The 72089-nt window shown below is 37.6% G+C and overlaps 3 long non-coding RNA genes across 4 annotated transcripts; all 3 read right to left on the bottom strand.

The window, feature by feature from the left end:
* Positions 1-27071: 27071 nt before the first annotated feature.
* LOC137063687 (uncharacterized) lies at positions 27072-34737 on the bottom strand. Its single transcript, XR_010901421.1, has 4 exons — positions 34662-34737; positions 34293-34391; positions 33976-34022; positions 27072-27139 (listed from the first exon to the last, which is right to left on the bottom strand). It is a non-coding gene; the product is annotated as an uncharacterized lncRNA (long non-coding RNA).
* On the bottom strand, positions 29991-32620 carry LOC137063884 (uncharacterized). The gene is made up of 5 exons (XR_010901450.1): positions 32485-32620; positions 32097-32406; positions 31824-31981; positions 31618-31713; positions 29991-30636 (listed from the first exon to the last, which is right to left on the bottom strand). It is a non-coding gene; the product is annotated as an uncharacterized lncRNA (long non-coding RNA).
* Positions 32674-33953, bottom strand: LOC137063686 (uncharacterized). 2 transcript variants are annotated; one of them, XR_010901420.1, is made up of 4 exons: positions 33614-33953; positions 33247-33315; positions 32851-32899; positions 32674-32751 (listed from the first exon to the last, which is right to left on the bottom strand). It is a non-coding gene; the product is annotated as an uncharacterized lncRNA (long non-coding RNA). The 2 variants fall into 2 exon arrangements; XR_010901419.1 differs by lacking the exon at positions 32674-32751 and having other exon boundaries at positions 32760-32899.
* Positions 34738-72089: the final 37352 nt, after the last annotated feature.

The following is a 72089-nucleotide window of genomic DNA, read 5'->3' on the forward strand; positions in this document are numbered from 1 at the left end:
CACATGATTTCTGTATAGGTCTCATAGTGCCAGACATGCTTTCATCAACAGCCCACCCCTGCACTTCCAGGGAGAGAAATTAATGCATTTAAATGAAGTCACACTCAGCTGAAGTCACCCCTAATAGCGGTCCTGTGGGAGAACCAAGAGGGAGTTGAGAATACAACATCTCAATCTGTATTAGTAAGTAAAGGTGTAAAAAAACGATTATAAACCATTGACATTGATATTGACATTGTCAAATAAAAAAAGTGCTATTTAAATATTCTGATAACTTTTCTAAAAACTTAGTAGTCAAGTAAGTCAAATGATTTTACAGGACAGTGAGTAGGGTTGGGAATCAACAATTCTGGGTTCGACTGTTTGACTTAACATAATCACAATACATTATTGACCAGGCTATATGTTTCTCGTTCTTTGCAACCAATGAGGACAACAAAATAGAAAGAGGATTGTCTAATTAGGTGTGGGCGATATATTGATAGACAGGTAGAACAGGTAGACATTTTTTCTACACCCCGTGCTGCAATTGCAGTTTAAAAACAAGTCATTTTAAATTGTTCAAGTGCAATAAGCAGCAAAAAATAACTAATTTCCATATATATACAGGCTGTCTAAAGCCTCATTTACTCTGCATGGTTCAAGTGACCCAATTCCGATATTCCGCTCTCATGTGGCACAGATCGGATATAACGTGAACGTGGAAGCAGGGAAAAAAACGCATGATTTCCGATATCCTCCGATCGGATTCAGGCCTCACTCATATATGGTAATAAAATCCAATTTGATTCGGATTTGTGCATTTGCGCCTGCCTTACCCTGTAAGCGATCGGATCGGACATTCCACAATAAATGCAAGTCGTACGTCATTGAAAATGGGAACAAGTGCTCTCCTCTTTTTTCTCCGCCTTACGAGAGCAATGTTTTGCTGACCTTTAAAGATTTGTGGAAAACATAACATTCAATAATAATTTTGTCTGCATACATTGTGTCCATTGCATATCACAGCATTTTACTTCCTTTTCTGGGTCAGAACGTCTTGGGCTGTTTCACCAGTATATAGTGTAAATGCAAATATCGTAAACAGTTTTGCTTTTAAAAGATGATGTAAGCGGGTCGTCAAAAAAAAAAATAGTTTTATATTGTCCAAATCGGAATTGCGCATCACCTGCAGTGTAAATGCGGCCTATGAGACAGCAAAAACATAAAGCCGCTGCTCATACAACGTGCGTGTCTTCAATTGAAGAGTTTTTTGGCGCCTTATTGGGTTTCAACAGTCAAATACTCACTTGTATGTGTCAAAAGTCTGCCTTTGCAAGTATTCTTGTAAGATTATCATTTTATTAGATTAGTGCATTCAGTCTTAAAGTGACAGCAGCCTAATAAACTTGCTACTGTGTCATTTAATTTTACAGTTTTTCTCAGTCGCTTTGGTACATTTCTTGAATGAAACTCACACTTTGCAAAACAGTAAGTGCATTTCTCAAAAGAATTTGTACAAATAGCAAAACACCACGTATAACCTACGAAATCCACTTTCTTACTCAAAATCCTTAGTTCATCTCTCAAAAGTAAATATCTGTGTCAGTGAACATGTCAGTGCCATCAAAATGACAAGTCCTTGTGTCATTGTGTACGGATAAGACAGTCAAATTGTTTATTCATGTTGTCAATATAACAGTTTACTCTGGAGGAATGTTCTGATGGAAACTATGGCTAAAGTTTTGATGACAATTATTGTCAATTGTAAGTTACATTAGTTAGTGTTAGTTTGTGTATGTGTGAGTGTAATTGCAAGAGAATGGAAAAGATTCAAATTTACACTCTTACTGTATGTACTGTATTTTATTGACAAAACATGTCATTGAGATACAGAAATGAAAAGACAGTACTGAATAACAGATTTAGGGAAAAGTCTAATGGAAATATAGAAAGTATAGAAGTATGCTTGACATATTATGATAACTTGTTCAACCATTTTGCATGTAAAGACTATGATATGCTATGAGCTTGTGCCTAAATGTTGTGGGGGGTGATAATATTCAATAGAGACCCAATATAATAAATTTTGATCAACATGACATAAGCAACTGATAATGTAGGAAACAACAGAGAATTGTACATAATCACTGGCATGGATGTACCAAAGCATTTGCAACCTGTTCAAAGAAATGAGAAACTGTTTTTTTGATGTGCACAAGCGACAATGTTTTTTTGTATGTGTGTTCACATAGTCACAAAGTGTCATCCCATTCCAATGAAGCAAAAAAAAAAATATCATTTCAAAACAAGAAGCCCATAGGGTTAAACATTTTTACAGAAACGACATATTCACAACATGGCTTGCACATTCTGAATAGTAAGTAACGTATATAAGTAACGTGCACAAAAAGTTCATTTTGTCCTGATGCAGAAAACTATTCAAAAATATTGTTAGTGCACTAAGTTCACTGTCAATTCCTGTTATTGCTTCATCTGTTCTATTAATAATAAGTGCAAAAAGCCTAGAAAAAGCCTTTGTCAACAAATATTTTCATCTGTATTTTTTTTGACAATGAATAAATGCAGGGCAACTCTCCATAGTTCTATTGAAAACGAGAGAACACAGTAGTGTCCTGTTGAAAGACATGTGATGAATACTATCATGAACTGGCTGGCCCCAGCACTGTAACTGTACCTTGAACACATGTTTTTGCTGAGGCGCTGAAAGATGGCACTCCCAGGGCCAGAGTTGACTGCTTCTAATCTCGAACAAATATAAAACTGATTTACCTCCACTACTCCTGTTTTCCGCATGTGAAAAGGACACAAAAGAGATGTTGAGGCAGCGGCAAATTGTTTATTTTCTTTGGAACATTCCAGCCGTCGACAGATATTCCCCTTGCCCAAAACGCCAGTAATATTTCTCCAAACGTAGACTGTGACACACTCTACCTTTGTCTCCTGAGGCTTTGCTCTTAAAACGTCCAATTCATTGGGCGTCACTGGGTGGTAAAAATCCAAAAATCAGTCATTTCACCCATCATATTTATAAAAGTTTCAGAGAGGTTTGCACATCTATTTTTAAAAATGGCTGAGATTTTCACTTTCACTCACTCAGGCTTTCAATCTCTCTGCTGGCACAGAGCTCTTCTCAACAAAATGCCACAGTAACCAGATCGTGCACACGCGAGTCCTGTTACAACTCCATTAATGACACCAGATGACCCACGTGCTGCTCTCAAGAGAAGATTCCAACAAAACTTATCTGCTTGCATGATGTCATTTTGACTTTAGACTAAACTAAACTGTCTAAGATGGCTCCAGTTCTGCAACATGAGCTGTATTCTTACAGTTATATTTGTTTTGCATTGTAATTCTTCTAGTCTAAGACACTCAGTTGAGTTCTGAGAATTCAGACTATTTTGGCACTGAACATGGCGCCATAAAACTGATCCATATTGGAATGGACTTGTCACTCAGCAATTCCAGGAGGCAATAAAGAACTGTGCAGGTCCCAGAAGGCAATATTTCAGTCATCAGCCCTCTCTGGAAGGAGGACAGGGATTTATCCAGTGGGGGCAGAGGTCAGAATTAATCTCTGCCTCTCTTGAGTCCTTGCATTCGATAGATAGATAGATAGATAGATAGATAGATAGATAGATAGATAGATAGATAGATAGATAGATAGATAGATAGATAGATAGATAGATAGATAGATAGATAGATAGATAGATAGATAGATAGATAGATAGATAGATAGATAGATATAGTGTCACAGCAGCCGCTGAGCGAACACACAGAATAATGTCATAACATCGTTTTAAACACACTTAGATGTATCTAATATGATAAAAAGAGCTGCGTTACCTCATGACCAGAAAAGTGTAAATGGTGCCGGTGACTGTATCCCATCATAATAAAAGTCCCGCCGCTTGCGAGCTTTGTGTTTGTGTAACAATCGCTCTAGCGGCCTTTCTCAGCTCCACAACACTCGGTCAAGCTCTGCTTCATACTACAGTAACGTTAATAATCACATCCATGAACATGATTTCTGCCCGAGTCCTATCCCGATTCTTTTCCACCGGCTGTGAGGTAAAGACCACATGTTGTTTTGAATAGGTGACCTCGGATAGCGGACGGAAAAGTTACATAGTGTAGCTTTAAAACAAATTAAATATCAAATTGGATTTTCCTTTGACATGTAGTAATGCATGAGAGAAACTGTCTCTAATGTTTTACATAATTTACTGGCTCGTGTCCAAAATATTTTTTTTCCTGCTGAACTCTGCCCCCCACCATGTACATTTTTTTTTTTTTTAATGAACATACATTGGAACACAAACGTGTCAATCATATATCTGCACAACTAAATGAGTGATAAACATACATATTCTGTACACCAGGCCCTATTCATTGAAATGGGGGAGAAAAAAAATCTTCTGTTAGGAACACATTGGTCTTGTTGATACAGGAAAGGAAAGCAAATACATCAAATGACAAGCAAATAACACATTGCTGAAATAAAGTGAGAAGGAAAGAGGTGGGAGAAGGCAAGAAATAAAAGCCCTGGGCCAAACATGGAAAAACATGAAGAAACAGTTCACAAGGCCAGCTGGAGGTGGCGGGCTGGCCCCTACCCGGGCCTGTTCCCATACACTGTGTTAATTTGTCTGTTTGACAGACTCAGTGGACAGCCTGCTGGAAGTCTGCCCAAACTGCTCAACTATTTCCTGAATGGGACTCCCTCCTGGCCCCTTTGCCTCCTCTTCTCACTCTCTCTATCTCAAGATCTCTCTCTGTCCTCCCCTCTGCTCTATCTAACCTGCCTCTTTGACCAAGCTAAAAACGTTTTATCATGTCTTTCTTTGACAGCATGATTGAAATGTAGAGATTTAGGAACCAGTTGAGAATCTTTTTTTATGTTTGTTTGTTTTCATTTTCAAGCTTATACTATTTAATCTCCAAAACCACACATCTGTATTATTAATTTCATGTAGTATGGCTGGTTTCTCTGCACAGAATTATAGTATATATATATATATATATATATATATATATATATATATATATATATATATATATATATATATATATATATATATATATATATATATATATATATATATATATATATATATATATATATATATAAAAAATAATAATAATAATAATAATAATTAAAAAAAAAAAAAATATATATATATATATATATATATATATATATATATATTTTTTTTTTTTTTTTTTTAATTATTGAAATGCATTTGCTAGACCTTATGTAGCCCCATTACTCTCTTCCAGATTTTTGAATGAACACCATCGTTTTGATTTGTCATAGTAATAAAAATGATTGCGTTCAGAGTTAAGCTTTTCTCTGAGAAAAGAACAAGAACGGTACTGAAGTCGTTCATAAAAAGGGAAGATGTGTTCGGAGTTTTGCCGACTGGATACGCAAATGTTTAATCTGTGAACGAGCTCTGCTTCACCTTCGTTGCTCTGGTTGGTTGTAGCGCAATCCTATTGCGTGCAGAGGGAGTTTGAAAGACAACCGTTTATCCGCCCCTCGGATTCAGCCCTGTCTATGGTGAGTTTCCAGACCAATCATCTTGATGTGGTTCTGGCTTTTCAGGCTAGAGAACAGTAACTACAACTAAAAACTGAACATGTCTGCATAACAGCGTGAGCCGAACGAGAGTCGCTGCACAGATCAGCAGCAGGGGTCATATTTCACAATGAGAGTGAGGAACTGACTGACAAGACAACGGCGGAAGATTTGAACTCAAAGCGAAATGTAAAAGCGCCGATTTAAGCCTGCTTGTCATTATATTTTTTGTTTGGTTTTCATTAATAATAATATTAAACACACCATTCAAGCAATTCGCCCCTGAATTGGAGCTAGTTTTTAATTTAAGAACTCTAGGAATTGAATTAGCGATTTAAAAGCCACTGCCAGTGGTACTGGTATTACCAGTCACATTAACCGTTGGGAAAATTTCCTCACATCACATCCCTAATCTAGATATTGTCCAGTCGTCAATGAGGATTGAAGAGATACCAAAATTTCCAAGTTGCAGTTTCCCTCTCTAAGCCACACGACTGTAGGTTAATTAATGTGTGTGGCACACAAATGGTGTTTAAATTCATAACCATAAAGGAGCAGTCACATTATTGGAATTTCTGAGGCAAAAAAACAAAAACAAAAACAAAAAAACAAACAGATTATTTATTGTGAAAGTCTCAGCAAAGCATTATGTGTTTGTTCGGTACATTTCACTGTGGATTCTTTGATAAATCGGTCGCAATTTAAGCACAGACAGTTTGCAAAGTCTTTTATTTTAAGATATGGGCCCGGCTGTCATGGTTGGATGTTGTTTGGGCTTTGTTTACCCATTTCCCGCCATTAGTTTGTCTCCTTGGTCACTCATTAGATTTGTCCTCACGTTCAGCTGTGTCATCATTGAATACCTTGTTTGTCTGTATATTTAAAGGTCCCATTCTTCGTGTGTTTTCAAAGCTTTGATTATGTTTACAGTGTGCAATATAACATGAGTTCATGTTTCGCGTGTAAAAAAACAGTATTTTTCACACAATTTACTTATCTCTACACCGCTGTTTTCTCTGTCCTAAAAACGGCCTGATGATTTCCTTGTTCTATGAAGTCCCTCCTTCAGAAATACGTAATGAGTTCTGATTGGGCCAGCGCTTCCCATGTTGTGATTGGACAGCAGCTTAGCGCACTTTGCCCGGAAAGGTCCCGCCTCTTACCATAAGGGGGAGATGCACTGAATACGCGCTCTTCTCCACGTGGGAGAGCAACAAGACCACGGCCCCTATTTTGCGTATTCTTGTGGGCGGAGGGTTAGTCAACAAACGGTTCTAGTGACGTCATTAAAGCAGGCTTTGAGCTTTATAATTTTACAGGTATTATTTATGCTCTAACAGCAACATTTCGCACTAACTAAAGTTTGAAAGATGGAATTGCGAAGAACGGGACCTTTAAGTCCCTGTGTTGACAGTTCAGATGATTCTGGTCTCATCGATATATGGTTTGCATTTGCAGCATCTGTTTGAACCTGATTTTGTCATCTTTGTGCATTTGTATAGAGGCAAGTGTGACAGAAGACTGCCAGCGTTCATACGTGGAGTGGGTGCTGATGAATGGACTAGTTTTCACCGTTGGCTCCAAAGAGGACACCAGCCTCACTCCCGGCTCAGTTCAGCCAGATTACATCACGTTAGATGGACATGATGCCTGAGCCCATCGCAGACAGAGAGTCAGTGCCAGAAGGAGCGTGACTGAGCCCGAGTAAACATCTGACCAGGTGTGTGAGTTGGCCACATCATCCATCGCCGTGGGAGTTTTAGTAGAGATTGAGGGAATGGAGTTGAGCCCTGCACACACTTCCATCACTGTGAGTTGTTGTTGGACTCTATGCACTGTTGTTTAAAATTTGGTAGCCAATCATGGTTGGCAAATGGTTAGAGAGTCAGACACGTGATTTTTTTTTTTTTTTTTTTTTTCCCAAACCAGTTCAGCGGAAATCCATCAAAGAAAAAGTCTCAAACCAGGGACAGTTGATTCAATATTATTTATACACAGCATGAGGAAAGCTGAAAATAAGTTGGCTACTTTTCTGTTTTAGGCCACCAACAGCACCTTATAGCCCTTTCCTGACACGGACAAAATGCCCGATTGTCGATTTCCCAACACGCTAAACTGAGTATTGCCATTGTACCATTTTAATAGGCTACTTTTAAACACATATAGCTCAGTATGTTAATGTCAGTTTTATATATTTTCTGAGAGGGGCGGGATTTTTTTTTGTTGGTAAAGTCGGGGGAGAGACGCACACTTTGATTAAACTGGATAAACACATGCAGCATCTTAATTGTTAAGAAAATGAAACTAAATAAGTGAAAGGTTGCAGGTTCGATTCACATTACTGGACGGAAATGACTGAAGTGTCCTCAAGCAGCCGTGATGCAGTGTAAATATATGTGGTAAGCATCTCAACCCACATAAGCCGCATTTCCACCGCAGGAACTTTACCTAGGAACTAGGAACTTTGGGGTGGTACTCGGTGTGTTTAGACCGCAGGAACCAGGGTCTAAATGAATTTCCGGCTAAATATTTCCCCCTCCAAACGGCCCTGCTCGCGAGGTAGTACTTTTTCAAAGTTCAGGAACTTTCGAGGGCCAGACTTGGGCGCTGAACATGCTGATTGGTTTAGCATTTTATCTCAAACTGCATTTTTGAGAGTCTTTTGCGAGGTTCGGTCTACGTTCAGTAAATAATCAGTCTTGCTCTCTGTCTGATGGCGCGCGTTCGTCTCAGCCATCTCATGTTCAATGTCCGTAATAGCTGATAATAATACACATTGTCATTTTAAATCTAGCTTTACAAGCTTTCTGAATAGGCTAGTGCTCTTTTCTGTCGTTGTTAATTACCTCTTTAGTAAACCTATACATAACCAAAAAAGTCAGCATTGTCAACTGAAACTTTGCATCCGAACATGGACTCAGAAAATAATCAAAGTTTTTTTTATTTTTTTATTTTGTAATCTTGTTAAAACAGAAAATAAATCTAAAAATCTAAAAATTATCGTTCAGGAATCGGTATCAAAGTCAAGGTATTGGTATTGATATTGAACCATTTTTTAATAATACCCAGCCCTATTGATGACAATGTACAAAATATCATACTAACATAAGTGTACCTCAGCAATCATAAAAATGGAAATGGAAAATGCAGGGTACTCCATTGCTATCAAAGAGAAACCTTTTCCGTCCTTCACAGAAGATGTGTCCATGGGAATGTTATCGTGATAAAAATGATATATCGGGTTATAATGTTGCCATTATGACATGTTGGAGTGTGACTTCTCAATTTAATCAGCCAGCATAATATGTAAAAAAAAAAAAAAAAAAAATACACTTGAACATGTAACCCAATCACACCTCTAAACCTATCCATTTGCATATTATATGATATAAAACAAGTAGATCTGAATAAATGCACCATTTGTTTAAAAAGCACACATCCCAAGTTGTCCAAGACCCAAAAGCAATCACCGTATCCATCCACAGTACATCATATCAATACATTCAAAATTTGTGTAAAAATTCATGCAGAGGGGTCTTCTTGACCAAGCATCAATATGTGAGAATGTGTTGTTTCAGCAGGCCTAGCAAGAGCCCAAATATGCAATTTACTGTTCCGTAACAACATTTCAGACATGTCACACAGGTCAAACTTGGCAGTTTGGTCATTTGGAAGAGCACTGTGTTTGTTTCGGTAATTCGTCACCCTGTGAGTGAGAATGTTTGGGTAACTCAATGAACACTTGTGGCAGTGGGGAAATGAGACTGAGGTAATACAGGGTCAAAGGGAGTATTTCAGGGTCTCAACATCTGCCATCTCTTAGCGTTTATGAAATTAGAAATATTACATGCAACTTTATAGAGCAGAAGGAAATGAATTGGCGACACAGATACTGCCATTGCAGTCCCTAATGTCTGCTGTAATGCCTTTGGAACGCCCTACTGCACGTATTCATACTCACTTCCTTATATAAAGCTGTCTCAAACCCAATGGACTCTATGAAGTATCTTTTCCCCTCACAGGAGTGACTGCTGCTCATTGTTTAATGACTACAGGATTGACGACGTGTCTAGTTGCAGCCACAGGGGTCATCTAATGAAGCCTAGCTGACCACCAGACGCCAATTAAAACTTCTTAAAATTATACTCCAACTGACACAGCTCTACAAATACCCAGACTGCACTGCATGGTAACAGTTTTTGATTAGTGCTCAGTTAATAATTTTAGCACTTGTGTATTATGGTTCTCTGCGACTAATACAGGATTACAGAGGTTAAATAAAGGTGAATATGTTTGGGAATGGTGCCCAGTGCAGTTTTCCAAGACGGGATGTGACTTAATGAGTGAAATTTGACCCAACGCTTAGTTCTGGTGATGCTTCATTTGATGTTTGCTAGTATCTGACTTTCTTCATAACACATCACTGTTGAGTGTTCTGAAGTCAGCAACTCAAGCTTAGAGCTGAGAGGAAAGCAGCATGCCTACTATTAAGTCATGAGATAAATCTAATGTTGATTTCATGTTGTCTAAAATCACTCTTTTTTTCTGTCAACTTCCCCTGCTAGTTTTCAATCTTCCCACCTTTCAGCCATCTGGCTCCATTCTGTTATTTAATGCTCACTTATCGTGATCAAATTATTTCCACGTTTTATACGATAAAATCATGTCTCATCCTACATTTATCTTTTTGAATATCCTGTTTCAATCATAAGCTCATCGTGCAGTATTACATCAGTCAAATGAAGTGAAAACACAGGATTGTTTCCAGCTGATTTTCAGCCCTCATTATCATATCACACATAAAATCGGACAGGTTATTCTTGTTGACTGAAAACTCATATTTCATCATGTTTTTTTATTTGAATCTTTTAAATCGCAAACATCTAACCTTTCATTGAAGTAAAAGCATTAAAAGTGGGGAGTAAATCACATTTTGAAAGAAATGCTTTTCTCCAAAACAATTTGTTTATGATTAAAATATCTCTGAAGTATATTACCATTAATGTTTTTTTAGCACACCAGGGTGATTAGGAACATGAAATTGTCTAGCTATGACTTGTTTTTACAGGAGTATAAATATGAGGAAACACATAGGCCAGATTCCCTTAATCATTCATCACAATGAGTAAAACTAAAAAAATATATTTCAGATGTGCAGTTTAAGATTGTTAAGCTTGAAAAAAACAGAAATTGGCTGTAAGAAAATAGCAGAAGCATTGGAAATCCCATTTCCACCATCAGGGCAACAATTAAGAAGCTCCAATCAACTAAAGATGTTACGAGTTTGAGTAAAGAAGTAAAGTTGCAAGTCGCATTTGTCCAGTTTCTCAAGACTCAGTTTGCTTTTTCTGTTTTCTAGGCCTTTCACGTGTGTAGTATTCTCTATTTCACACAGCCATCTCTGTTTATGACCCCCTGTCAACACAAGCAACTGTCTGCTTTCAAGCATTCACAGACTGAAATAATTCCACCCCCACCCCCCACACAAAGATCAGCACTGTCAAACACACACACACACACACACTGACACACAAACACTCCTGAACGGTGAGCAGTTGGACGTCGGTGTCAGCTAAGGTTAGCAGAGAGCCTGAGGCAAGATGGCATAGTGAAACACAGACGCTCGGTGAGCTGTGGACATACAAACACAAACACACACCAGTTGAACGCTAGTTGGATATACCCATGGTGAAGGACACAGTAGAAAACAAATTAATAAATGATTAGCGGTGAACACACACTTGCGCCTTCTGGTTTTTAAAATGCACTTTATGGTGGAATCGCTCAATAAAGTGTACCTGAACTGTTATCACAGCCGCTGATAGACCCTGTTTAGAGGGACTTTTCTCTCTGTAATATCTGTCAATAGTAATGTCACTGAAGCAAGTTATATTGTTATGAGCAATAACTGCTCATATTTAGGTCTATGGTCAGGGTGATTCTAGGATTTAAACAACAGGAGCCTGAGATTGAATTTGGATGTGATTATTTTGCTTTATAATAATTTTGCTTTATTATGCATTATAAAGCCTTGTTTATACTTGACACATGAGCGCGTGCACAAAAAGTGATGTCAATGCCGAGTGGGCGGTCATGCGCGTTTGGTGCGCAAGACCCCATTTTGCCTGGCTGTGTGCAGCGCATTTTTTGTAACAGCGCGTGGCTCCGCATCCGAAGATGAACGAGTTCTCGGTTCTTCGCGATTCCATCTTTCAAACTTTAGTTAGTGTGAAATGTTGCTGTTGGAGCATAAATAATACCTGTAAAATTATAAAGCTCAAAGTTCAATGCCAAGCGAGATATTTTATTTAACAGAAGTTCCCTTTCAAAGCCTACAGAGAACGGCCGGTTTCGACTACACCCCTGCACTTCCTTCAGAAATGACGTCACTAGAACCGTTTGTTGACTAACCCTCCGCCCATAAGAACATGCAAAATAGGGGGAGTGGTCTTGTTGCTCTCCCATGTGGAGAAGAGCCTGCATTCAGTGCTTGCATCTCCCCATTATTGTAAGAGGCGGGACTTTTCTGGGCAAAGTGCGCTAAGCTGCTGTCCAATCACAACACGGGAAGCGCTGGCCCAATCAGAACTCGTTACGCGTTTCTGAAGGAAGGACTTCATAGAACAAGGAAATCATCAGGCCATTTTTAGGACAGAGAAAATAGCGGTGGTACAGATAAGTCAATTGTGTGAAAAATGCTGTTTTTTTACACGTGAAACATGAACTCATGTTATATTGCACACTGTAAACATAATCAAAGCTTCGAAAGCACGCGAAGAACGGGACCTTTAAGTAATGGTACCTTATGTTTTTAGGTTACTTTAACTCATCATCATAATTCCATCAGTGGTTTGCATATGTTTCGTTGACCTTTTTGGAGCCCATTTAGGAGTAATTTAGATTGACATTTACATTGTCTTTCATACTGGGCACTTCCTAAACTGACCTAGCAGAAACAACCGTCACAGAAAGATATTTTGATATGTCTGTTTGTGTGTGTGATCATACATTACATTAACTAAATGTCAGTCTGAACTCGTGTTCAGCAGTATGTTAACTTACCTGAACACATTTGAAAAGGCCTAAGGCTACTTTAAACTAAACACTTCCTCTTCACACAATGTAGCATTCACATGGAGCACATCCACTCAGTGTACTACCCCACCTCCACCCATACAAACACTGACCTCATATCCAGGTCAGCCTGATACCTAACTCCAGTTTCATTCTAGCGCTTGTCACATCAAAAAGGCAATGAGTGAAAAGAGGGAATATCCACCCTTTTGAGATGTCAGCATCATTATACAGGGAACAGACATGACAATCCATCAAGAGAGATGGCCATTCCGTTCCGAGGAAGGTTTTTATGGTTTAACCATGATTCATTTGCTTGGCTGATTATATATAAAGACGTAGATGAAAATGAAGTATTGACTTAAACTTATTTGATGACAGACTTTTTGGAATAACAGCAAGGCACTGTACAATATATTCCCTCTGGATTGCAGTCATCGGAAAGAAAAAGATGAGATTAAGACATAAAACAGGAAGCGAGGTTTAAATGACAGGAAGTGTGATTGGCATATTAAACTGAAACTTGTATTTATGGTTTTATTTTTCAGAAATCAAGTAATCAAGTGAAATGAATTACTCACCCTCATGTTGCTCCTTGTTTTTTTTTTTTTTTTTCTGTTAAAGACAAAAAAGGTTCAGAGAAAACATTTTTACATTTTAAACGCAAGACACGTTGTAGTGGATTTGAAGAAAAAAACACAAAAAAACACAAAGGTGTAGAGATGCATTTTTAAAAAAGATGAATTTGACTTGAGTGCTGTGGTTTTAGATCACAGTGCCAATCGTGAAACGTTGCAAAAGATATGAGACACAAACGCTGTCTGTCTAGTGCATGTTTTCATTGAAAAATAATGGAACAGCATCTCATTGAAATGCTAAAAACGTGTTCTGTGTGAACCTGCTGAGGTAACAGAATTTTCAAGGACCCTTTTATAGAAATAGATGGTGACTACAAAAAAGTTGTTGTAGACCCCAATATATTAGACAGGCTTGTAGGCAATTTTCAGAGCTGCTAGCAATAGCAAGTAAGCTTTGAAAGCATGAGAAGCATGAGATCCCAGAGCGCATCAGGCCCCCTGCAAATGGAGGGCATGGGGGGTTGGTGGGGGTTACACAATGTGCCCCCCTAATCATTCAGCAAACTTACTATTGAGAGCAAAAAAACAAAAACAAAAACACCAAAAAAACGTAATTCTGTAGGCTTTCACGTATTCCATAAGGAAAAGTCTTCAGCAGCATTTAGCTCACTACAACACGAATCTCTATAACGGTAACTTTAAATAACACATTATCTTAAAAAATATAAATAACTAAAAAATTAGTTGGAACCTGCGTAAGGTTCTCATATGAGTAGTGTTGAATTTTCTCATTCGATCTCCTGCTGATACAAGCTTGTTTCCGCCACTGAAAAAACATTAAAAAGCTAATTGTGACTGTCTCACAATTCAGATTTTTTTCTCCCTCAGAATTGCGTGATTAACTCACATTATATGTAAAACAAGTTATGAAGACCGAATTGCTTGCTCAATTTAAGATTGAACATTGGTCAGGGGAGTCTGCTCTGTATTTTATACTGCACAAGAGGAGTGATCAACGAGCATAATTTACATGACCTGTCAATAGCACAGGCAGAGTTGCAGGGTGAAATCAAATCGCCAGCAGATCAGGCTGGGTTCACCCAGTCTACCGATTTGTGTGATATACAAGTCACAATTTAAAGTCAGAATTTTAAGATAAACTCGCAATTCTGAGTAAAAAGTCAGTCTTTTTTTTTCCTCAAAAGTGGATCTCTTTCAATGAATTGCAAGATATACACTTGCAATTGTGAGATAGTGTCAAAATTGTGAGATAAAAAAAAATCACAATTACCTTCTTTTTTTATGTATTCCATGGTGGAAACAAGCTTCCATTTGTTTTTGTTTGCTTTTGGATGGAAAAGCTGTCCATAACTGCTGGTCTAGGATCAGTTTTCTCCGTAATAACAGAATGGAAACGACTATTTGTACGAAGTGCAAATAGCAGTATATACTATTTACACTAATTTATTTAATACATTTAAAAAAAAGACATCGACAATTTTATTTACCATTATTTAACAAAATAATGGTAGATGCTATTTACTATGACGCACGGCACGCCACGTCTTTAAAATATTGAGCACCCCCATATTGCCAAAATGGTATGATCCTCGTTTCATAACACCCGCGGAGATTTGACTGTGAGATCGGTGGTCGAATCCGGCTCCGCATATCAATGCATCGAATCTTCGACTATTCCGGGTCATACCTAAACAATTGTGATGTATTCAATTTAAACAATGTAAAAGTAGCAGTTCTTTACAATATAAATTAGATGCTATTTATACTTTATTTTGACAGATGCATATTATTTGCGCCTCAATATTGTTGTACATTAACAGGATGCAATAATAATTGTTATATGTAATATAATTAATTATTATATTTATTACAATTATTAAATGGATGCCGCCTTAATGGGACAATAAAGGCCTCCATACACCTTCTCATAACTCTACCCAATAAATGCTTGTAATATTATTAAACATTTTGTTAGGCAATTTATTTCCACTTTTAGAACATTTTCTTAATTTTTATAAAAATAAATAAATGCCTTTCCGATGTAATATTTGAAGAGCGAACTTGGCAAAACCTGGGCCTGTTGCATTAACCTAGTTCCCCTTCTGCTCTACTAACTATGCCACTGAAAACACTAAAATATTTGCATATTTTTTCATCATTTTTGGTACAACCAGGCACTTTCGAACCTGGGTCCGCCAGCATGAAAGTTGGCCACTCTAACAAGGAGGCTAAAGTCTGCAACCTCTAGTGTCAGTCGCTAGAGCGTCTATTGAGGTCAGAGGAGTGAGGTTTACTTGCAACTTGCTGGCCTCCGTTACAATCACCCCCTTAAACCACACTCCCATCCGGGTCACGGCACCAATGTACCCCGCTTGTTCAAACCTCCTGCTCCAAGTGGGACTCGAACCTGGGTCCGCCAGCATGAAAGTTGGCCACTCTAACAAAGAGGCTAAAGTCTGCAACCTCTAGTGTCAGTCGCTAGAGCGTCTCTTGAGGTCAGAGGAGTGAGGTTTACTTGCACAGTGATTACTAGCTGTCCTGTTACACGTAAAAGGGCTACTCAGGTGTTTTGAGCAGTGAGTGGATTCTGAGTTCTGCACGGTAGCAAAACCTTTTGTAATAATAAGCAATTATGTTAATAAGATATTCACTGTGCATCAATAATCCACTGATTAATCGTGTGCTTTATCGCTTAATAACTCCAGATAGACGCCACATAATGCAGCTGTTGTCATTGCTTTTGCTCCTTCACAGAACCGTTCACAGGGGAAACCCAGTCAAAAGGTGTCAATGGAATGAATCAGGCAGAGTGAGTGTATGTTCTTGTTTTACACTCTCCTTAAATTAAGGTACTAAGTGCAGTTGGTCCACACTTGACCTTTATTTCCCCATGGATGTAAAGGTCAGCTTGGAATTAGATAAGGGGATTCCAGTCCGCCCATGTCCCAAGTTGGATTTGCAGCCGAAGTGGTTTTGGCAGCGAGCAAAGGCCCAAACATGTGGAGCGCTGCTTAATTCTCAGCAATTTCAGGCCGGGGTCAACTGTTAATGAGCTCGACTCTCACAGCAGACTTTCTGCCCACAGGAATAGTGTTGATTGAGGAAAAAAAGTTTGACTCAGAAAAGGCAGTCTCTGTTTTTGCTATAAACTTTTCAAGGTCGCGTTTCATGCCAAAAAAGACAGAATTCTGAGCTAGCAACAGACATTTAAAATGAGGCTAACAGCATTTAGCATATTAAGGACAACCGTACAAACCTAAACACTGCTGGGTTTTGTTATGCGGTTTACTTACTGAGAAAAAAAAAAAATACTGGAAGTGGGTTTTAATCTTGCATCCAATCTGTCTATTTTAACAAGAAAACAGCCCCAGTATGTTTTCTTTGGCCACTTTTTTTTTGACTCCAGCAACCAGCATAAGCTAATGGAGCCAAGAGAAAAATATCTGGGACAAATGTTTCGATGGGCAATTAAGTATGACTTAACATTTATACAATTCAGCCATTCTGAGAGATGCCTGCTGTGATAGGGCAGAGAACCTGTGTGTGTGTTTGGCTTCTGTCACGTCTGCCAGAGTCAGTGAGTGTAATGACGGCTCCGGTTAGGCCCCATTTAGGTAACTGTAGACATTTGTATATTTCTTCCTGTTGTCCTTGGGGTTTCTAATGAGACTGCTTATTGTTAGTAGTAGAGGAATGTCTCTGAATTGGTAATTGTTTTCTTAAGAAAGAGAGAGACAGTGAGAGAAAAACGAAAGCAAGCAACAGGCTCCTGGTTATGGAACTGAATACATGATGAAGCAATTCTCACGCAGTGCCATTCCTGCACTCCTTCCTGTCGAAAAAAATAAAATAATAATAATAATAAATTTGAAGAAAATAAAGCCTATTTTTAGGACAATAAAAAATTGGCAGATGCATTTGTGTGTACATAATGGCAGAAAATGCAGGCAACTTACATGTATTTGTAATAATGTATCATTTTGCAATAATGTCAAATTAAAAGTAGGTCACCTTTTGTCATGCTTTAAAAAGGATTTAAGTAGATCTTTATATGCAATTTCGTAATTACTTTTATTGTCTTTGAAAAATGGTTAAAATGTACAGCTCTATGTACTGACAAGGATTTATGGTAAACTAAAATATATATTTTCATTTCTATTCAATATTGAATGTCATGTTTTTAAATATATTTCTAATGATCCATTTGTAGTAATGAAGTTCCAATTAAAGTTTACAATTAAACATATTTTAACTTGAAATATAATGTAGAATAACACTACAGTTAAAATTATGATGAAGTGATTTACATGCACTTAAGTATGTGAGACAAACATATCAAAACGTGTACTTATTTAGGGGGGTTTCTGAAATTTGGTGGCAAAATGTGCACAGAATTTATTTATTTTTTTCCTCCCTTTAAAAACAGACTGACCCCATTTGAGTTCAACTGTTTGTTCAACACGTAATGTGGTAATTCTCAAAATTAGTATGCATGATTTGTAGAGGATGGCGTTTACCAGAGATAACATCTTCTAATATTGGAATACAAGGAATATTTAATTACCTCACTTGGGTGCACTTTGAGATCTTTTCAATTTCAGGGGGCAAAACAAACAGCTTCAGGCGTCATCTTTCCTAAATTGTGACACAAAGTGATCGTGCTGAAACTCTGAGATTGCGAGCAACATCGAGATCACTAAAGTTTCCAGATGATCGATTCTCCTCAGCCACAGCCGGACTCTTAGCAGGGATTAAAGGATGCCATTGAAGCCCTCTGTCCTGTCTGAAACTGATACCAGGATTTAATCTACAGTCTCCATGGTCAGGAAATGATGATGATGATGGAAAACTAAAGCTATATTTCATTCTGTGGCCTTATCTAATTAGATTCATTTAACTTTAGAGTCTATGAACAATCTTTTCTTTCTTTTTTTACTGATAGTAGTAATACATAATGTGTCCTTCATTTTTACTCTTAAAAAAGCGAGTGAGAAAAATCTATACATGTCACAGTAAAGCCACAATTGATTAGAATTTCCTTCTTTTTTTCCTCTTCTTCAATAATGTCAAAGCCAAAACTGAATAAAGAATTTTTTTTTTATTATTATTATTTTTATTTTATTTTATTTAAAATAAAATAATCCTATTGGGGGATTATTCCATCTCTTTAAAATCTTAATTGCTTTTGTTGAACAAAAAGAATAAATGGAGAACAAACAGAGACTTTGCTGATGCCCATTGTCTCATTATTTTTTTCAAGTAGACAGGTAAAGTAATTTTGATTTCAGGGCTGTAACTATATTTAAAGGGGGGGTGAAACACTCAGTTTCAGTCAGTGTCATGTCAATCTTGAGTACCTATAGAGTAGCATTGCATCCTGCATATCTCAGAAAAGTCTTTATTTTTTTTTATAATTATATAAGAAAGATGCGCTGTTCCGAGTCTTTCCGAAAAAAGCAGAGCGGGTGGGGGCGTGTCGTGTGAGCGGAGCTAAATAATGACGTGTGCAGCAGCGCGCTGCAGTGAGGAAAGTGAGTCGCTCTGTGAGGAAATTGATTCGCTCTGTGAGGAAAGTGATTCGCTCAGTGAGGAAAGTGATTCGCTCAGTGAGGAAAGTGATTCGCCCGCCGCGTGAGGAAAGTGATTCGCTCTGTGAGGAAAGTGATTCGCTCAGTGAGGAAAGTGATTCGCCCGCCGCGTGAGGAAAGTGAGTCGCTCTGTGAGGAAAGTGATTCGCTCTGTGAGGAAAGTGATTCGCTCAGTGAGGAAAGTGATTCGCCCGCCGCGTGAGAAAAGTGAGTCGCTCTGTGAGGAAAGTGATTCGCTCAGTGAGGAAAGTGATTCGCCTGCCGCGTGAGGAAAGTGAGTTGCTCTGTGAGGAAAGTGATTCGCCCGTCGCGTGAGGAAAGTGCTAATACAGATCGACCGCCGGCCTATCAGTGGGTAAGTCAGTAGCTACTGGTTATATCACCTGTCCAGCATCCTACAAGCCAGCGCTTTGATGGGCGTAGCCTGTTGCTTTCGCTCTCTCCCTCGCTCTCTCTCACGCGCTTCCGGTAGAATTGTCCGTAAGGCCCATACAAGGAAATTCCGCCCCCGTTAACGTCAAAGGGGACGCATGATCTCAAAAAACTTGCCGAAACTTATGACTAACCGGAAGTAGTATTTTTGACAAAGAAATACTCCCATCAAACGTCCACCTTAACTTTTGAAACTTTGTCTATGTTTAGTATGGGATTCCAAGTCTTTAACAGTGTAAAAAGATCAGTATGCATGAAACAGCATTTCACCCCCCCTTTAAATAAGTTAATACTTATATCATACAACAAAACAGATTATTTTGTGTTATTTTCTAGTCAGACTGGTATGGAACTCTCCATATGACATGCAAGATAAAATATCTATAGGCCTAGTGGACACAAATGAACAATTTGTTCCAACTTCCCATGACTTACTATATGTCAGCACATTTTACTAATTCATACCCTTGTTCTATATAAATTATGCACGATTCGTTCCCTCGTTTGACTAAATTATGTGCACGAGATAACCCATTCCCTTGCTTTAATAAATCGTGGCCACGTTGTAACAACTAACTCTCTTGTTTTAGTTAGATCAAAATGGCGATTTACTAAAATAAGGGAATTAACTTATAAATCATGGGAAAGTGTTCTTAATCCGTGGCCATGATTTAACGTAAATGAGGGAACAATATTTTATTACATTTTTTATTTTCATTTTTTTTGCCATGGGGCTCTGTAGTAGAATGGCATGTGAAATAAAAAATTGCTGTAAAAACATTTTGGTCAGTGAAAATGTGGGTCCAACCAACGTTTTGCCCAAATTAAAAACAAATAAGTAACGCACCATATGTCTAACAGCTGTTAATAATAAAGCATGAATGATGTCAAATTACATAAAACCGCGTTCATACAATTGTATTGCATATTTGTGCTTTTGTGGTGTGCCATTTGATATTACACAAAAGAGAGAAACCAGTCAGTCAAGGTCTTTTGTATAGCCTTTCTATTCTGACAGAATTCCATGATGTAAACTCACAAACAAAACAAAAAAAAGTTCAGAATTGGACTGATTTCCAGTGAAAATTGATGTAAATTGGAATTTTGACTTGTTTTGACTTGTCATGGTGGGTTGCTGTAATGAAAGTGCAGGACGATGAAGATACTCACATGGGATTTTAGTTTACGAATCAAAACAATAAACAGGAGAAAAACACAAACACATTGACAAACAATACAGGACTAGGCACACACTGAAACTGAGGGCAGTTTAGGGAGCCAGGGAGGATCGGCCTCCACTGTAGCGGACTCAGGGGGTAGAGTGGATGCGCAGACACACGCAGACACACATAAATGTGTTGCGCAGACACACATAAATGTTAGAGCCATTGGACAATGCAACGCTTTCTAAATTGAGGTCTAGAATTTACCTCACTGGAACGGACTCAGGAATTTGTTTCACTGCAATGCAATCAGGAACTTCTCTCACTGGAACAGACTCGGGAAGTTCACTCACTGTGACCATTTGAACTGGCAATACTGTAAGCCTTGGACCTGGAGACACTGTGCTCATTTTCTTTGGCAGTGCTGTTAAGTCCTTCTGTTGTAATGTTCCTGTATTCTGTCATGGTGGTTGGCTGTAATGAAAGCACACAATGATGAAATTACCCAAATAGGTTTTAAATGCAAGAGTCAAAACATCAAACAAGAGTATAACTCAGAAGAAACACAAACACATTGACATCAAACAATACATAACTTATATACAAAAAAAAAAAAAAAAGATTCTCACTTTATTTATCATAATTGCGACTCCTGTATACCCCCCCCCCCCAACCCCCAAGTTACCATATTTTTGTGATGTCTTGTCAAATAATAAAGTTTAATTCATTAACACTGGATATTTTGGCAAATGCATTTCAAAATAACAGCGCTATTACTCTCCTGATTAATTCTGATGTTTTATGGCCATGTTCACAAATTATAGTGCCTTTTGTGAAAAATGTATGGAAGCTGCCTTTTTGTGGGCCAGAGGAATTCCAAGAACTGCAAAGTTTTCTTCTCACAGATTCCCTCTCTACCAATGCAAATGTCTTTTTTCTCAAAGTCTATACAATCCCAGTACGAGACGTAAGACTGCCCGTGATCAAAAGCTCTACAGTTGTTGTAATGAGGTCCCGTCAAAAAAAAAAAACTTTGTAACAAGAGGGCCTAAAAGAGCAAATCCGTGCCTATTCTTCCAGATTCTATTGTGTGTGAGTGTTCTGGGCACAGCCGTCTGGCCCCTCTAAACCGACAGGCCAATGAAAGAAGCTCGATTCTCACGGGCCAACCCGACAAGAGCAGGTGTGCCTCAGATTCCCTTACAGCCCTCCCCGAGCGCTCACCACCTGCCTCAGCTCACCTTCATCAGCCCCACAGTACCACATTATCACCTAAATCTATCGCTGGAATAACTTTTAAAGGTTCCATTTTGTTTTCAAAAGGAAACCTTGCATCCTCTGTTTGTAATTCAGACCTTCAGGGATGGATCCTCCCAAGCATCCTCGCAGTATCCCTGCAGCTCTGGTAGATTTCTTTGTGTGATGTCTGGACTTCCTTTTCTTTCCAGTAGTTTCTATCAAGTTCATGACATTATGAATGGACAATGATGTTCTATAAAAGGCTGATCATGTTGCCTCTAAAATAGCGAGGTTTCTTTGCTTTGAGGGTTGTCACCTGATCTCTTCCTGAAAATGGATATTGTAAATGGAAAAGGTGGGATTAGGCTTCTGTTTGGCAAAACTCAAAGAACAATAATCTACTTTTTGTTGGTTATATCCTTTTTTTGTTCAACATGTTTGTCTACAACGATACCTGCATAACCAGGTTGAATTTGGTAAGGATTTTATTTTCTATAAAATGTATGAATGGCTGTCATAACAGTTACATTTGAGATAAATGCCCTTATCCTCAAATAGGAATTATCAAAAAGATTTTTTTTTTAACGTTTTTAACGTTTTTAGTTCCTTTTTAAAAAGCTAAGTTTGGAATAGAATATTACATAGCGCAGTATACATTATATACTGTTACTATATTGTTTTGTATGAAGAAAAAAATACAATATGGGGCTTTTCAGACTTATCACACTATAGTTAAACCTTGGTTATACAAAACAGAGCCACTAAAGGGACGTGGTGATTAAAAAAATTAAGGATGGAAGGAAAATATTTTTCAAATCATTTGCATTCCCTTAAGGGGGGGGGGGAGATGGGGTTGAAACACTCAGTATCACTCAATCTCATGTCAATCTTGAGTACCTATAGAGTAGTATTGTATCCTTCATATCTCCAAAAAGTCTTTAGTTTTATTATATTTATAAAATAAATATAGGCTGTACCGAGTCTTTCCGGAAAAAAACGAGCGCCTGGAGGCGTATCGTGTGGGCGGAGCTAAAGAATGACGAGCGCGCACAAAGCGATGACATCCTCAAGCGTGGAGAAGAAAACTCTACCCAGATTCAACTAATACAGATATGATCCAGAATCAAATCCGGAGGATGAAATAAATTGAACCGGAGAAGCAACAACAGCAGCACGTCCGTCTCTGTGGTATGTACTGTATTTAGTGACCTGTCAACATTTGTGTGTGTTTACTCACAGTTTATGAGGACATGATTCGGTTTATGGACTATGGTATTCGACTAAACATTAGCCATAGCAAGCAAAATGGTTTTGCACGTCAGACTAGTGTAACGTTATACATAGAACAACAATGGAGTAACCGTTAGCGCATTTGAATGACGAAGCACGCTTTGTGAGAACCTCCCCTAGGTTTATGTTTGGGTGGTTTTACAGTAAACAAACTGACACCTATAGTGGTCAGCTAAACAAATGTATTTAAACACACACCATAGATCGCATGCTCCATTGATAAATTAACTAATGTTATACACGATCGTGTTGTTTACTGATGTTATTTACGCGACGATAGCCAACAGCATAGACATTTGAAGCAGTTTTACTCACCGCGCACGACCGTGAACCTTTACCGCTGGGACCGCTCCGTCAAAAACACACTTCTTTGGTAACTGTTGATTTGGTGAAGTCCTGACAGCAGTGACCGTGGAGATCTACTTTTGCGACGCGACTGAAGTCATGTGATGCTTCTCGTCATTTCTGCGCTCAAATCGGTTCAAATGCAGCGCTGCCTTCCCGGAATGCTGTGCTGAAGCATTGAAGTCGCTTGATGTCACCCATAGGAATATGGAGAATGTTTATGGGCGTGCATTTCCTCTCTCGCTCTGGTCACGCGTGCGCGCGCACGCACCCTTCCGGGAGAAGAGCCGTACGGCCGATACAAGGACCTTCCACTCTGTCGACGTCAAGCGGACCCATACTCGAAAAAAACTCTCCGAAACTTGTGAGAAACCGGAAGGAGTATTTTTGACACAGAAATACTCCATCAAACGCCCAACATTAGTTTTTGAAACTTTGTCTATGTTTAGGATGGGAATCCAAGTCTTTAACAGTGGAAAAAGCTCAGTATGCATGAAACAGCATTTCACCCCCCCCCCCCCCCCCCTTTAAAACTTTTGCGTTGCTTTGCTAATATATTTGCCTTCTCTCGCAAAACCTTTGCGTATATAAGTTTTGTGTGGGAATACAACGTTTCTTGGGGGAACGCAAAATATTTAAAGACATTTTTTCCCTCCATCCTAAGCTTTTTCCACCACCATATCCCTTTAGGGGTTCTGTAAAACCCTGAGTAAACTAAATCCGTGGTTATCTTGCTTCATGTTTCACACTGCTCATAATTTACCTGGAGTTAACAATTAATCCTGGGTATTCATAAGGTGACATTTCACACTGTACATATACTCACTTTTATTCACATACAAACATTGATCAGCGAACATAAACAGAAGCTCAGTCAAACCTACTTGATGTGCGAGAACAAACCTTTTGCAGAAGCTCAAACATGCTGCATAACACAATAATGAACCTCATTGGTTCTTCTGGAAACTCAATTGTGCTGTGTAACTCGAGTGTACCTCATTGGTTCTTCTGGAAACTCAATTGTGCTGTGTAACTCGAGTGAAGCTCATTGGTTCTTCTGGAAACTCAATTGTGCTGTGTAACTCGAGTGAAGCTCATTGGTTCTTGCACGTCAAGCATTGATAAATCTCTATATGTGAATAAAAGCCTAAATTCAATCTGTTCATATTATATAGCAATCATGTCTCCTCAGAAAATTTGGACTAAACCATTTCATTCATTTGGATTAGTTTTAAGATCTCTTTATCTTTTTTTATTTCATCTAAAAGATCTTCATTTGTGTTCCGAAGATGAACAAAGGTCTGGTTTGAAACGACATGAGGGTGAGTAATTAATAAAATATTTTGTAATTATGGGTGAACTACAGTATCTCTTTAACATTGCTACAATGTGAAAATTATAATAAGCATTTGTGTTTAATAAAAAACACTTCTGTCATGACCTCAAAATGTAGATCTTGGGGAAAATGTTATGCAAATTTTATAAAATAAGTATAATATCTCAAAGTATACCGTGTATCATTTTGTATTTGGATTAGTTGTATACTGCAGTTTCATAATAGGTCATCCTGGTAGCATATAGAAAATCTGCACATTGTGAACAGTACATACATTATACAATGAATAAGTAGCACAAGTATTATGATACTATGCTATTCGGAACAAAGCCATTCTCAGCTGTGTTGACACTTCCTGAGCACAAAAGCCATCACAAGAGACGTTACATCCTCTCTAAAAGGTAACATAACCAACATTTGTGGCAGCCCTGTGGATAAACAGGCACGTCAGGATCAGGAAGACTTAGGGAGTCAATGTGCTGAAGCCTCTGAGACATATGCTCTCAAATGTCATCTAAGGAGACTTTTAGTTGTTTGCTATGCACGCTCAGTCATTTTCCCACAGATACAACCACACACGGATACAATTTGATAAACCTAAAGCAGGGCCTATTAGCATTACATTATGGAGGGCAGGCTTGTTTCACTATAATAAGCCCCAGTGTGCTTTGCTGACTGTGAGCTGCATTTTCTGTGAATACAACAAGGGTAGACAACATAAAAAAACTCACTTAAATATCAGGAGATTAATTTATTGTTTTGAGCATGGAGCCTCAAATAAGAGAAGCTATATTATTGATACAGTATTCAAACAGGACTTTGAAACGTTGCTATGGGGTTTCTAGGGTGTTCTGGTTGTGTGCATGGTGATTATGCATAGAGAGTAGCTATGTGTTTGCTAAAATATTCAGGGTAGATTTTAGCACCTTACTATGACGTTGCCAGGGTGTTCTGGATGGTTGCTAGGGGGCTGGAAAAGTAGAGTATATATAGAATGTTGCCAATAAGGTATTCAGAGTGGATTTTAGCAAGTTGCTAAGAGGTTGCTAAGGCGTTCTGGCTGCAAATGGCGATTAGCTATGTGGTTGCTAATGTTTTCAGAGTGAATTTTAGCATGTTATGAGGTTGCTAGGGTGCTCTGGTTATTTGATATGTTGTTAATAGATGCTTGCTAGGATACTCTGGATGGCTGCTAGTTGTCTGCAAATGGAAGTAGCTATGTGGTTGCTACAGTAAATATTCAGAGTAGATTTCAGCACATCACTGTGATGTATCCAGGATTTTCTGGTTGATTGTTATGGTGTTAATAGGTGGTTGCTAGGATGTTCTGGGTGATTGCCGATTATGTCTTTGCTCTGGTATTCTAATTTTCAATGTATTCAGTTTGTGTGTTTTTCAAATAATGTTGGTTTTATATATTTTTAATTGTGAAATTCACTAGCAATTTCAAGTGAAAATTCTTTAAACACATTTTATTTCAGTGTAGGACAGGGTTCGCCAAACTTGGTCCTTGAGGGCCACTGCCCTGCAGAGTTAAGCTCCAACCCAAATCAAACACACCTGAGTCAGCTAATCAAGGTATTCAGGATCACTAGAAAATCACAGGTAGGCGAGTTTGAGGGGGTGCTTCTCAATATCCCTCCTCCGTCCTCCATCCTATGACCCGGAAACCGATGGAGCTCAGCCATCTTGTACACTGTAAAACCCAACAAGTTACGGTAACTCAAACCATTTGAGGAAACCGATTGCTTCAAACCAATTAAGTTTTAAAACCATTAAGTATGAGTACTGAAAACTCATATACATTGAGTTAAATTAACTCATATTTTAGTGTTGTTTAAGTGTTAAAACTTATATTTTAGTGTTGTGTTGATCAATTATTAAGAGTAAACTGAACTTAAAGATTTTAAGTTAATTTTATTAATTCACTTTGAATTCAGGTAACAAATCTAACTAAGTCTTAACAACTACATGGTTACTTAAATGGTTTTAGGAAACAGATTGCGGCAAATGGTTTAAGTTCATCAAACTCAAAGTGATTAAGTTACATAAGACTAAGCACAAGCTAACATTGGTACAAAATGAAGACAGAACAGGAGGGTATTTTTAAGTAATTTATTGAAATATAACATTTACATCATAAATACAGTATGCCATATGTTCACAAATATAACTAGACAAAAAATATTAGACTTTTTCACCAAATAAAACAGCACAAACATGTTTAAAAAAGTCATAACATTTAAATAACCAAACATATAAAATAAAAAAAATTATGTAAAAAGGTACGTTTCCTCAAAAAGCAAAAGCACTGTATGATCTTTAATGTACTCTAAGTGTATTGCACTGACCGAAGAATTGGCAGACATCAGCACCTCATCTTTAAAGACAATCAAAGCATCCAGTGGGTTTAAAGGTGACGTTCCCTCTTCCTCCTCGACAGTAAGGATGGTGACTGTTGGCTTCTGCACCTGGTCAAGCTCCTTTTTCTATATGCATTGGAAAAAAAGTTTGTATGTCACCACATATAAAAATAACCCTTGTCAGGGCAGACACCATATTTCAATTTTCATAAATAAAAAAAACTTTGTTATAAGGAACGGATTATTGTTGATTTAATTGGGCGTGTGCTTATTTAAAACCCTGTAGTTCAATTTTGTAAAGATGTTAAGTTGTTTGTCAGCAAGGTTTAATTGGGGGAAAAACATTTTCAGGGGTGTATCAGCCGAATATTCTAGACCTTGAATTGAATGACGAATTGAATTGAATTGAATTCAAGCGATAATGCACACATTGCAAAACATTTGTTTTTCATGTCAGTATGTCATAAATAGAAAGAGGCAACAGTTTACTGTCAAAGATTTGTCGCTCACATCACGCCGCATCCAGTGTAGACAACATAACGGACTATAAGGGGCTCTTTTGTCCTGTCGCACTGCTCACATCCGGTGTATACAAAGTGAAACAAGACAGATTTGATTAACAAATTTTAAATGGATAATGGCAAGACATCCTTGGTGTAAATTACGTTCTTCTTTCAGATTAATATAATCAGAGCGGTATTAATAAATGTCCTGGTTAATCCAAGCATTATAATGGCAGTAAATGGCTGTCCAAAATTTGAAGCCAAAAAAGTGCATCTATTCATTATAAAAGTAATCCACATGACTCTGGAGGGTTAATAAAGTACTTCCGAAGTGAATCGATGGGTTTATATAAGAAAAATATCCATATTTAACTCGTTATAAAATAAGAAAATAACTAGTTTCCGGCGCAACGATGACGTCGGATATAGCGTAAAAAAGCATAACAGCCACGGCGTTGACGGCGGACGCAGCGTAAAAAACATAAATGATGTGACGATGATGTCGGGCGTTGCACAAGCGTTTTGAATCACGAGAGGATATTTTTCTTACACAAACCCATCGATTTAATTCAGAAGGCCTTTATTATTCCCCCGGAGCCGTGTGGAGCACTTTTAAAATGGATGGATGCACTTTTTTGGGCTACAAATTTTGGGCTGCCATTCACTGCCATTATAAAGCTTGGACGAGCCAGGACACGTATTAATATAACTCTGATTGTATAATCGTCTGAAAGAAGAATGACATTTACACCAAGGAGGACTTGAGGGGGGGAGTAAATCAGGGTGAACGATTCCTTTAAGCTTGAGCTGAGATTGGTTTATTATGTGACAAATAAGCTTTTGCTGTGCTCAATGTATATGCTAATGAAAGCCTAAATTAAACGTTTTGAAGACTAGATTTTCAATGGACAGATTAATAAAATTCTTATGTGTTTGGAACAATATGAGGGTTGGTAATTTATGAATCATGACTGAATTTGTATTGGCAAGTGGACTATACATTTAAGACAACTTGAATGATCAACTATCAGTCTCTGTAACCACACCATGCATTTATGCTGGTGGCAGCTGAAAGGTTAACATGTTGCTAAATAAATGTAATGTAGTTTTGACATGTGTCCTACCTTGTGTCTTGAAAACATCTCCTGACTCTTCCTTTTAAATAGTAACAGACCTGCCAGGATCGTAGTTTTTTTTATGATTCATGACAAGACTTCTTTCAACCACTGCAAATCTAGCATTGCCAATTACCTTACACCTTTACAAACCCAAGGCAACTTCAGGATAACTGCCAGTGAAAATATAACACACGAAATGTTTCTGTTTATATTAGGAAAGCCGACTATAACAACAACTTTCAAGACTTGACCAGTATTCTCCTGAAGCAATACAACATGACTTTGAATGATAGACAGACTGGACTTTGGACTTTAAGCCTTTTAAAAAAATCATATTGCTTCAGAAGACTTACAAGTTGTGCTAAAAGACATTTATGGTCATAATTACGTTTGCAAAAATAGCAATTCATTCAAAAATTTAAATTGAAGAACAAACTTATATTTGTATGAACATTATGTAACTGTTCATAACGTTATCATTTGCATTTTGCACAGTAACGTTACAAAATTCCATTGATTTGTTCAATGTTACACTGTAAAAAAAAAATAGTTGAGAAAACGTAAAAATGTAAGGCAACTTGATGCAGTAAGACTTTTGAGTTGTCCCAACAATTATTTTTTAATTCTTCTTAGTAAAGATCATTTGTTCAGCCAACATAAATTTGTTTGTTCACGCAATATTGATAGTCGTATTTTGCTAATAAAAATATTCTTGTCACAGCAACTGAAACAACAATTACTGTTGTTGAGGTAATTTATATTTTTCTGTTTCCTGAACGCAAAATAAAGTGTCACCACACTATCCTTCCTATAATTATTTTAGTGACTTTACATCTATTTACAAATGACAGAAATGTAGTTATTTTGATCCGTTTATTTCAGTTGTAAGCACATGCATGTACATACATTTTAAAAGAATGTAGTGAAATGTTATATAATTTACATTTACATTTATGCATTTGGCAGACGCTTTTATCCAAAGCGACTTACATTGCATTTTAAGGTACACATTTTACATTTTTGTCAGTTCTTGCTTTCCCTGGGAATCGAACCCATGGCCTTGGCGTTGCTAGCGCCACGCTCTACTGTTTAAGCTACAGGAAAGAATAATTCCTAAAGGGATAGTTCACCCAAAATTGAAAAAAATTGTCATTTACCCACACGCAGGTCGTTCCAAACTTGCAAGTGTCTGTATTCTGTTGAACACAAAGGAAGATATTTTGAAGAATGTTGGTAACCAGACAGTTGACGGCACCCATTGGCTTATATAGTAGGGGGGAAAAATACTATGTAGAGTACAGTCAATGGCTACTGTTAACTGTCTGGTTACCAACATTCTTCTAAATATCTTCCTTTGTGTTCAACAGAATACAGACACATTCAAGTTAGGAACAACCTAGGTTGAGTAAATGACTTTTTGGTTTTCATTTTTGGCCAAACTTACCCTTTAATTAACCCTTGTCCAAATTTGCTTAAAATATCTTTAGGACAAAGCAAAGATAAACAGGTCACTCAATGCCAGATCCATAAATAATAAATATTCACACAAATGCTTATTTTTTTACACTCTAAACAGTTTCACTATTTTATGGCTTATCAATATGAGTGCAGTGTTTCATTGTAAAAGAGCTTGCAATCTGTAATTAAAAACATTAAAAAAAAAAAACGTATCCACAACACTGCAATGCAGAGTTTTCATACAGTGTCTTTGGAGTAAAACTGTCCATTTAAACAGTCCGTACAAAACTTCAATGCTTGTTTTTTATTTTGAATGTCTCAAATGAAACTTTTTTTTAAAACATTAAAAGAACTGGAAACACTGGTCCAACTCTGCCTCACGCACAACCATTTTGTTACCAGTCTTAGGATCGTCTTAGGATAGGAAAACTTCTTCCAGAACAACCCCTTCCAGTACAACAGCAAAAGTCTTGATAAATGGTGATGTTGTTTGGGTGTTATCGTCCAGCACATAGAAAATGTCAACAGGGGCCGCTTTTGTTTCCTGTGACACAAACACAATAAGAAATATATTTTAGTTTAGAATTGAATTAGCTAATTTTGTAACAAATTAATTAAGATGGGGGTGGGGATGAGGGGTTGGCAATACATAAATTGTATGCACTAATTGTAAACTTTGTATTGGTAAATAGTTTTATAATGTGAAATCCTTATTCAGAAGTGGACATTATAATATGACAGATAACACAAAAAATGGCATGACCAAGTAAATAAGCAGAAAACACCAAAGAGAGAGAGTTTAAACTAGGGGTGTCCAATCCTGTTCTATGGGTCACTGTGCTGATGAGTTTAGCTTTAACTCCAACTACACTTATCTGAACCAGATAATCAAGGTCCACAGGATTACTAGAAACTTCCAGGTAGGAGCCATAGAAGAGCAGGTTTGGACATCCCTGCTTTAAATGGTTAATTCACCCAAAAAATTAAATTCTGTCATTATTTACTCACTTTTAGTTCGATCCAAACCGTAAGACTTTCCTTTATCTTGAAAACAGCAATTAAGATATTTTTTATGAAATCTGAATGATTTCTGTCCCTCCATTGACAGCCAATACAACAACCACTTTTAAGGCCCAGAAAGGTATTAAAGACATAAAAATAATCCATTTGACTCCAGAGGCGTAACCTCAATTTGATTAGCGATGCAATTGCTCTGCATGTAAAAAAAATTACTTTTTTTTTCTCTTATTCATGTCACTTCACAAAACTGAGGTTAAACAGCTGGAGTCACATGGTCTACTCTACTTCAATGTTTTTACTACCTTTTGGGGCTTGAAAAGTGACAGTTGCATAGACTGTCAATAGAGGGACAGAAATCTCTCAGGTTTCATTTCAAATATCTTCATTGGTGTTCTGAAAATTAATGACAGTCTTACAGGTTTGGAATGACAAGAGGAAAAGTAATTTATGACAGACTTTACATGTTTGGAATAACCCTTTAAGCCTTTTGAAGACTGATACGTACATTACACTTCTTGAATAGCTCGGCTGGGTTCTCGCAAAGAAATACAGGCAGGCCTTGTAGAGCAGGAGTCCTCCTGTGATCATCTATGTCTGTTGTCTAGAAAAACATACAAAAGAAACAACCAAATAGCTTAGGTATAAAAATAATATTCATCATCAGCCAAAGTATCATAGATCAAGCTATCAAAACATTGAAATTGAACTTACCCTGTCATGAAGTATTTCTAGGAGTGCATCCATGTCCTGTCCGAAAGCTCTTTTCTGTCTCTGTAAAGTTTCAGGAGCTTTGGTGTGTACATGCCAATGGCTGCCATGAAGTCTCCCAGAAGGTCTTTGTTGGTGATTCTGAAAAACTCCTCAAAAACCTGTTCATAAACAATTAATTTGTATTAATGCAATAAATAATACAATTCAAATCAAATGAGAGAATTGGTATGGGGAATGTTAAAGGCCAATTTCTAAGCAGTTTGTAAATAATACCTTTGTGCAGAGAATGTGGGAGGACCCTTCAGAAGTGTTGAGACTATTAGTACCAAACGATGAGATGGCTGTTGGTTTCATCAAGTGACCACAGGAGTTGGACCACTGAATATGCAAGACTGCTCTTTCATTGGGCAGTTCTGAGATCTCCGACAGGTTGCAAAGTCCTCAAATTGCAGGGGGGAAAAAACGGTCCTTTTAGTAGCTTCACTTGAAGTATATTGTTGAGAGAGTCCACTGATTCAGGCACTTCCGGAAGCCTGACTCGCCGGGCTTCAGTGGAGGATATGACAACTCACAGTAGAAAAGGCTGTTTATCAAAAAGAATCAATTTCAATTATTTAATTAATAAATTAAAAATAAGTTAAAAAACAAAGTTGCCACATACCATTAAATATGCATTCAGTGCTGCAGATATGTCCTCAGGGTTACAAACACAGGCTCTCCAAAACTGTATGGAATCAAAGGGTGATAATCAGTTAAGTCACCAGTATAAAAGACAAACATGTCAGCATAGATGCTCTCAACAAGTTTGTTTGTTCAAGATCTTAAATGCACAATTTACCAGGTGGAAAGTCGTTCTGATATAAAGGAAACTTTGGCAGAGCAGAGCAACATGCTATCTTGAAGAACTCAGGCTGTCCATTGCAGTGTCCTGCATAAAGGATGTTCTTAGAATTGAGTTCCATGCAGACAAACATATGTGGACAGTGAGACAGTGTGCAAATGTGGAAACTTTCTTTATACAGCATACCTCAGTGTTGCATCCAACAATATGCTAACAACATCCAATTTGGATCATTCTGGAAAATAGAAAATTATCAGTTCGAACCTATTGTAAACATCACAACCTTATATTATTAAAAATTATTATAAAATAAACAAAAAAATGCTAAGCATAGTCTTATTCTACACTTTTTTTCTTTGTCCCCATATTTAAAATCATATGATGAATAGCTCTCAATGTTTAAAAAATAAATAAATATTTCGTTCTAAACACACTCATAAACATACATCTGCGTGTGATTTGTAACGACGAAAATGCACATTGAAACGGCTAAAATACATTTAACATTACATAATATTTTATATATCCATACATTGTGTGCGCAGCTTACAAATTAAACATTAACACATAACACGTTCTTACCTCACCCTCCGCTGTCTTCCTCTCTCACAAACGCGGTTCAACGCAGATATATCAGTTTATCAGCGCCACCTACAGACAAATAAGAAAAGAAAACCTCAACTAACAATAAAGGACTTGAATACTCGTGCTAAACAAACATATTACTCGCTAATTTCAGTTTTTTTAATCTTGGCTATTGTATTGAAACGTTATTGTATTAAGAACTTTAATGAGCTAATCTTTATCTGAGCAGTGACAAACATTAAAAATGTTAGGCCACACGCCTTTTAACAATACACAACCAATCGTATGTCTAACAATAACACTGTCCGCTTGAGAATATGCAATTCATTGCATGCATGAAATGAAAAGTAATATTAATACTTACCAACTGAAGTATGGCAATATTAGATCCTTGAAAAGGCAGGAGGATGAGCGAACTTCAAAACGAGCCAGGAGCTACCCGTGCAAAATGGAGAAGGAAACCCCGTGCATTTCGGCGCGATTTTCTGGCTCATCACGCATGCGCAAACTATTTAGATCGTAGGTTTTCTGCTCAACACAAAAATGTTTGTCCAGAAAACTTTGTTTAATATGTAGCGTGACATTTTGGAGAATTTTGTTGAGCTAACATGTATTTTTATGTAGAGTCACAGTTATTAACAATTCTTAATATATGGGATTCAAAAAGCACTGTTTACTGGACAAATGGCAATTTCATTTTTTACAGTGTAATTCTAACTTACTTACTCATAGAATTGTAGCCACGTTGCTGCCATTGCACCTTCGTCTTTGCTCTGAAAAGATTTAAAAGCATGGCAACAATGTGTTAGTGTGAGTTTCAAATGAGAAAACGTCATGAGAAACAAATAACAGTTTAAAATTTTATCTAACGTTAGCAAAACAGGATCTAAAATGCTCCTCAAGTCACTTTGTTCACCCCGGAGCTTCAGCTGCTTTAGTCAAATTAACTAGCATCACATATGATAGAGGAAACTCGAATTCGATTAACAATACATTTAAAACGGTTGTAATATAAGGAATGCGTGAGTTTGCATTAACGTTACCTTTTGCTTTAACGTAAGTTAGTTAACGTCACTGTGGCACGAGACGAGAGACATGGAAAGATGGCCAACTGTCTCAAAAGCCAGCGTTTATCTGTCCGACTGTGAGAAAGCACAAACATATATTTTTTAATTCCCCGCTGACAAACTGCAGTGTAAAACAGCATAATTAACTCCAAACGTGTACATTACCATTGATAACACTGGTGCAATAGCGCATTTGCTCCTAATGTTAGATTGTTTGCTGGCTAACTTTACACACAACATTACTGAGCTGGTTAATCTTCGGATAAACATAAAAGAGTTACGAAAATAACACCGAAAACGTTCAAACATGAGCGAAATATGAATAAATAAGTTTGAAACGCTTACCTTTTGTTTTTCTTGACTGTAGCGCGAGCCGTCCTGCTGTGACTGGACTGAAGGAGGGAAAATGGTGCGGTTTTTGTTTCCTCGGAAACTCACTGGGATGATACTTTGACATGACTAAATGTAATGACTTTAAAAGAGCTTAATGTAAGACTGTAGGCTTAATATGAGGTAGATTAATGTATATACTATTGTTTATTTATTTATTTTATCCGCTTTTAGTCTTTCCTGTAGCTCAATGAGTAGAGCATGGCGCTAGCAACGCCAAGGTCATGGGTTCGATTCCCAGGGAAAGCAAGACTTGATAAAAATGTAAAATGTGTACCTTGAATACAATGTAAGTCGCTTTGGATAAAAGCGTCTGCCAAATGCATAAATGTAAAATGTAAATGTAGTTATTTAATTGGCCATAGATGTAAAATACTAGATTAAATAAATATCTGTAACTTAAACCATTAGAGTTAAAAAGTTTTAGTAACTTATTTAGATTGAGGTTTGCTTACAATAATACATTTTTGAGTTAACATCACACATATTTGTTAAGTTGAATTAACTTTTTTGGTAACATTAAGTAAAATGAACTTATTTCATTTAGTGAATTTCACTGTTAGTTTTTACAGTGTAGGAGATCTCAATTATCTAATTGCACCGTGAGTAGGTGAGGATAGAGGAGTGAGGAGGCTTCCTGAGGAGTCATGAGCGAGGATACACAGGTGGATCCTTTGCGGAAGTGTTTTATCGACAAAACGTGATGCAAGCATTAATTCTCCTCACCCTTCATATCGTGCCACAGTTTATGATTATTATGTTTACATGTATAAGACACAAATGTTTGTCAAATAACAACAACTGATAGTTGCAGAATTATAACAAAGCACAAGAAAATGAAAGAAACAAATAGAAACTAATACTATACATCAATGAATAAAAAGCAGTTAATAACTGGAATTCGTTGTTAATAATAACTGGTAATATTTATTAAAATATGGACAAATGTGGTATTTTGTGAAGTTATCTCTAATATTCAAGAATCCTGACTAAATTGAGCGGTGCAGTCACCGTGCAAGCTTGCAGGTGATGGAAGATTTTTATTGAAAGCCTCCCAAACAAGGTGTGCTGATTTCTGACCATAAGTCTCAGGGTGCGTTCACACTTGTCATGTTTGGTTCGATTAAAACGAACCCTGGTGCGGTTGCTCGGTTAGTGCGGTTCATTTGAACAAATGTGAACGCTGCCATCCGAACCCTGGTGCGCACCAAACAAGCGGACCGAGGCCGCTAAAAAGATGGGTCCCGGTCCGCTTCCAAACAAACTCTGGTGCGGTTCGATTGATATATGAACGCAACACGGAAAAAAGACATGTAAACGGACCAAAAAACCAGACGTATAATGTCAAGATGCGACGCATAATGCAGCTGATTTGACAACGCGGAATGATCGGTGTATCCAAAATGAGTAACTTTAACGTTAGAGGGCAAACGTGGAGCAACGAGGAAGTGCCTAATCAATATTTGGTCAGACGAGCATGTTTCGAAAATGCTAGAAAAAACACACAAAAAGCATACCTGGCTCTTCTCATCAAAGTTCCTGTGTTGCCAATTATTAGCAGGTACAGACGACAGAACGTCCGTCTCTGTTTTGCACAACGGAGGAAATCCTGCTGCTGTTTTGAATGTTTTGAACATTTTATGAGCTCTTCATGAGTTCTCAGCGCGTAAAAATAATGCCATATGTACACGCATAAAATGATCACGTTTAATCCAGCACACAGTGTTGTTTTGAATGTTTTGAACATTTCATGAGCTCTTCATGAGTTCTCTGGTAAAAAATAATGCCATAGGTACACGCATAAAATGCCCGCGCGTCTAATCCGCACACAGCATTGTTTTGAATGTTCGGTAAGCGAGCTCCTACGTCATATAAGCCGACCAATCAGGTTGTTACCGTCTCCCTATGCTTTTGGTTCGATATCTTTAGGTTCGCTGTTAAAAATGCCAATATAGACATACGTCCTCTTCCAGGCAGATTTGTAACATCTTTAGTTGATTGGAACTTCTTAATTATTACTCTGATGGTGAAAATGGGAATTCCTAGTCAGCCTAGTGTGCTAAAATATTTTTTTTATATTAATGGGAATATACTTCAGAGCTATTATATATCTGTAAGTATATATATATATATACACACACACACACACACACACACACACACACACACACACACACACACTCACCTAAAGGATTATTAGGAACAGCAGTTAAATTTCTCATTAATGAAATTATCTAATCAACCAATCACGTGGCAGTTGCTTCAATGCCTTTAGGGGTGTGGTCCTGGTCAAGACAATCTCCTGAACTCCGAACTGAATGTCACAATGGGAAAGAAAGGTGATTTAAGCAATTTGGAGTGTGGCATGGTTGTTGGTGCCAGACGGGCCGGTCTGAGTATTTCACAATCTGCTCAGTTACTGGGATTTTCACGCACAACCATTTCTAGGGTTTACAAAGAATGGTGTGAAAAGGGAAAAACATCCAGTATGCGGCAGTCCTGTCGGCGAAAATGTCTTGTTGATGCTAGAGAGAGACTGATTCAAGCTGATAGAAGAGCAACTTTGACTGAAATAACCACTCGTTACAACCGATGTATACAGCAAAGCATTTTTGAAGCCACAACACGCACAACCTTGAGGCGGATGGGCTACAACAGCAGAAGACCCCACCGGGTACCACTCATCTCCACTACAAATAGGAAAAAGAGACTACAATTTGCACAAGCTCACCAAAATTGGACAGTGGAAGACTGGAAAAATGTTGCCTGGTCTAATGAGTCTTAATTTCTTTTGAGACATTCAGATGGTAGAGTCAGAATTTGGCATAAACAGAATGAGAACATGGATCCATCATGCCTTGTTACCACTGTGCAGGCTGGTGGTGGTGGTGTAATGGTGTGGGGGATGTTTTCTTGGCACACTTTAGGCCCCTTAGTGCCAATTGGGCATCGTTTAAATGCCACGGCCTACCTGAGCATTGTTTCTGACACTTTCAATTATTTTACTTCAATGAAGGGTTAGATTATTTGCTAATTTTTTGAATGAACAATCAAAAGGATAAATAATGCATATTTCTTATTTCTTTTATCATATTTATCAGGTGTGCCAATAATTCTGACCACAACTGTAAGTCTATGGATTTTTTTTTTTGCCTGAATAAACCTGATTGCTTTGTAAAGTAAAGTCAACAAATGTTGCCACGCAAATTGGTATCACTACAAGATGCAGAACAATTTACAATAAAGTTTATTTTGGGTTAGATGTTGGTTCAAATAGTTTGAGGATTGATCGTCTCTTAAAGGGTTTCCAAATCCATGATCTCAATGTCAGGTCTGACCTTTTAAATAAAAGGTTAAAACCTTTTATGGCATCTTAAATACGGAGAATCAGCTTCAGATCAAGATCAACCTCTCTTCCTGGGCAGATAATTCATTACATGTGGTTTGAGATAACCGTTATAAATGGTGCACTAAAGAAATGGCAAAGGCCACAGGTGGGAATTTTCAGGTAAACCTACATTCAAGACCAAAACACAGTCCCTCAGGAGTCCCTTACATGGCAGGCACTTCAAAACTATGAAAGCCATGCAGAGAATGCACAATGAGCTTCCCTCTGCTGTTTTCCCGCTCAACCCGTATTGTTTCGCTCCCTAGTCCTGTGTATATCAGAGCTGACCTCATTCTACCAGACTCCTGCTCCTCGCGGTATCTCACAGCCTGCGGGCCACAGACATGTGGTGCTGACACAACCCCAACCAGCTTCCCTAGAGTCCCGCTGCACAAACCCCGGGTCGCTCGCTCTATATCGCCTGAAGGGGCCAGGTTGCATAGCTTGTTACGAAGAGGATTGTGAAAACAAACCCCTTAAACATGGCTCTGATGTGGGCATTTACACAGGTGCAGCCCCACAGTGCCTAATCCCTTTTAATAGAGGAAGTAAGGCAGTTATGTGAAATGGAAATTGCTTTTTTATTTATATTTTTATTCCTTTTCCTCATTTTCTGTACCCAAACGCTCATTGACTGTGAGATTACATCACCAGCAGGCACGTTTCAACTCGCAGGCCTATAAAACACAAGGTCCTTCATCATAAATTTAACTGTTTGTGTTGGCGTGCTCGCTCACAGCGATGTGAAGTGAAGCTTTACATGTTGACTGTGGCGTTCCAGTTGGTAAACAGGGCTTTATGAGTTTGAACAGTCAAACTCATACTAATTAGTATTTAATGTATGATTTAAAGACTGAATTTTACTGCTTCAAAGAAGCAGACACCCCAAGTCCAACATAGTCATACCTTATCATTAGCTATGCAAACAAGCTAACACAATGTTGTTCTTTCCGCATTATGCAAGTTAAGTTCCAATTAGATTCTGGAAACACTCTGGAAGATTGATTGAAGTAGCTAGTTAAGCTGTTAACCCAAACCTTGTACGTTGGAACATTTTTAAATACAGTTTTAATACTGTGATATGTGTGGTTTTGTGCAAATAAATTAACTAGACATCAACATTAAGTAGATAAATATGGTAAATAAAAAACAACACCAGGGGTTACAGGGATGCAGGCTAACAATTAGCAAGCTATAGCATTTAAAAAGTAAGCTAATATGGGGCCAAATGTTGGTATGCAGTTATATATAAACCTATTTCTATTATAACTCTCTGAAGATTTTTGTTTGCATGGTAATGGATATTACAATATTAATGTATTTGGTCTTGGCAGAATACTGCTGCTGAATTACAGTAGCAAGTACAGGAACTTGCTACTGCCAATACAAATGGTGATACACTGCTCCGAGTAAGACATATTACCACTGCACAAATAACAATAACCCATAGCAGATCTATAGAGGTGGAGCTGGGAGAGGTGGAGGGTTTTAGATGAACTCTGAAGTGTGTTGCAAACTACTATAGTGAATATAACTAGCCATTTAAAGGCCCACTGAAGTGCCTTGAAATGCGCCGCATTATTCAATATGTTGACATGATTTCCGCTGAAACGGCTCCAGCTGTTAGCAGCTCCTCCCCTTTTTTAAAACAGCCAATAGCGTTTCGTTAATATACAGTTTGACTAGAGCACAAGAGCGGACCTTCTCTCTCTGTTTGGTAAAGCCAGTTTCCTCTAGCACTGTTTACCATCATAATCTCCTCCATATCACTTTGAAATACAGCATTCTGTGCAGAATTCAAATGGGTCGATATGTTTGTTGTCTGCGCGGACTCGCGCATATGATCCGCACTGCGCTCTCGTGTCTGTAGTCTAAATTTAGACCAGAGCCGTTGGAGTGAGTGCGCTGTTGCGGTGCGTGAAAATAATGTGAGAACAGACTTCATTCGCCTCAAATGAAAGCATATTTACACTGAATCGTTTCCTATCACATATATAGTGTGCTATGTACCTTTCACCATGTAGAAATTAGTAAATGTGTGTTAACTGACCGATTTCAGCTTCAGCAGTGTAGGGGGCGGGCTTTAGATTCTAGAGAGCATTCTGATTAGACAGAAGATTTGACGAGAAAGTGAAGTCTGCGATGATGTCACCAAAATCTGAGATTAGTTTTAACGCAAGTGGGAGACTGTAAATTTTGAATGCTTATATCTCCTAAATGCAAGTTTTGTCATAGTTTTGGAACATACCAGCTTATTCATAACTTTAAGGCTAACACAGTCACACTAAAAGCTAAAAAAAAAAAAAAAAAAATTGATTTCAGTGGACCTTTAAATGTGTTGAGCAACCAGCTCATTGGCTGCAGATGCAACATGGACTAATTAGCTTGTGCCAAGTAGTTATTATTGCTGTAATTATCATCAGCTTGTGTTAGAATCATGAGCCTGCCAGTTTCATGACAAAAAAAGAAATGTATTTCTCAAAAATCTAAGTAAATTATTTGTTTGTTCACCTATTCTTATAATAATTTGAGTAACAGTGTTCTAAGAATATTTTGCTAATATTACCATCCCAATTTATTTCTGAATGTTCTCGGAACTTTCAAAATGTCCAGGTTTTTAAATAATAAAGAAAAGAAAATGCAAACAAAAAAGGAACATTCCATTTTATCATTTTGCAGATATTATGAGAAAGTTACTTGTCTGAACATTCTGAGAAGAAAAAAAGACCATGATTGAAGAACATAGGAACATTACTGAAGACCAAATAACTTTGTACAAACATTAAATTAACATTACTAAAGAAATATTCTAAGCTATATATGCATATATAAAAACATTTAATTTAAAAACATTCTTTTTTTTGGTCCTCGGTGGCTTATGTTACAAGTCTCTTTCTTTTTACAAAAGTCTGAGGTTAATAAGCATCCAGCCTATCAGTTCACATATTCCGTTTCCTCAGATCTTGAAAACACTATTGTAAAAGTGCCTGAAATTTATAGCTTGAACCTCACAGCTTTAAATGGTAGATTTCCCTCATGTTGGCTCCCTCAGCTGGGCCGGATAGAAAGCTTTGCACCACTCACAGGCCCTGTGGGAAGGATATGGAAAATTTGCAGTATGATTTTAAAGCCGCTAATTGGAGGAAAGCCAAGGCCAAAAAAAAAAAAAAAAAACTCCTTTACCTTCATACCCCTTGTGCACGGTGGTCCAAGCCCCGATATGATCCAATCTGTAGAACTCATACGACTCTTAGTCATATCTGCTAGAGACAGATGGCTTTTGAAAATTAGGCTAACAGTTGACTATAGAACTGGTTCAATACTCAAAAGTTAAACTCTATGGACAGTTACTGTGAGTTTTTAACATTTGTAATCATTTTGACTCATCCTACAGTTTTCTTTTTTTAAAACTAAACAAACTTGCCTTTTACAGTAATGCACAAAGGAAGTCTATGGGTGTAACATTTCAAATGCTGTCACTTGTATTTTGTTCAAAAGTTTATATTAATTATATTATTTAGTTTACATTTTAGTATAAATAACAGCAATGCACTAAATATGTAAAACTTTTATTTTTATCGTAAAGACTACACTATTGTCAAACTATCCCCTATCACACGGATCCCCGAAAATGACTAAAAACTAAAAACGCCGTATTATGTTGCCAAGCCAGTAGTTTTCATGTCATTTTGTAAAGAAACATTACACATATACAGGGCCCTATGCAATGCAACACTAGGTTCGACACTGTGTTTTTTCAGTGTGACCAAGTGTTTTTGCTAGTTTCAACCCAACGCAGTTATCATTTTCGCATCCAGCTCCTCGTAGTATAAATAGCAAATGCACCCGCGCCCATCTTTTTCCCATGGGTGTGCTGGTCTGAAAACCAGGCGTGTTCAGGTGCATTGTTGGGCGTTGCTACTTTGAGGCAAATAAAAACAACGGCACCATTGACCAACACAAACCTCGTCGAAAATAGTCAAAATAGTCAATAGCAATAATGTTGTGTTATTTAAAGGAAGTGTATGTAAGATTGTGACCAAAACTGCTACTGCAATCACTTTCAAATGACTGTAGAGCGGGGTATCCCCCTCCCCCTGACTCAAGGTTGCCAGATTGGCTGAAGGATCAGCAGGAACGTTTGTAGATCTGCAGCTGCAATAACTAGAGCAGAGCTGGCAACCTGGATGCAGAAACACTACAGACTTTGTGATTGGTCGATCGGTGGAGGGCGACGCTTCAGGACAAAACACAACATGTCAACATCAACATCAGTTGAGGGCTGCAACAACAACTTTTAAATGACAATATCCTGGCCAGACTACTGTTGTCAGTGATATAAGTATTTGAAATTAACATGATTTCTTAATGTCTAGTGACATGTCAGAGCCATTTTATGATTAATTGAAATACATTTCTTACATACAGTTCCTTTAAAGGGCGCGTTAGTAACATGCGCCTATAGGTGGGTGCACAACGTGTGTACACTCTGCTTATTACACACACATGGACATGCAGCAGCACACAAACATTTTTAAATAATGTGTTAGAACTACAGTATTTACTTCAACACATTCCTGGTCTTTTGTGCAAAATTAATTGGTAAACATTATTCCAAACAATCAATAGCACAGCCTTGCAACCTTCCTTAAGCCAGTCAAATATTGAGAGTCTGTGGGTCATTAGTTAGAGCTGTAGGGAAGTCAAATAAGTGTCATGCTGTGAAATGCCCTAATTAAATGTAACACAAAATGTTCCTTTTGCACCTTCAAACTGTACAGTATAACATTTTAAAAGATTAAATTCAGCGTTGGCTCTAGCACTCAACATTGCCAAGTCATTTTTAAAGTCATTTAAATGCAGATGAGAGAATACCAACTCTTGATGCATCAAAACAACATTAACACAATCACACTGTTTGCACCAACCATAAAATATATTAGTGGTATTTTCTACAGCATCACTAGTATTACTGCTCATACTTAGGATTAGAGATTTGAATAAACCCTTAACGCTAAGTATTATTGCTCACTTCAAACTGTGTGGCTTGTGAAGGTGTGCTATTTCTCTTTAAAGCAATAAGACAAAAAAAAAATAATCAAATTTATATGAGAGACATTTTCTAAGGATTTAGACTTAAAGGGGTGATGAACTGAGAACTTCCCCATGAGCCTTTGATATAAAAAAGTTCATTGTGATATTAGAATGTCCTGTAAGTTCCGGAGCTGAAAACTTCCTTGTTAATCAAAGAAAAGCTTGTATTGACACCTGGCCCAGAAAACAAGAGCTCTCAAATATATATTGATCAATGATGTAATAGAACGGGGAAAGCTGCCTCAAAAGATAAATGTGTACGCCTGCTTCTGTAGCCCCGCCCACCGACGTGTGCAGCTAAACAGAATGCAATAAACATGCCAAAGACAGCAAGATATTGTGCTGTTCCTTGTTTGTTCATTTCACTGTGGAAGTGTTTGTAAATAAAACACAGGTCGATACTGGATTTGCAGACATATTGAGATTAAAAACACAATGCTGTGCCTTCTTTATTGATTCCGAAAGGAATGGTGCAACACACTTATTTGAGTAAAACATGTTTTTTATATGTGATAGTATTGCATTGTTACAGATTGTTTTGATTGTGTATATGTCTAACAGAATATACCTTAGCACGCTGTCACAGGCTGGATAGTCTTTTATTTGTTGATTCATTGCAAATCAGGTTCAGAATCAGACATGTAACGTGTAAGGTCAGGGCTCGCAAAACCAAAGTCCGGATGCTATGCGTTTTCGAGACGGGCAACCAAAACGTAATCCTGTCGGCAGGCCGATGGATAGTGAAAAATTGTGAAATAATATTCCTTTTCTTGATCACTGCCTTGACTTGATATGTCAAGGGCGCGCCCGCGTGTGTGAGGGTGCGGTTTGTGCTTATATTCATTGATCAGACGGGCCAAGTAATAAAAACTAATATTCCAATCAATCGCGGGTGGTTGAGAGATAAATCAGTGTGTTTGTTTGATAAAGTCGTTTTGCGAGCCCTCTGAGAGAATCATTCCGGATGCCGCTTTCAAAACAATCCCTTCCTCATGCGAACTGACAGGAGAGCAGAAGCTCATTAAATATGCAAATCTTATCCAATCCTAGCCGTGGGCGTTTACTTCCAAGTCTTCAGTGCGGCACGCTCATCAAAAACGAGAGTTCCGGAGAGAGCCTCAAAACCAGTGTAGAAAATAGCCTATTACTTGTCATTATGTTTTTGAATGTAAAAACACACAAACATCATTAGTTGACCTCAGACAACAGTTTAAAAAAATAAAAAAGCCAGTTCATGACATCTTTAAGATTTTCCTTAAAACAAGCGGAAAAGGAGAGAAAATACATTCAAGTAGTGAGCAGAGCCACATACTGTAAAGAGAAAAAAATATTTTATCTTATGAATGGGATTGTTTAGTCTGTAAGGAACCACCCCAAAAACAATTATGCTGGTGAATTTTCATAGGAAATTGTAATAATAATTTTGAATATACTCCAGATCAGCTTTAGTTAAAGGCAGCTGATTTTCAAGAATGCTGACAGCACGTTTCTCATTTTCAGACTTACACATTCCAAGTGCTTGTTTACACTGGTGAATCCCTATAGCACAGCTTGAATTCTCCTAAAAACTGATGTGTTATTTTGCTGGCAGTCTCTAGATTACTAATCTGCTGACTGGGTATGTCCAATTGATTCGGTATGGTCTTTAGAGGAAATGAATGTGGGGCACAGCTCACAGTAATGAGTCATGTGCTTGGAGATAAGACTTGGAGAATGGAACATGGACACAACACTCAACCACAACCCCACCATTCACTCAAACCAGAGTGGCAATTGTGGGGCTGTCAAATACAGGACGTAGTTAGTGCGCTATCTGCGGTTTGAATGGTGACCTCTGGAAAGAGGCTAAAAGCTCATTCCTTGTTCTCCTGACTGCTCCTGTTCTTATCGTTGGGAATTGTATTTGCAATTAACCTTAGAGACACCCGTCACTTCATGACAGCACAAAGGATTTCTGAAAAAATGAGCTGAAGATCATCTGGCAGGCGTCTTGCACTAAAATTTATAACTAAAGCAGATATAGAGTGAGTTTGACTTCAGCCAATATCAAATATGGATAAAGATCATGTTGCACTTTTACCCTCTATTAAGAGCTCTGAACCATAACCAGTGAGTTTTGGCAAGCAGAGAAGTGTGTGAGACTGCTTCTTAAATATTAAAATATCAAAAGTCTTAAACTTTGTTCCCCTTTTGAACACTTTGAATACTACTGAGCTATTTACCATTCCTTTTTCCTCTTTATTGGCTAAAGCCAGACACATTGGTTTGAATGTGTCACAATGGACGTGGAATGTGGGGAAAAAGATGACTAACTTTAGTTTAGTATTATAGACTCCTTTTAGTTTCAAATATAGCTTAGTTTTAGTGTTTGTAGTGTTTTCAAATCAAATGAGTTATTTACTTTACTATAAACCCTAATATGTTGGCAGAACTCAAAAAAGTTGAATGACATTTTTTTATACGTTAATAATGATTTTATTTTGCTACCTATAACAAACTAATTCATAAAATGCAAATATGTTAACAATAGCATTATATAACACTTCATTTTAGCATTTACTCTACCTTTCGAGTGCCATGGGCAAGGCATGCTGGGAAATAATAAATCCCAGTTTCTGTTCAACTTAAATTAAAGGAAATTAGTTCATACAACTCAAAACAATGAAACAGTGAACTCAAAAGAAAAACTAAGTTCTAAATACTCATAACAGTTAAATTAACTTAATTAATTTTTTAATTTTACGTTTGTCCTACTCAAATTAACAAAGTATTCTGAGCGTTAGGGTCTATTCTGTATATCTCAGGATTTGCTTCTAAATGTAGTGTGTTAATGTTAAACACTATAGAAGGTAATTACAAATTTGCTCCAGGAACATCTATAGGTTTATTTGATAATGACTGGGTTGGCTGAGAATCCGGGCCTGTATTTATCAAGCATCTTAGAATTACTCACAAGAACACTTCTAAGAATTGACTTAAGTGTAAAACAATTATTGGCTCGGTTAAAAGTTAGCAATCAAGCATCTCAATCACACTTTAAGTAAAGTTTAGGACTAAATCTTAAGTGTCAGTCTTAGAGTTGATTTACGACACTTTGTTGTGCCACCAGGGCCGGCGTTTGCTATAGGCGAGCTAGGCGGTTGCCTAGGGCGACAATTGTGTTAGGGGCGCGAGCGCGCTCTCTAATGCCGTCCATTACTTCCCATTAAGCATAGAATCGGAACAAGCGAAATACAATATAATGTTTATTAAACATGATCATCATAGGGCGCCCCCTCAGCTACACGTTTAATTACTTATCAACCTGATTATTAGATTGAATTGATGGTGATGATTATTGATTATTAGTTCAGGCGCTAGGTCATGCAAGTGCTCATCTTGTGCGTTCATCAAAAATGAGGCGTCTAAACCCCGCGGATGCACAGGGACGGAAAAAGAGAGAAAAAGAAAGCCCAGTATAGAGGTTAGTCTTCTTATCTCAGCCAATAAGTTGTCAAACAAAATAAAATTACTTAGTATCAATCTTATCAACTAATATTTTTTTTATAAATATTATTAATATTGTCACTAAGCTATCACTTGCTAGTTTTCTACATAATTACTTTTTCTACATAATTACTTCACTGACAATAATCAATAACCTACATGGATGTCATTTAAATATCAAAAGTCCAGTTCGTTATAAATATGGACAAGGTATGCATGTTATTTATGAAAAGTACAAACGCTCTCTACGTGGGCGTCGGAAGGAAATAAATACGGCCTCTCGTTTTTTGTTTTTTTTACTGGAGCAGCCTAACGAAAGATGCCATATTATTTACATTAAAGACAAATATGCTGTGTTCACCAAATTCTCTACAGTGGCTGTAGTGTAGAGGTAAGACGCATGGCATCAAGATTTGATGCAGATTGATCAGAGGTTCAATCCCGCCTTTTGCCACACTCGCTCTATTCCCTTTTCCCATCACATATCAGATCGGAAAGGCATTTATTTTCAATAAAAAGTGAGAAAATGTTTGAAAAGTGTAAATAAAGCGTTGAACGTGTTTTATAATAAGTGCTTCTCGGTTAGCGGTAGGCCTAGGAAAACAGACGTGCTGAATTAGAATAGAGACGATAAAAGTGAGTGGGGTGGGGGGCGCAAAACTCCATCTTGCCTAGGGCAACCAAAGAGCTAGAGCCGGCCCTGTGTGCCACAAACAGGATTTTGGATGATGACATAATCATGAACCAATCACTGCATAGATGTCCTTATTTAAGAATATTCTCAGATAAAGTCACATTGAATGGTGAAGTTCCTACGATGAGTTTACATCCAACGCACATTTGACAATAAAGAGTTTTCAAGAGAATACATTATAACATACACATTTGGAATGAAAGATAAACATGTTTTCATCCAAGTCTTAATTACATTTTTTAAACTGGTGTGCTGTTAACTGGCCTGGCTATATATTGCCTAGATTTATTTTCATATAATCAGCCACCATGGACTCCGAACTGAAAACCGAACTGACAGGAGGAAGAAGCGATTAGTCGAACAGCATTTTTGATTTATTTATTATAAAACCCAACATTAACCAGCGCTGAAAAAGATGATGCCTGCTCTGTCCAAACGATACCGTTTGATTAACTGCTTGTTGTCAAATATTTCGAACACATTCTCCCTCTCTTGAAAGATTTGCCCATGTCTCTGTCTCCTCAGTGCCATTACATCACTTGAGAGACCTCTCAAGCTGTCTTAAATAACTGGGAGAGTAAGAGTGATTCTTAGCTTTAAGACATTTGATAACTTGCTTTTATACTTAAGTTTGAAAGTAGGAGTAAATTTCATGAGTTTTCAGCACTTAAGACTGAAATGGCACTTTAAGAAGCTTGATTAATACGGGCCCTGGTCTAAAGTCAATAAGTCTAAAGATTCTAAAGTCTAAAGCCGTTTTTTTTAATGTGTGTTATTTAAAGGGCACACTAGTAATATGTGCCTATAGGCGGGTGCACAACCTGCGTATTACACACACAGGGATACGCAGCAGCACACAAACAGTTTTAAATATAAAAAAAGGATTCCTCTCTGGAGGCTTTCAGTCTCTTAGCTCGCAAATTTTGCCATATAATTAGCGATTCACAATTGGCTTTTAAAGGGAATGGGAGATGAGACTCTGTTGATTTGTATTAACTGATTTCTCTTTGCTACATGCTCAGAATGTTTTACTTCCTGATTTTTGGAAGTAAAATTTAGAAGTAACTTATGCTGTATGCCAATTCAAGGTTGGAAAAAGTACTTTCCACTGTTACAAATATCTCAGTGGTCTAAAGGGATAAGACCGTCGGACGCCCCCCGCCTGGTGTGAGCTCTGATACAGTGCTGCTTTTTTTTTCAATGTGTGGGCAAACAACCAACCGGTGATTTTTGGCAGGGTTCTGCATGGAGATGGCCGTCCAGGGAGCTGTTACTATGCCGAGTGACTTTCCTTTCCGCTCGTTTGGAGGAGTAATGACACAAAAAGAGAGTGAGGGAGCGGGACGGCTGTTTACCTTAGCAACAAGAGCAGCTGGTGTGCTGCCGCCACAAACTTTTTCATGCCTGTCTGGAAAAGTGTTCAAAAAGCTTTTCTCAACATTTAACCATGAAAGTCATTGTGTTGTTCATTCATATATACACATATGTATATGTTTGTTACAGCATCCATATAAATGAAACATATGCATTTCCTCTCACACATTTATTTAAAAAAATAAAAATAAAAGTAAAATGTGATTCCCCTTAATATTCCGTAAAAAAAATCCATGACCATTGTATGCAACAAGGTTTGGTCAAATACATATATATACAGTGCCTTGTGAAAGTATTCGGCCCCCTTGAACTTCAAACATAAAGATATAAAACTGTATTTTTTTTTTGTGAAAAATCAACAACAAGTGGGACGCAATCATAAAGTGGAATTAAATTTATTGGATATTTCAAACTTTTTTAACTAATCAAAAACTGAAGAATTGGGTGTGCAAAATTACTCTGCCCCTTTACTTTCAGTGCAGCAAACTCTCTCCAGAAGTTCAGTGAGGATCTCTGAATGATCCAATGTTGACCTAAATGACTAAAGATGATAAAGAGAATCCACCTGTGTGTAATCAAGTTTCCGTATAAATGCCCCTGCACTGTGATAGTCTCAGAGGTCCGTTTAAAGCACAGAGAGCATCATGAAGAACAAGGAACACACCAGGCAGGTCCAAAATACTGTTGTGGAGAAGTTTAAAGCCGGATTTGGATACAAAAAGATTTCCCAAGGAGCACTGTGCAAGCGATAATATTGAAATGGAAAGAGATCAAGACCAATTCAAATCTACCAAGACCTGGCCCGTCCCTCTAAACTTTCAGCTCATACAAGGAGAAGACTGATCAGAGATGCAGCCAAGAGGCCCATGATCACTCTGGATGAACAGCAGAGATGAACTTGGAGACTCTGTCCATGAGACAATAATCAGTCGCATACTGCACAAATCTGGCCTTTATGGAAGAGTGGCAGGAAGAAAGCCATTTCTTAAAGATATCCATAAAAAGTGTCGTTTAAAGTTTGGGAGACACACCAAACATGTGGAAGAAGGTGCTCTGGTCAGATGAAACCAAAATTGAACTTTTTGGCAAAAATGCTAAACGTTATGTTTGGCGTAAAATTAACACAGCTCATCACCCTGAACACACCATCCCCACTGTCAAACATGGTGGTGGTAGCATCATGGTTTGGGCCTGCTTTTCTTCAGCAGGGACAGGAAAGATGGTTAAAATTGATGGGAAGATGGATGGAGCCAAATACAGACCATTCTGGAAGAAAACCTGATGAAGACTGCAAAAGACCTGAGACTGGGATGGAGATTTGTCTTCCAACAAGACAATGATCCAAAACATAAAGTAAAATCTACAATGGAATGGTTCAAAAATAAACATATCCAGGTGTTAGAATGGCCAAGTCAAAGTCCAGACCTGAATCCAATCGAGAATCTGTGGAAAGAACTGAAAACTGCTGTTTACAAACGCTCTCCATCCAACCTCACTGAGCTCGAGCTGTTCTTCAAGAATGGGCAAACCTTTCATTCTCTCGATGTGCAAAACTGATAGAGACATACCCTGAGCGACTTACAGCTGTAATCGCAGCAAAAGGTGGTGCTACAAAGTATTAACTTAAGGGGGCCAAATCATTTTGCACGCCCAATTTTTCAGTTTTTGATTTGTTAAAAAAGTTTACAAAATATCCCATACATTTTTTTCCACTTCTGATTGTGTCCCACTTGTTGTTGATTCTTCACAATAAAATTACAGTATCATATCATTATGTTTGAAGCTTGAAATGTGGCAAAAGGTCGCAAAGTTCAAGGGGGCCGAATACTTTCACAAGGCACTGTATATATATATATATATATATATATATATATATATATATATATATATATATATATATATATATACAGTGAAACGTAAACGTAAACGTATATATTTAGAAACGTAAACGTCTTCATCAAACAAACACAATTACTTGCTACTTACTAATTACTTACTAATTACTTGTGTACTCATCAACTCGAGATTGATTGGACTATTATTTTTATATTACACATAGCCCACAAGATTAAATTTCTTAAAGGTACCGTTCTTCACGATTCCATCTTTCAAACTTTAGTTAGTGTGTAATGTTGCTGTTAGAGCATAAATAATACCTGTAAAATTATAAAGCTCAAAGTTCAATGCCAAGCGAGATATTTTATTTAACAGAAGTTCCCTTTCAAAGCCTACAGCGAACAGCCGGTTTGGACTACACCCCTGCACTTCCTGCAGGAATGACATCACTAGAACCGTTTGTTGACTAACCCTCCGCCCACAAGAACATGCAAAATAGGGGGCGTGGTCTTGTTGCTCTCCCACGTGGAGAAGAGCGCGCATTCAGCGCTTGCATCTCCCCGTTATGGTAAGAGGCGGGACCTTTGTGCGCTTCGGCAATGTGCGCTTAGATACTATCCAATCACAACACAGGAAGCGCTGGTCCAATCAGAACTCGTTACGTTACTGAAGGAGGGAGGAAATCATCAGGCCATTTTTAGGACAGAGAAAACAGCGCTGTACAGATAAGTAAATTGTGTGAAAAATACTGTGCTTTTTTACACAAGAAACATGAACTCATGTTATATTGCACACTGTAAACATAATCAAAGCTTCGAAAACACGCAAAGAACGTGACCTTTAACATTAGTTAATTCATTAACCATTAGCAAATATTAGCAAAAAATAATACCTATTAAGCAAAATAATAAAAAATAAAAGACTAACCCTGCAGCTAACACTGAAATTCTATGTTTGAGCCTGTGGGAACGCTGGTGTAAATATGTGAGGTGTTACAGGACTGCGCTTCCTAACAGCACATTTCATGTTCAATCTCTGCAATATAACGTTTGCTTTGTTTCATTGCCACTCTTAAGACATGCCTTAATCACAGACTGTAAGTTGAGGTTGGTAATTGGGTACATAGATTAGGTAATGAAAGTTTATATTCACAATGAAACAGAAGCAGCGACAGATCTTTAACTCCTTATTGTGACAGATACATGAAAGTGATAAAAAATTCAAATTTAAAAACTTTGGACGAGAACTTGGTTATATGCATCGGTTGTTGAATAAATGGAGGTACTTCTGAATGAGAGTCAATTGTAAGAAAGGGGAGGGGTTTAACCAGACTAAATGAGAGGGAAAAGTCTGGCATAGTCCGGCAGAGAGAAGTCTGTCATTTTATGATTAAGAATTATGATTTGGACTAAACTGCTCAATTCAGAGTCAGCTTTGTGAGCTTACCCAATTAACCAAAATGCTTACAAAATCTTTTAATTTGAATAAAGGCTGTCAGTTCTAAAATGTCAAACTCAAAATGTTAAAGGTGCACTATGTAGTATTTTTGCAGTAAAATATCCCAAAAATACAAGGCCAGTGTTATATACTTTGTTCAGTTGAGTTCTTACAATATCCCAAATGTTTCCAACTATTTGTAAATTGTGAGCAAATAACTATTTTAATCAAGGAGCCGGGGCGTCTGAGGGAGTCGCCTGTCAATTGCGTCATATCTGCGTTACCCTCGGTTTCCGGTTTTATTTGGCAGAATTGCTTTTCTCTTAGCAGTGTGAACAACTGTCACAGCAGTCGCTGAGCGAACACACAGAGTAATGTCATAATGTGTAAGTCTTACTGGTTTGGAATGACATGAGGGCGAGTAATTGACGACAGATTTTTTTTTTTTTTTTCGTGAACTATCCCTTTAATAAAACAAACATCTGTCAAACTGACACCCTTAAGGGGTTGATACATATACATATCATGCTTGACATGTCAATAAATCTGACTCACTGCAGATGCTAACATCAGGTTTTAAGTACTTCTATCTTTTCTAGAAGTGTCTCTTTTGTGCAACAGTGTCCCGATATAATCCCTGAGCAGTGCTTGAACCGGTCGAAATGTAGCCATCAGCCACTTGTTATGTTGAGTTTGGGCCCCATCAGGGGGGGTTGGCAGCCCCCCTGGGTCTTGTGGTCTCTGCCACACTATGATTCATGACTGGCTGGGAGACGGGGGGAAGTTCAAGTCTGCCCTAATCCAAACACTGAGAAAATGGAACAGAGGAAGCAGGGTCGAAAAGAAAACACAGCGAGCGACAGAGAGAAAATGTGGAAGGATACAGTGAACTTGTAGAATGCGAAAAATGCTTTCAGTGGCTTGAGCAAGCAATAAATTTACTCTAATTTCAGTTTGGCTGGATTACTGTATATTCTATCGCCTTTTCTTTCAATTTTATTTATTTTCTTACTTTCATTACATTTTTTGTTCAATAAATCTTGTTCAATAACAAATTAGTCATTTTAAATACAATTCTAATTGTAAATACTACCTTGCTCTGACTAGCAGGGCCTCGATAAGTGCGATATGTCCCAGGACTGGGCATTAAGGGATCTAGACTGAATCGCAAAGTCAAGCCCGTAATGAAGGATTTTTACTGGGCCTAAATGCTAACTGCAGCCCTGGCGATAAATGAAGCATAATTTTTTTTTTTTTTTTGGCGGTTGCATTAAAGAGTTAAAGCTTTAGTTCAAAATACTCCAAATAATTTTTATAGCATGTTAATTTTGCCACTTTTTGAGTGTGTGCAAAAATGCACCATTATTGTGTGTTCCCCTTTAAATTCAAATGAGCTGCTAGTCCCATTTCTAAAAGAGGGCGGAGCTTCAAGAGCTCATGTTAGCAGCTCCATTATCTCCCGCAGACTCGCACTTAAAAAGGGAACCAGTGGCGAATTTGTCTTCTTGGTTTTGATGTTATCCCTGCACCACTCTATTGCGGTCAATTACATTTTGAACATCAAATGAAAATTATTTTCAAATAAATTCATTTAGCTTGTAAAGGTCAGTCAATATATGAAAAACACCCTAAAAGTGTGAGCGAGATTGCAAGAAACTGATAATTAAACGTCTGCCCGAGCTACAGAGGTTCAGCCTAAGACCTCTGGTTAAATATCCCTTTAATTAAAACTATGCTGAAATCTTAACATCCAGGGACTGGATCAACTCTACACTGCATCCGTTTTCTTTTCCCTTCATTTTCAGTTCTGTCCTCACCACTTGAGTTAATAGTTTAGAAGATCACTTGATATTAATAGGAACTGATTTTCAATATCCGCTTCACCCTAGAGCTCTTCTGTATGTTTGTGCCAAACTTGGTGTTCGGCGGTGAGAAGTTGAGAGAACTCTAACTTCTAAACAGACTTAGAATGCTAATGTGGTCTGGTGACTGTTTCGTTTGTGTTTCCACTGTAGAGGACTACAATCTGTTTGAAGGTATTAAAGATCCTATGGAATGGTATCCCAGTGTTGCCGTATTTTGTAAATAGGAAGTTGTTCGGGCATATGGAACAATTTTCTAGTTCCTCTAGTTTAGACTATTACAGTCAATGCCTTTTAAGCACTTAAAGATGCAGTGTGTAGTATTTATGTCCTGTGTTGGCCACCATAGCTTCTCTATGTGCTTCGAAAGTTAGGGGTGAACGGTGGCCGTTTGCAACCTCATCGCTAACTATGCCGCTAACATTAACACAGTGCACCTTTATTTCATGAACCAAATTCAAGCTATGACATGATCCAAAGCAAAAAAAAATATATATATCTTTTTTTTTTTTTTTTTTTTTTTTTTTCTCTATGCTGCTTCCATTATACATTTGCGGGAACCAATCACAAAATGGCTTATCCACCTGCTGCGCTATTGGCAGGTTTAACACAATGATGTACAGAAGTGACGGAACGTTGGTCTGACTGGTTGAAGGACTATCCAATTGCATACAGAGTCATTTGAACTATGTCCATTGATCACGCCTCTTGTGCAGTAGGAAAAAACATAATAGACTCCCCAGATCATTGGTCAATCATAAAAGATTGAGCTTGGTCTGGTGATAGCCAGACAAGTTGTCTTTGCAAAAGAGAAAAACTGTAGATTTTATATACTAAAAGTTAATTTGACAAACTGTGCTATGTTAGCATATAGATGGATTCAAAGCTAACAAATATGGACTAATGCTGCCTTAACGGGAAGATGTTCTATTTCCTGAAGTTGAGATTACGAGCTTGTTGCATTTAAGTGCTTTGCTGTTGGAATGAACAGGAATCATAGAGGGCACCAGGTTTATTATTGCCTATTTATTGGGAAAATCTTATTAAAATCAACATTATATGTAGTGTCACATGCACTAACCATATAAACATTTACAACGCTATCCAGGTAGTCCGCTTTCCGTAAATCAACATTTCCAGTCACAGCAATAGTTCTCCCTGCCACCTTGTTTTATGTTTATGGCACGCCCATCTCAGGAATTTGCATATCAAATTATTTCCGAACGTCCCAGTGGTAAACACGACATCAGAAGGCGTTCATGTGCAATGTCTACCTAGGAAAGTCGTATTCACAATAAATTAATCTGATAGCATGTGATGGCAGCATAAAACCATGGCCTCAAACCCCAATTTAGATTTCATGGAGTCTTTACAAACTTTACATCTCTGTAATGTCCTAGAATTTCATGCTCCACAATACTTTATAATTATTTATTCTATAACTGACATGGAGGAAAGACATGCAACATCAATGGCCTGTTTAGGTTGCTTCCAGTCTAAAGGATCAAAAATGTCCTTCTTTGTTTTTATCTAATGCATTCTTCCAGGAGACCGTGCTATTCTGATATGCATCTATGACGTGTTCTTCAAAGCGTAATCTACCATAGAGACACTCAAGCCTCATTTTCAAAATGACCCTCATTACATCCACTCTCATTGAAGCTTTTAGAGCCATTTTGATGGTATTGAAATGATGTCCATAAATTAGCATACAAGATCACCTTGCATGATATCATCAATGCAGATTCTACAAGATGCATGTCAAAGTGCATTGCCTCTCTCAGGATTGATAATGTACATATTATAATAGTGATTGTTTTACTTTTCCTACTTTTATTTTATTTTATCATATTTAATTTGCCAAGAAAGATGCCCTTGTCTATAAAATAAGGGGACCTTAAGAAGGCCATTGCCTAACTGGGATACTTCATCCAAAAATGATCCCATAATTTATTCACCCTAATTAATTTATATTAAGCTGTTGTAGGTGTATATTACATTCTTCTTTCAGATGAATACATTCCTACCTAATCCAAGAATTATAATGCCAGTAAATGCCTTTATTACCCCCCCCCCCCATATATATATATGTGAACTATACCTTTTAATTCCCTTGATTGGCCCTTACCAATCATGGCCTCCTAATAATCCCCATCCACTGAATTGGCTCTATCACCCTCTCTCCTCTCCACCTATCGCTGGTGTGTGGTGAGCGCACTGGCGCCGTTGTACTGTGGCTGCCGTTGCATCATCCAAGTGGATGCTGCACACTGGTGGTGGTTGAGGAGAGACCCTGACATGAGTGTAAAGCGCTTTGGGTTTACAGTAGTACATATGAAAGTGCTATATAAACGCCTTATTCATTCATTCATTTAAGTAAAATTTTTGTAAACTTTTTATTTCGGTAATCTAACCCTAGTGCTATGGTGCAACAAGACTTTTATTATGATGGGACACAGTCGCCGGCGCCATTTCAGCTTTTCTGGTCATGAGTATGAGGTAACACAGCTCTGTTTATCGCATTAGATACAGTATGTTTAAAATGATGTAATGATGTTACTCTGTGTGTTCGCTCCGTGGCTGCTGCGACACATGTTGGACACTGCTAATAGTGAAGCGTTTCTTCCGAATAAAACCCAGAATATGCATATAGCGCAGATATGACACAGGCGACTCCCTCAGATGTCCCGGCTCCTTGATTAAAATAGATATTTTCTCACAATTCACAAATAGTTGTTAACATTTGAACTATTGTAAGAACTCAACTGAACAAAATATATAACACTGGCGTGGTGGTTTTTGGATATTTTACTGCAAAAATCCGTTAAATTATTTAGGTTCCACATCATATTATTTTCACACAAACCAAAAGATTAGATTATTTATAATGAAAGAGTCTGACAAAAACAAAATAATAGTATGTAACTCTTAGACTATACAATCGCATACCTTGTTTTGTTAGACAAAATAGTAAATTCCCACTGCAAACCATGCAGTAAAAGGATAAAAATTTATAATCTTGCTATGTACAGTATATTCAGAGGTGCCAGAGGCCCTGAGTTATCAGCTTGTAGTGTTTTTGCAGAGAGGCCTGGGGACCCTGGTGGTCATCTGGAACAGGGTCCTGGTGTTCAGCTTCATTTGGCAGCCGGTGGAGGCCCACTAGTCCAGTCCAAAACCCAGCCCTGCTGTTTCTACACATTTATCAAATTACAACTATTAATAGCAAATCATTTTTCATCTTGACGTGTTTGGGTACAGTTTTGTATTTTCTTTTTGAAAAATATCCACACATATATTCTGCAGAATAAATGCATATTTTACACCTTTCTACTGATGTACAGTATATACAGTAAACCATCATTCCACCAAGTGTAGTGCTTAGTAGTCACTGTTGGCCTACTTGTCTTCAACTCATCAAAAGAGTACAGTAAAGGGAACCAAAAAAAAAAAAAAAATCATGTTTCTTAATGTGTGTAAACCAAACCTTTCATTTAAGCAACCATTATGAATATAGTTTTGTATAAGATAACTTAAAAGATATTAGTATAAAATGTGACAAGTACCAGGAGACAATGACTGTTGTTTTCTTTCCCTGACACAACTAATGCTTACTATTTCCCTTTCTTCTGCAAGGTTGCTCCGCTTTTCTGTGTAAAAACAGCAGAGGAATAAATTTGGAATAATTGCAGCCAAAGTGCCTGCCGTACTCCGCTGCAGCTTCAGGGAACGAGGAGAAATCATCTGCCGCCTTTTTCCTCCTCCAGCTCTCTGCGCACTGGTTCCCTTGTCATTGCAGAGCAGAAGTCTTGCCTGTTTAAAACAGACGTAATTAAACCTCTCTGCTCTCATTAAATATACAGCTGTCTGCAGCAGAGCTCCCCGGCACCTCTAAGTGAATGTAAATTTCCATTTCATGGTGCGCACGGAGGGAGCGAGAGAGGAGAGTCGTTCTAGCAAGCCCAACTATCCTACACTGCTGGCAGCACGTAAAAATTACCGCACCCCTAAAATAATTGCCCCTTTGTTTCCAGTGAAGCCATGTATGGAACAGCCCTAGCATTATATAATTCATGCGTTAGGTAGAGTCATAGGTCTCCTAGTCATAGAAAAATATGGAGCTTTGCGATATGAAGAAAAGTGCACTGAAAGTGGTAGGGGGTGAAATTTAACAGACTTCATAATGACTTCCTCTCAAATTGGAATGCTTATGCAATATCTCTACCAGATGAAGGGACACTGGAGGGATTGCGAGGTTAATCACAGGCTTAATGAACTTTCTTTTTATATAGCTCTATTCAGGGACAGATATGTAATTGAATATGAATATTCTCCGAATTTTAAGGTAAAGAGTGTAATTTATGCACCATCAGCGGCTCTTTTACTCCCTGCCCTAACTCACTCAGTCTGCTATTGGTTCTTCAAACAGAAAGTCCCGCCCCCAAACTCACACCATTATTGAGCTGTTGCCATGTCAGGCAGGTTAAAATGTTTATAATGATTGGTTACAAATAGGTTTCCCCAAACACTTTGCTTGCCAGTAATTGGTCAGACAAACAGACCGCCCGCCTCCAAACAAACCCCATTGGTAGAGCAATGTTGCTGTGTCAATCTACTCAATGTTGAAAATGCCACAGGGCCACATTTCAGGGAAATCAACTTATGAGTGAATTGCTCAAATTGTCTTTGCCGGGATATAGAGGAAAGTAATTTAAATTTAAATACAATTATACACAGCGTTTTTAAGTTTAAATTAGGTTGAATATCTGGGACAGATTTTCACATTAAAATACTCCTGTCCCAGCTAAATATGCAAAAATAACTAAGCTCTTTGCCATTATCAAAACATTGCTCTTTTTGTTTTGACAACGAACCCGGTGCAGCAACCCCTCAACCAATAGTGTGTGTTTTGGGTGGGGACATCTATTTACCAGTCCAATGGCAAACGGTGCTAGTATTTGGGAAACTTGATTGAAAACAAGATTTGTTTTTGGTCATTCTAGTGGTACAGACATCACACACTTTAACTTCAGTTAAATTAAAACATTTCATTAAACATTTAAAGGTGCCCTAGAATGAAAAAATGAATTAACCTTGCCATAGTGAAATAATAAGAGTTCAGTACATGGACATCACATAATGTGAGTCTCAAACAGCATTACCTCCTAATTCTTATGTAAACCTCGTGCATGAAAAACACCACGGAAAAATAAGTGATTCTCAACATAACGCCAACCGTGACGCAATCATTGGGATCTTAATATTTACGCCCCCAACATTTGGATCTGTCCAAACATGTTCATTGTCAGGCGGAACTGACGGAGCCGAATCATCGGGACTGCAGGTAAACGAAACACTCGAGAGAATGGCAAAAACGGCAGCTCTCATGGACACAAATGTCATGATCCAGGCTGTGCAGGGGACGTGACGACTTTTCTACCCTTCCCACAGATAAAAAATGTCAACAGTCATGGTTGAGGTTTATTATAATCGGATACCACAACAATTTAATTCAAGATCGTTCATTTGATCGACCCATTTCAAGCAAGCTTCGCTCAGTGTCTTAAACTGAAGAAAGTGGCAATTACAACTGTATTCCTGCAAGCAGTAAGTAGCGATTTTATCCACTTATTGACTGTTTAAACAATTTCTGGTTAAATTGAAAGTTTCTTAGAGAGACAGCATCAGGGTTGCCAACTTTTAAGTATATTAACGTTTTAAAATTTCACATTTAAAGAAATCTAGTGTTTGATCATATCTAAATAATTATTCAAATGCAAGACTGTTTTTGAGCAACTAGATTAGATATATGTATAGGCTATTTATTAAAGAGCCATAAGGCACCTACTGGTTAATGGCATTACAAATTAACATTATTATTTTTTAAGCAACAAAATGACTCTAATTTACCTCTTTGAATTAGAATTCTCTATTTTAACCTTAATTACTACACAAATTGAAATATAAATAATAAAAATATTAGAAGAAATATATTGTAAGTGGTCATTAATTGACTATAATTATTGCACACGTAGTATTTAGTAGCCTACCAAAAGATCTCTTTATAGTAATATTCAATAAACATTATTGAGCTAAAATATAGAACACTTATTTGATTGAAAAATAGTTACGGTGTATGGTCACATTTGATCATCAATGAGTATTAGTTTGACCAATTATTAAGGAATACCTGAGGGCTAAATACAAGAATAAAATTAATGTCAACAATGTTGCATCTCTATCACTCTCCATAATAAAACGATCCAGTGAATATGGCTGACTTAATAATCAATGCACACTAAGCTGTACTGTTTAACAAAACTTGCTGCAAACATCTGTAGAGTGAAACTGTTGTGTACCTTGTTGTGTGTTAAGCCATTCAAATGCATTGACACTGCGCTAGAAGTATTGAGCGCTCCATGTACCACGTGACTGCGCGCGGCACACCACCGGTAGATGAGAGCATGTTGCCACTCCGCTTTTCAATGCCTCTGACTTTAATTAGCGCCAAAACGCTATTTATTGTTTGAATTTTGCATTAAAACTTAATAATAATCATAATAATTATAATAATAAAATATATAGGCCTAGCTTTGTTTAATATAAAAAGCAGGTTTGGCAATTTGGCGTGAGATTAAGCTGGGCAGCGTGAGAGCGTGACACCGAGCCCGAAAGCGTGTGTGTCACGCCAAATGCGTGAGAGTTGTCTAGATAACGCAAGATAGGAACAGTAAGAATAGGAAACTCCAAGTACCATACAAAACTAAATAGTGTGTCTAATGACAAAGGTTAATATTATTTTGTATTACAAAATACAACCATAAATACTATGCTTACAGATCGTTCACTCGATCCTTCTAGCAAACGTCACCTTTTCCACCATATAAGTTAAAATGATAGTCATTTGACAAGGCTATTAATTTTGTAAATATATATATATATATATATATATATTTATATTTTTGAGAACTGAAGTAGTATGTTTTTGCATGCTTGTATTTCAGAGTACATCACAGTCACTGCGTAGCCTACATTGTAACTAACTGTATAAACATGCAATATCGTTGACGAAAAAGACGAGTCTACAATCATTGGTTTTGTTTTTTTTCTGGGAAGGAAGAGCGTTCTTGCTTACGGTTGATTTCAGTATTTTAAATCCCCCAAACAGAGATTTTCTGTGAAAAGAACATGTATACTATCCAGTGTTTTATCTAAACATGTATAATCCGGCAACCATATGCACGCAAACTCTCTCTCGTGCATGGATGATCTGAAAACACCAATAAACAAGTAGGCTGCATTTTAGCAATCTCCATTTGAGATGTTCTGCTTAAAGTGTCATTCAGTCGGTCTGTGTTCTGTAAGGACTCTCAAGCCGTTTTGCTGAAAAGCTGAACTGCTGTGTTCTGTTACTAAATCAAGTAGGTTGGCTGAAATAAGCCAATCAGAGCAGAGCTCAACATTAATTTGAATTACTCTTCCAAATAAGGCAAAAACAGAGCGTTAAATCCTAGGGACAATTTATAGGGTTGTAAACGGACTTGTAAAACTGTATCTGGAAAATGTTTGCCCTTAAATAAGCCACATACCCACTATGTAGATATCAGAGAACAATTTAACATATTGTTTCAACTCATTCTAGGGCACCTTTAATTAATAATCATAATTAACTTAGTAAGCCTAACATTTAAAATACCCACAGATTTTTTCCTCCATCATGTTGTTCCATAGAAAGTTTCTGAAAGAGCAGGACAATTCTCCATTACGTTCAGCTACAAAGGTTAGACTGATTTTCCTGTGTTAAGCGTATTAATTTATTTCTAATGCTTACTTTATTGTATTATGTTTGACAGGCTGTCATCATGGTACAGGTGAGTAAGCATGACACTAATATTTCCATAATGCCATCATGCTACAAAAACGCTTAAAGCAACTGGTGTGGAAAAACTTTGTCATGTCGCAGGATTCAGACCAATTCACTAGTAATTCTCAAAGCTGCAGGCTCTTTTTATCTCTGGTTCACATACCCTTATACAGAACAGCAGCTAACACACAGTAGGGATGATTGACAACCAGGGTTGAGGAGGAATGGCCATATCAGCGCTCCCTGGAGCCCTGCAGTTCAACACTGAGGGGATACTGGGACTTGAAGCATTTCTGACAAATAAGGGAATGTAGTGCAATTCTGGGGACACACATTTCTATATAGGGGAAAAAATGAAGGGGTGACCAATCTAAGAAACTCTTGAGCCTTAAATAAATGCTCATTGCTGAAACTCGAGGTCTCAAGATCTCACTGCCAGTCACTCACCCTGCCAAAGCACATCTATAATTCAGCTACATAAGCCCTCATACAATTCATAGAGCTGCCGTGTGCGGATGGGGGTAGGCATCCTGTCCTTAATATTCTGTGTCTCTTCTTTCACCTGATCCTGTTGCGTTTACTTTTTAATTTCATGGCTGAGGCCAGCGTCGCCTTGACCACCCACCCGTTCTCTCAGCGTGAAAGGTCGCATCACCCTCACTCACAAATTCAATTACCTCAGTCGGCCGTACCTCGCTCTGACATGCCCTCCGCTTGATGCAGCTGTCCACAATTTGTCACCTTCATTCTTCATTTTCACTAATATCTTCCACACATAAATAATTTCATGCTTATCTGTGGATTTTCTGCACTATAAAGACGTCAGCAAAAACCAACCATAAACCAAATGGCCGCACTGCTATAGCTATGCATAGTGCAAACCATACAGAAAGACAACGGTGAGGAAATGTGCAGTTTTTTTGCTAAATTTGCTGTCGATATTGCAATTGCTTATATTAAGCATACAGGTTTGTCTTTGTATTGTATAAACAAATATACTTTTACTGCAAAATTCTATAAATCCACTACAATTTAGGGTGGTTAACAAAATGTCCAGGGGGGTAAGAAAAAAATTACTTATTTTACACATCTTCTTTAATGCCCCATGTAGTCAATAATATTGTTTCGGAAAACTCATCTTTGATCACCAAAATTGCATATTTAAATGTTTTTACCTGTGAAAAAAAATCTGCATGCCTTAAAATAGCTTGATTGTAACTCTACAGCTTTGCTTCAGGCCTTTCTTGATAAATATGCAAATTAGCCCCGCCTCCATTCACTCACACAAGCTCAGAGATCCAATCGGTCAAGTTACTGAAGTAAACAGTGCACAAAGGAATCACTCTTTACAACGCCGGACACATAACGGTAATTCTTATGATTAGCCTTTAGCTTGACTCCATTGTCAAACAGCTAATAATGTGCTGCTAATGTTAGACAAAACATGTTCTCGGTCGCCATCTCAGTCTGCCTTCTGAAAATCAGCATCCTTTGCACATAATTGCAGTGGAGAAAGGCATATTGTCCATATTGGCATATTTTCATATTGCATATTATCATACATTCATCCGATATATTGCTAAATGTACACAATTTTTTCATATAAACAGAAAAATATACAGGTATGGCTTCTCTTAAAACTCCCCTGTTTCAAAGCGCTTATAGTTAATGATATGCTAAAGCCCGCCCACACATTGATCTGATTGGTTACAGGGTAGTTAGAAATGTCAGGAATGCGGTGGGTTAACTTCAGTTTTAAGGAGAAAATATTCAGCAATGGTGTTGACTTATGAATTTGCACATGGCTTGTCTGAAAGCATATTAAAAACACCACATAGACATATAAACAAAATTTTCAAAAGATATATATATATATATATATATATATATATATATATATATATATATATATATATATATATATATATATATATATATATATATATATATATATATATATATATATATTAGGGATGTAACGGTTCACAAAATTCACGGTTCGGTTCGATACGATACACTGATGTCACGGTTCGGTTCGGTACGGTTCGGTATGTTTTAGATACAGCAAAAAGAAAAAATTGGCAGATAAATTACCTTTTTTTTTACTATTTTTTTATTAAAACTAATAAAACTGATCCGCTGTTGCATACCACAAACACAGCATTGATTCATTATTTTTTATTTAAAATCCAAAAGTTTTTAATGAACATGCCTCATCAGAATTCCAATCCTCTTTGATTACTCTTTAATAGAAGTCAGGTTACGTAGCCTACTACATTTAAACAACATTTTATTAAATTAATTTATTCATATTTATATACTTTAGATTTAGCTCACACAAGTGGCAAAACATTTAAACATAGGTTATAGCCTTAAATCACAAACATTTTAAATTAGAAACTTACAATAGTCTATTCAAAAACAGCCGACTCTAGTCTTTACTTTCGTTTTTACACCCTTTTGAAAGAAATCCTGCAGGTCAAAAAGAACTTTGCTTTTCACCTCCAAGAAAGTACGAGTGCTATCCATTATGGCACATTTTTTACCTAAATGCCAGGTAAGGTGTCGTTTTGTTGCTTTACTTGAGAAAAAAAAAAGCCATGTGTTGACTTTGAAACAAGAGTATATTTTAGATGATATGCATCTGTGGTGAAATTACTAGATTTTCGCGTCAGTACATGTTTATTTTAATGTGAACAATGTTCTATCACTTTAATGCAGCAACGCAGCGCAGCAAAAAATAGACTCGGTACGAAAATGATCGCCTCACTGCTGCAGACGCAACGCACCTGGAACCGACTGACGGACAGCATCCGCGTGCAGTGTGAAAGCTGTCATCCGTTAACATGGGTACGGGAAAAAATACGCACCGCACACGCACTGCAGACGGAGTATGTGTGAAACGGGCGTTAGGTCTCATATCCGCGGCTATAAATGGACCACTCGCCGCGGTGATGTCTTTTGCCATTTGAATAAGTTGGTAATGTCTCTCTAAATGCTGCGGGAATAGTTTGTGGCTGTTTCTTCTTTTCATCGTCTTGTTGTCGGCGTAAAGTTGATTGACATGGCATTAATTATTCCTGCTGCTGTACCATCAGCAAATGCGACATACCGTTGTTTTTTAATCCATCACTCTTGCCAACACCATCATAGCTTACAAAGAATCCAAAGTTCACCCAAACACCAGACCTGTTGGTTATTGGAGGATCTTCTATTTCTGGTTTGTTAAACGCAATAGCCATTTTGCCACGAGCATTCAGCGCGTAGCCTACTGAGTAAGCGAGCACCTGACTGAGCAGCCTAAAACATATTTGGTGTTTTTTTTTCTTTTTTTCCACAAGCTTCGGCGGTGTCAGGGGCATTGCCTGTTATGTCGTTTTGGTTATTGGGCTACCTTGTTGAACGCATATTATTATGTTTCACACACTTTTTTTATTTTCCAAATCTAATTAATTAGTCCAAGAACCGTTCGGTACATAATGCGTACCGCGTACCGAACCGAAAGCCTCGTACCGAACGGTTCAATACGAATACGCGTATCGTTACACCCCTAATATATATATATATATATATATATACAGTATGTGTGTGTGTGTGTGTGTGTGTGTGTGTGTGTGTGTGTGTGTGTGTGTGTGTGTGTGTGTGTGTGTGTGTGTGTGTGTGTGTGTGTGTGTGTGTGTGTGTGTGTGTGTGCACTGTTTGTGCTACAGACATGAATGATACCTTAACTCTATAGGGGCTTGCTGAGAAGGGTGTACTATTATGTTTTTTTTTTCAAAATCACATAGATCAGCATTGAGGGAGGAGCCAGAGTCATAACTGGAGACAAGAAAATCACAGAGGCAAACAGCCAAAGCTCCCTAGAAACCGCCCAGAAAACATTTTCTTCAAAAATGTAAACATTTAGTTGATAAGGTCTGTGTAGATGTTAGCATAAGCAATGCTGAGTAAAAACTATCCCCAATTAAAAAAAGTTAAGTATTTTTGAGAAGTGTTCACAGAGAGTTCCTAGCTCTCCTTAGCCTTGCTATTTGATATGCAGTATGCAAATGTGATTCATAAACAGATAATACTGAAACAAATTGAAGCAGGTCCAGCTGTCAGCGGCAGGCCTAAATAAACACATCAGCTCTTGAGATACTAGTGGTCAAACACAGTTTAGCAGGGGTGGCCACAAACAGAAATACATCCTCTTCACCTTCTCGTCTGACTAAAGACTGTCACTCTTCCTGGACAGAGCTGCACAAGCTGGAAATGTGGAGCTCTGTCCCAGTAAGTGGACTTGCTCTGAGAGTTCCTGGAAGCTCTGCTGTACCTACCACAGCTGGTTATTTAAAGAGCCCGAAACCAATGTTTTAATTTCACTGTGTTCAGGCAGTAGACCACAGAACCAGGCCTTTCACTCCAAACCAAAATGCTATTCTGTGTGTTGTTATGGCAGGCAAAGAGGCCGTCTCATTGGTAAATGCTTACGGTAGAAACTCCCCTCCTTTCCGTTCTTCCAGTTCTCCGTGTTTTACAAAATCTGTCTGGAAAAGCACATATTCTTGTACTCTTGTGGTGAATGAGCTGTGATGCAGGTACACACAGGTCTATTCATTATATTTCATCATGTCTGGGCCCTTCTCCCATACATGTGGGTTTGAATGTTTAGAAAGTCTTCCTCTATTGTCATATGCTGTCTCCATAAAATAACACAATCCACCAAAATGTGAAGTTTTGACAACAAGTAAATCTAGTTGTAGTAATAGCTCATAAGACTAAAAAAAATGATTTTAATGAAGAGTATCGTGCCATACAGATGCCACGTGTGCCATTATTTAAGGATGACCTGCTTTAGCTGTCAGATAAAACAAGATTCCCCTAAATTTGCTAGACCTTGCTTTATATATAAGCGAGAGGAAACTAGCTATCAGATTTTTTAATATTCCTTGGACAAAACATCCGATGGGCACATGAAAGCAAGGGCCAAGTGTTTATAGGCGATAAAAACAGGACCCAGGCACCTGAAGACTTCTTATCCTGACCAACCATGGCTCATCATCTGTAAGGGCAGGTAGGGCAATGCCATATCAAAAGAGTATAGAATATTTTATGTTGTGAAAATAGCAGGATGTATTAAAATTTTACATTTGGCTTCAGCATTATGATACTAAGCGGGGTGTCTTTAGTACAGGATGCCTGAGCCCTCCATTTTCCAATATAAATCTGTGGTGAAAAATGGAATTGCACTCCCCAGTTATTTGGATGTTATCTTACGTAAACCTCGCTTCAGACCAAGACGATATCAATCCATTTCAACTGTGTATATAATGGAGGCCAGCATGTAGTCACTGTGCAAGTAAACCTCACTCCTCTGACCTCAAGAGACGCTCTAGCGACTGACACTAGAGGTTGCAAAATTTAGCCTCCTTGTTAGAGCGTCCAACTCATGCTGGCGGAACCAGGTTCGAGTCCCACTTGGAGCAGGAGGTTTGAACAGGCGGGGTACATTGGTGCCGTGACCCGGATAGGAGTGAGGTTTAGGGGGATGAGTGTAAAGGAGGCTAGTTAGTAGTTGCTGTGCAAGTAAACCTCACTCCTCTGACCTCAGAAGACGCTCTAGCGACTGACTCTAGAGGTTCCTGCCTTTAGCCTCCTGTTAGAGCGTCTGACTCTCATGCCGGCGGATCCGGGTTCGAGTCCTGCTTGGAGCGGGCGATTTTGAACAGGAGGGGTAACATATATTAGTTTACATCAGGTCAGTAACAGCATGTCTATTCATCCTATGTTGAATAGTGTATTCCAATATGAAAGTATAAATCCTTTAGTTTGAATGTTCTTTTATGTTTGTTCTGAGAATAGACATATCTTTCTTTTCTTCACTGGAATTCCTCCACAACTTGTAATAATCTAAGACAACATTCAGAGGCAATAAATACAACATTAAGCCAATTCTAAGATAGCATTCTATGGGGCAGATTTACTAACAGCAATCCCTCTTTTGGTGTTAAAAAAGCTCCTGTCAGTATGTACTAAAGACACTAGAAAAGGCTTGGACAGGGTTATTTTTGCAGCTGACCTTATGGCATTTGCAGGAGTTTCGCTTTCAGACACAAAATTTAAGGGAGGAAAGAATTTAAATGAATCATGTTAGGTGATTTAGTTAGGTTTGCTCTTGCTTGTATTTACACCATTATTTACTGCCCAAAATATCATGTCTTAAACCAGACGCTGATCTTGGGAAGATTGTGTTGGTCATTATGGAAACTATCCATCTGTGATCTTTAATGTGCGTGTCTTCAGTAGATCACGTGCAGATCTTTCCACTCCCATCAGCCCTTTTAAGTTAGTCCGTTCTCAAGCTAATTTCCCCTGTTTAATAAACCTGGCCTATATCTTGTGTTCTTTAGCCTGTCAATTAGAGCATCACCCTCAGGCTGAATAACGCAAGGACACCATACCTCTGCCAAAAATGTTCTGCATGTGTTCAGTGATTATAAAATAAAGCTTTTAAAAATCTATCATAAAATAGCACTAAGACTCAGAATCTGATTAAATAGAGCAGGGGCCACTACTGATCTCGACCATGATCTGAGGAAGCAGAAAGGGGTAAAAACAAGAACAACTAGTGATTTAACATTGAGTCCAACAACTATTATAAGCTTAGCAGGTCTGTTGAAATCATTTTGATGTTTACTGTAACAAATTAAGAAAATATCTTGTAATGTAAAACAATCAATTGTTCTACTATGTAGATACATAAAGATCAATCAATAGGAAAAATGTGCCATGTTTTAAAACCATTTCAGAATAAAGTTTAGGAAAAATTTATACTTTTAGGGGTACAACAGCTTGTCACTGGGGAAGTACCCTTAAAAACGACATATTTGTACCTTTTTATGCACATTTTAAGTGTAAAAAAGGTATATAGGTATGTCATTGTCCTGCCCAAGTGACAAGCTGTTGTACCCCTAACAGTAAAATTTAAAAAATATTAATAATCTAAGAGTATAGCAACGCCAAGAACAGATACCTTAAGTAATTCAAGCTTAAATAACTGCAGAAGTCACTAAGGCTATTGGTTTCAAAAACTCCCTATCCAAAATATTTGATTAAATCAGTTTAATACAGCCTTGCAAAAACTGTATAACACCCAAATCTGCAGAGAGGGGACTGCATGTCGCCCAGCCTTGAGCTGTATGGCCATTACACCTCCACTGGAAATATGTGTTGGGTCACATGAGATTAGACGTCCATTACATCATCTGGCAGTGCTGAGTGTTCAGATATTTTCTATTGTGATTTTGTTGTTACAGGGGCCTGATCTGTTTTCACACTAAATCACCTGCAAACCTCTCCTTCTTCACCTCCAGATTCATTGGAATTACCTCACTATCAGGTCTGTTCCTTTCAAACATGTGGAAAGAGGATTAATGGACATTTTACGCAGCTTGCTTCTCTTTTTTTGCTGTCTGCAAGGGCCTCTTAAAGGAAAAAAGAAAAGGAAAAAAGGAACAAGGAAAACAAAGCCTAGGGTAAGAGTAGGATAGCAGGAGTGGCTGTACTTCGGTAAAGCGTGTAATCTAAAAACACAATTATCCAAACAAAGACCCTCCATTCCCATCCCACGAGCACTCCTCCTGGGTTAGAGCATCACCCACCTCCAGCCTTACAATAACAGTGGGAGCCTCTGGGATATTTTCGGCTTTCCCAGATTTCCTCGCGGGAGAAGAACAAACACTTAGCGGTTTTGGTGTGACCTCTCACGCTCTCTTTCTCTCTCTCCGTTCCTTCTTCTCCCGGCCTGTGTTTGTTGGCATAGCTTAGAGCTTTATTAAAGCTGAGACTGATTGGTAAATAAGAATTTGAGGAGGGCTTTCCTTAGCTTGGATCGGTTTGATCTCCCCGTCAACGAGAGGGGGTAAGATTCACCAGATTTTTCTTTATTGGTGAGAATGGTAAACATAATGGGCTTGCCAAAAAATGAAGGCAACTGCGATCATCCGTCCATGAAAAAGGTCTTTGATGGCAGGCCTTTTCTTTAGCTTTCTCTTTTGCTGCTTGCATTCTCTTGAAACAGTCAAAAGACACCTTTGGTTAAAGGAGGGCACAGAGGCTGAAATGCGATCTTTGTACCTCGTCGAGGCATCAAGCACAGGTGTTCCTACAAAGACATTGACAGCTTTCTCAACTGGCCCAAGAGAAGAGGTCAGGCAAAATGGCACAATCTGAAATTCTTCCTTGAAGGCACGCTGTAAAAATATAGTGAATGATCACTATTTGACAATAGAGGTGCATGAGGGAATGTCTTATCTATACTGAGTAATGTATCATTTGAAAAAAAAAAAAAAAAACAGAGTTAAAGTAAACATGAAACAGTAATAACAATTCTGTTTAGCGAAGCATGATATTTTACGATAAATGTAGGGCAGGACTTGATTAAATGTATTAGATTGGGTTCGGTGACATAGGCCAATACAGAAAGGTTAAAGAAGTGTGCATAATAAGACAAACTTTTTTCTTTTTAACATACAGGTATATGTATAGTACATAGCAGTTAGGTTTTGCAGTGTATGTAATACATATGCTTAGCCTTACTGTAAACATTTTAATAAGGAACTCTTAATACTAATGTAAATAATCTCCAAAAAAGGTTGGTTTAAAGCACTTTATTAATACCATTTTCCGTGACCCAATCTACAGTGAGAAGGTTAATAAGTTGTTAACAAAGAATTATATAACTCTTTATTGGCTAATTAAACAACAATCATTTGTTAATTACATTGAAAATGTATAAAATAATTGACTATTTTTATATGGTCTGCTAATGTATTTACTGCAGTTTATAAACTACTGACCAACTATAAACTTATAGTTTGCAAATTTTTTGTAAATACTTTATTACACTCAAAAAAATTAACTTTTGATGCTGTTCAATTTATTTAAGCAATTCATATTGATTTAACACCATTATATCAGGTTTCTGGTTCAAATGTAATTGATTCATGTTAAACTGACTTAAAACCGTTACTCTTTGACATAACTTGATGTGTTTATTGTGAAATAACATGATTCAATCAAGTAAGCCGAACAAACAGGACTTTCATTTCCCATCATGCTTTGCAAATGGGCTGAATTTGGAGAGTAAATGTTTAAATAAAGTGCTATTTTATGCATTTCTAACGAGATGAGAAAATGGAGAGACTTATAATGTTTAATGTTTTATTTTGTTGTTATTTAAAAGTTTGTCTTATGTTAATGTTTTTGGACGTTACCATTGTGGTGAAGTGTAGAGCATGTGCTTGGGGTGAGGATCTGCTAATAACTTAAAGTTGTTTTTATAATTAAATATAATATAATTGTTTTTATAATTAAAAACAAATACTTTGGGCATGCCATGGATGTAACAAAACCATCTAGCCAATACAATCTTGTAATGTAAAAGATTTTCTAAATATTGTAAAAAATAGCATTTCACTAAATAAAAATAATAAATTAAACTAGATTAAATGTTTTGTTTTTTTATCTTCATTTCAGAGTAATCAAATGTAATAGTTTTGGACAAAATTAAGAATGTTAACCTGATTTAACTTAACTTATCTGTTCATGTTAAATAAACACAAATATTTCAAGCTGGTTGAAAATCATCCATTGTTGTTAAAATAATGTGGTCTAATCACGTGAAACCACTGTTCACGATTAAATCATGTTCAAACAATGTGCTATTTTTTTGAGTGTACTGTATATTTATTATAAAGTGTTACCGTACTGCTAGCTAAAAATGCTAGTGCAGTAGTAAGACAGTAATAAAGCTTAATATGTTCATTGTTTTTGTAGATGTTTTAATTAGAAAAAAAAAAAAAATATTTTAAGAATTTAAACATTTCTAAATCGAAGACCACATTTTGGCCAAATTCTAAAACATTGCCATGTGTATCTTTCACAGAGCCTTCACTGTGACAAGCAGAGTGGGGAATATCATCAGGGTTTGTAATATTTATTAGTATTATAAGGTTATGTGAACTTTGTATGCTTGGAGTCCTGTAAATTATTCATAATCTTCAAAACGATTAAAGATGTGCAAACTTAAAGGTCCCATTCTTTGCGATTCCATCTTTCAAACTTTAGTTAGTGTGTAATGTTGCTGTTAGAGCATTAATAATACCTGTAAAATTATAAAGCTCAAAGTTCAATGCCAAGCGAGATATTTTATTTAACAAAGTTCCCTTTCAAAGCCTACAGCGAACGGCAGGTTTGGACTACAGCCCTGCACTTCCTGCTTTAATGACGTCACTAAAACCGTTTGTTGACGAACCCTCCGCTCACAAGAACACGCAAATTCGGGGGCGTTGTCCTTTTGCTCTCA

Source organism: Pseudorasbora parva, chromosome 24 (assembly GCF_024679245.1).
Source record: "Pseudorasbora parva isolate DD20220531a chromosome 24, ASM2467924v1, whole genome shotgun sequence".
Classification (NCBI taxonomy): domain Eukaryota; kingdom Metazoa; phylum Chordata; class Actinopteri; order Cypriniformes; family Gobionidae; genus Pseudorasbora; species Pseudorasbora parva.